Source organism: Nicotiana tabacum, chromosome 10 (genome assembly GCF_000715075.1).
Source record: "Nicotiana tabacum cultivar K326 chromosome 10, ASM71507v2, whole genome shotgun sequence".
Classification (NCBI taxonomy): domain Eukaryota; kingdom Viridiplantae; phylum Streptophyta; class Magnoliopsida; order Solanales; family Solanaceae; genus Nicotiana; species Nicotiana tabacum.
Genome location: NC_134089.1, coordinates 161166221 through 161238309, shown reverse-complemented (window position 1 = coordinate 161238309; position 72089 = coordinate 161166221). Strand labels below are relative to the sequence as shown.

Genomic DNA, 72089 nt, shown 5'->3' with positions numbered 1-72089 from the left:
GTACTGGTAAGCTTGCGGTACAGCTCTCTTATTTGAGTCATTTTTTCATGATTTGAGTACGTTCGGATTATTGCTTATTGGTGTGCGGATTGCACGGGTTGTGGCTTTAGATTGTGTTGATGTGTCATGTCACTAGAGTAGTCGTGTTGGATGAGATGAGGTCACTGAACCTAGAATGAATACTATTGGATTCGATTTCAGCATATTGGAAGGATAATATCGGGATTCGGCTTAGAAATTTACTATGGTCCTTGCCAAAAGAGAGGAAGCTTCATGAATGGTTGATCTGAGGAATGGTTATTACTTTCTGCGTTTTTCATTCATCATTGGCAGTATATGAAAGTGTTGGAATGAGGCTTCATTTGATAAGAGGCTTATTATCGGTATTTGGTTATTTTGAGTAGCTATCGTGATTAGAAGTTATTGCTATGAGTGTTTGAGTTATGTGGTATATCATGTAATTGCATCTAAGGTTACATGTATGGTTTGTTACAGCTTGTTCGGACTTATTCAGAGTATAGGTGTGAGATTCTGATCTTATAGATGATTTCGAGAGTGGAAATTTGGTTCTAAGGTTTATGGGCTACATTCGATTACAAAATTTCAGTTATGTTGTGCTATCGGACCAATATGGGATGGGGTGACGTGGGATCACCCCCGGGTATGTGCCTGGTAAGGTTATACAATGATTTGTTGACTTTTGGAACAACTCTGGACACGTTCGAGGACGAACGTATGTTTAAGTGGGGGAGGATGTAACGACCCGATCGGTCGTTTTGAGGATTTGCACTTCGCTCGCCAGTTCTCGGGCATGACTAGCCCCGTATGATGTATTATGACTTATGTAAATTGTGGGTTTTGGTTTTCAGGTTAATCGGAACAGATATGGAAGAATGATTCTCAGCTTGAAGCTTTAAATTTGAAAGGTTTGACCAAGTCTTGACATTTTAGTATTCGATCTCGGATTTAAATTTTTATGATTTGGTTAGCTCCGCATGGTGATTTTGGACTTAGGAGCGTGTTTGAAATGTATTTTAGAGGTCTGTGGTAGATTTAGACATGAATTGGCGAAATTGGAAATTTGGCATTTTCCGGTAGGCAGTGGAAACTTGTGATGTGTGTGCAAAACTTTAGGTCATTCGGATGAGGTTTGATGGGTTTTTGGATTGGTTGCGGAATTCAGAAGTTTGGAAATCCTTAGGCTTAAATCCGAGGGTGATTTGATGTTTTGATGTTGTTTTGAATGTTTCAAAGGTTGGAATAAGTTTGAATGGTGATATGTGACTTAATCATATTTTTGGTTGAGGTCCCGGGGGCCTCGGGATGAATTCGGAAGGTTGTCGAAAAGATTGGACTTGAATTGGAGCAGCTGAAGTTGTTGCTTCTGTCATATCCGCACCTGTGGATGGGGGACCGCATGTGCGAGGTCCGCAGAAGTGGTTATGTAGCGCAGATGCACAGCATGGGTTGTAGGTGCGGTTTGGTCCCTACATCTGCGATGACCGCAGGTGCGGTCAGGCAACCGCAGAAGCGGGAATGGCCTTTTTATGAGATTCCGCATAAATGGAGATTTTTATGCAGATGCGGCACCGCAAATGCGTAATGGGGACCACAGACGCGGAAGTGTTGGGCAAAATGTATATAAAGGCTCCTTCGCGAATTTTGGTCATTCTTCCACCATTTTTTGTCAATTTTGGAGCTCCAAGCAGTGATTTAAGGGGAATCAAGTGTTTTCAGTAAGGTAAGCTACTTGGATCTTGTATCTTGTGTTTATGGCAATTATTCCCTTGCTTAATCATGATATTAAGGGGAAATTTGAGAAGAAATTGGGAGATTAGGGCTTGAAATTGGAGAGTTTAAATTGGGGATTGAGGGGCCATTTGAGGTCTGATTTTGATGATTTTGGTATGTATAGACTCGGGAGTGAAAGGAGCTTCTAGTTTTGTGATTTTTGTTGGATTCCGAGACGTGGGTCCGGGGCCGAGTTTGACCAAATTCGAAATTTTGAGTTTAATTTGATAATTTTCGCGTGGGCTTTGTCCCTTTGGCATGTATAGATGATATGATTCTAATTTTGGATAGATTTGGGGTGATTTGAGGCCGAGTCGAGAGGCAAGGGCATTGCGAAGTAGATTCTCGTCCGGTTTGAGGTAAGTAACGATTGTAAATCTTGTCCTGAGGGTATGAAACCTCGAATTTCACTTCGTTTCACTATATTGAGGTGATGCACATGCTAGATGATGAGCATGGGGGCGTGCACCATTGGGGATTATGACTTGGTCCGTCCCATAGTGACCTTTAAGTTGTGTATTTGCCTGCAAACTATTTAATACACTTGTGTTTTGGAAAATATTACTATGTTTTGTGTTGAATGTCATATTTGGGCCTTGTGCCAAGTTGTTTGGACCCTTAGGGGCTTTTTCTTATTATTTCCTCACTGTTTTGACTTAAGATCTGTACTCAGTCATGTTATTTTTTTATTGATTTCATAACTTAGTGTTTATTATTCCTTTGATGCATAAAAATGATATTTTGGGCTGAGCACCCTGTTTTACTGATAGCTCGAGTGGCTTGTGAGGTTGATGACTGAGAGAGGCCGAGGGCCTGTTGTGAGGATTATATATTTATATTGGGCTGCACGCCGCAGTAATATATATATATATATATATATATATATATATATATATATATATATATATATATATATATATATAGATCGGGCCGCCGTCGACGAGATATATGGATTGGGCTGCACGCCACAGCGATATATGGATCGGGCTGCGCTCCGCAACGATATGTTGGATCGGACTGCACGCCGCAGCGATATAGCGCTTGGGCTGTAGGAGCCCCTCTGGAGTCTGCACACCCCTAGTGAGCGTAGTCGACTATAAATTATGGATCAGGCTGCATGCCGCAGCGGCTATTATAAGGTACCTATTGAGCGTGAGTGCAGAGCATGAGCACTGATTGATGAGAGTTGAGTCTCGAGTGACTGAGAGAGTTACCCAAGGGGATATATATATATATATATATATGAGTGATGTTTCTACCGAGGGGCTTTTTTTATGAGATTATTGTTTTCACTCCTCTTTATACTGAGCCTCTGTTGAAAATGTTGAACAAATGATTTTAAACAACTTTCATTGAAACTAGAGTTTTTACGAGATGTTCGAAATTTGATCACTAATTTGGCCTTGTTATTTCCAGTGAGATTTTTATGTTATGAGATGTATAGAAGTGATCGAGAGGTTTTGCCCAAGGGGTTGTATACGAACTATGTTTTGCCCGAAGGGCCGATTATGATCTTCATCACCTTTACTATAAACTGCATTGAACCTCTACTGAAACTGTTGGAAAGCATCTTCAAATAATTTTACCAAAAACTGGATTTTAAATGAGATTATTTGACTCTTATTCTGATTAAAAGCATGTTGTGCTTACTGAGTTTATTATGATGTGGATATTATTTGTTTCCTACCGCTTAGTCTCTATTTACTTTTATTACTTACTGAGTTGGCATACTCACATTACTCCTTGTACCTTGTATGCAGGTTCCTGTATTTCTGAGTTCGGTAGCAGGTTCATCGGAGTTAGCAAGGTAGTTGTCTGGCGATCACAGCCCTGCTTTTCTCCCTCCTTATACTCCCTTAGTGTATTCTTGTGATTTTCCCGGCCATACTGGTCTTGATGTTGTCAGACAGTTATAGTAGATGCTCATGATTAGTGACACCCCGATGTCGGGCTTTCTTTCTGCACTGTGGTTTTATTTTAAACACTTTATAAAGGCTTATTGTTAAAAAGCTTTGATTTTATCCTAAGAATGAAAAAAATATTGATTTGTTTTGGGTTTGTGTCGGCTGGCCTAGCTCCATGATAGGTGTCATCATGACCGGATTGGTTTTGGGGTCGTGACCAAAAAATTTATTTTGTGCCTCACACAACTGACACTAGTTGTGTGAAGCCTCTTTTTTGTCTCACAACTTTGTGGTTCCAGATTTTTGTGGACCAAAATATGTAAGATATGGGTCCAAAAAAATGTGAGATAAAAAGAGGCCTCACACAACTAATGTTAGTTGTGTAAGGCACACCATAAAATCACTCGATATCATCCATAGAGTGAATTATTTCCATAATAATATTCCTAACCTGCAATGTATTTAAGACACATATGCTTAAGAAATGTTTGGGTGTGGACTTTGTTTTGATAGAATAATGAGATGTATAAAATTATATGTTTTGTTACATCCTAGCAGTTGTTTGAACCGGTTGGACTACTCCATCTCTCCCTTGTTCAACTCTCCCTTGTTCAATTCAATACTAACTAGCAAATAAGAACAATGTTATTATCCAAAATAACTTTCGAATTAGCAAAATGACCATCGATTGCTAATCAATGCATGCTGACCAGCAAGTTTCACCTCCCTCAACACTTTTGGCAACTACTGTGACAACCCTTTCAGTAGTTCCTATCATTAGCTCTATAGTCCGAACGGTAATCACGAAAAATAAACAATTTTTTTAATACATAAAGACTTATAGAGTTTCTTGTACCTCAATTGCTCTCAAGATTACGTAGGTATATTCTGTTGGCTAAGGAGTCTGAAGCAAAATTAATAACTTAATAACTTGAGTTTAAAGAGAGAAGCATAGATCAATAAAGAGATAGAGAAAAACAATGGTAAAAACAGGTTTACTGATGTTTAGTTATGATAACATGTGAAAAAAATCAAACATATTTAAGACAATGAACTAATGGCATAACTAACTTTGAAAATATTTATACAATAGTTGAAAGATAAATGTATTTTCCTAACATTTCTTTTTCATTTTTTTGGTGAAGAAAATTTTTTATTGATTCAACACCACAACCTGTTACATGATTCCTTTCTCTCCTTTCTATCTATTTCTTCCCTTTCTATGTTCTATCACATGACTCCTATCAAGAGATAACAAAACAATAAAATAATGTACCAAAAGACAGCCACAATGCCAGCCACATGCAAAAACATAATCATATATCTCTCTTATCTAATTACTCTATCTATCCATTCATTTTCTCTAATACTCAGGTTTTTAGTTACAAACTTTATCTTCCTCGTTCTGTATTCTTGCTTGATCTATCTATCCATTCATTTTCTCTAATACTCAGGTTTTTAGTTACAAACTTTATCTTCCTCGTTCTGTATTCTTGCTTGATCTGTTGTATCACATACCTTGTAGTTGGTAGTTTGTAATCCCACACTGCTTTGTTGCGTGCCTTCCATATCCAGTAGACCAGTGTTGCTACTATAGCCAGCACTACTTCTCTGCATCTCTTCCCTTTGGTGATTCTGGCCATTCGTCTCCAAATTCCAGCTATATCAATTTGTTGTATATGTATCCCTAGCCACAGTAGTATCTCATGTAAGCATATTTTAGAAAAAGGACATTCAAAGAACAAATGTTGTGTAGTTTCCTCATGCATTCCACACATTCGGCATCTATCATCTTGGCTTATGCCTAGATGGCATAGTCTAGTTTTGGTCATCAGCCTTTGGTGCATAGTAAGCCAGCATATAAAGTTGTGCTTGGGTATATTCAGTTTTCTCCACACCCATCTTCCCCATGGCCATGCTTCTTTAACTCCCATTCTCCATTTGTACCCACTTCTCAAAGTGTACTGTCCATTTATATTCTACCATCCATCATGTATGAATCTAGGTTCAAATTCATCTCTAATTTTCCATATCTTCTTTCAGTACCAGCAACAATCAATTGGACATATGTATTGCCACCATGCCTTTCCTTTTAAGTATATGTTGCTTATCCATTTTACCCATAATTTGTCAGCTTTCTGTGCCATATTCCATACATATTTTGCAATTGCTGCTTCATTCCTTTTAATACAATCTGTGATCCCCAATCCACCCTCTTTCTTGTCCCTGCAAGCAATGTCTCATGCCACTAGACAAGGTCTATTTGTGACAACTTTTCCATCCCAGATGAAATTCCTATATATTGTAGTGATGCTTTTAAGTAACTGCGTTGGAAGCATGAATATAGAAGACCAATAACTGTGAATGTGTAGCAGTACAGAGTTGACAAGCAACACTCTCCCAGTATAGGAAAGATGCCTAGTACCCTAACTTTTAATTCTTGTTGTCATCTTGTCAAGCAAAACTTCACAATCCATTTTTGAGATTCTCTTTGCTTAAACGGGCACACCAAGGTATCTAAAGGGGAGGCTCCCTTTTTTGTATCCAGTCATTTCAATCAGGTCATTAAGACTTTGAGGGTTCATATTTAAACTAAAGATATTTAATTTGTTGGCATTTTGTATAGACCTGTTTGTGTTGGAGAATGTCTTTAATCCCCTAAGCAACAGATGTACTGATCGGAAATCCCATTTGCTGAAGAGCAAGACATCATCAGCAAAACATAAGTGGTTAAGCTTCAGACTCCTGCATTTGGTATGATATCCAAAGCCCTCCCGTTTAGCTACTACCCCCATTATCCTAGTGAAGTACTCCATGCATATAATAAATAGTAGTGGGGATATTGGGGCCCCTTGCGTCAGCTCTCTTTCCCATTTAATGCTGCCATACATTCCTCCATTTATAGAAATAGAGTAGTGTACAGTTGTATTACAGTTCATGACCCATTTGATGTATTTTTTAGGAAACTCCATGGCATGTAGCATCTCCTCTACAAACTCCCATTCCACTGTATCATATGCCTTCTTCAAGTTTATTTTAATCAGGCAATTACGAGTTATTTGCTTCCTGTTGTAGAGCCTCACCAAGTGTTGACATATGAGGATATTTTGTACTATGTTTCTTCCAGCTACAAATGCACTTTGGTTGGGTGAGATTATCTCTGGTAAGACCAGCTTCAACTTGTTAGAGAGCATTTTGGACACTATTTTATATATAGTATTGCAGCATGCAATTGGCCTGTGGTCACCTATTGTGACCAGCTTCAACCTATTAGAGAGCATTTTGGATACTATTTTGTATATAGTATTACAGTATGCAATTGGCCTGTAGTAACCTATTGTATCTGCATGGTCTGACTTTGGGATCAATGTAAGAACTGTATTGTACCAAACTTTTAGTGGTTTCCCTGCTCTGAAGAACTCCATCACTCATGTTATTAAGTCTTCTTTGATAGTGTCCCAGCAGTCTTTGAAGAACTGACTTCCATATCCATTAGGTCCTGGAGCTTTGTCCTTGCAATATCCCATAATGCTTCCTTCATTTCCTGAATACTGAATTATGTTGTCAGCATTCTTCTTTGTTCAGCTGAAACCACGGGCCCTTATTTTACAGTTGCACTACATACTTTTGTTCTGCTTGTGCATTTTGTGCCTAGCAGGTTCTTGTAATACTCCACAAATGCCTCTGCTATGTCATGTGTAGTAGATCTTGTGTTCCCTCCACCATTTCTTATAGTAAATATTTTGTTGAAATTTCTTCTGGCTTTTATCATGCTATGAAAGAACTTAGTGTTCATGTCCCTTGCATTCAACTAGTGCATTTTGCATTTCTGCTGCAGGTACTTATTTTTTGCTTGTGTCCATATCTGGCATTGCTTGGAAAGCTGGCCTTCCTTCAAAATTAGTTCCAGATTAACAGGGTCCCTCTGTATTGCCTTTTGACATTCGTCCAAGTCCCTTTGTGCATGTATAGTTTTGCCTTCTACATCACCAAATTGGCATATGTTTATTGCTTTGAGAACAGATTTGAGCATGTTGAGTTTTCTCACCAGTCTATACACACATGTACCCTCTATGCTCTTTTCCCAGCTTTCATTCACCTGTTGTTAAAAATTTATGGCTTGACTCCACATGTTATAGTATCTAAATCTATGTTGGTCCTGCTGAGGTCCATTGCCCCAATTTATCAAGGCAGGACAATGGTTTATGAGACCCTCATTCCCAAAGTGCACCTCTAATCCTGGCAATGCACTCAGTCACTCCCTATTTACTAATACTCTATCAATTCTACTATAGACTCTACTATTGTCCTCATGTTTATTGTTCCATGTATAGAATGATCCAGAAGACTTGAGTTCTTTGAGTGTGCATTTCCCCACACATTCTTTGAAGTCCTTTATTTCTAATACTGATACTGGTCTCCCCACTCTCTCATCCCTATGTAGGACACAGTTAAAATCCCACATTACTGCCCATGGACCTTGCATAGCATTGTATATTTGTTCAAGTTCTTGCCACAATTCTCTTCTTAGTCCTTGATCATTAAAGCCATATACCATTATTATTTGAAACTTGTATCGAGTCCTCTATGTTCTACCATACAATGTATTATTTGAGCAGACACCTTTGTGATATTCACACTGAATATTTATGGCTTCCATAGTACCCAAATTCTATCACCTGGATGGTGGTTTAGATTTGTACTGAATGATCATCCATTACAAAGGTTAAGAGCAGCTGATGATGCCTTAGGCCTCTTAACTTTTGTCTCTAGGAACCCAAATAGGCCAACTTTAGAATTGTGCAGAAATAGACTCATCTCTTTCTGCTTGTCTTGCCTATTTAGGCCCCTAGCATTCCAAAATCCTATTCTATCCATTAGTTGGAGGGGTTCCTCCTCCCCTCACAGTACTTAGCCATGTTTCACTTTTTTTCTGTGCACCTCTGTTGCTAGTAGACTTTACTGGTGTACTACTTGTATGTTGTATTCTTTGTCCCTCTGTTGTACTGCTACTATTTTTCCTTTGTTCATCTGGTATTCCAGTCTGATTTCTCTTATTCACCACCCCTATATGAGCTTCAACTTTCTCAGGTTGCTCCTCTTAAGTAGCAAATGAGTTTCTCAAAGTGATGGTAGTTGGTTGGACTACTGCTTGCCTTGTCTTTCTCATCTCTTCCTGCACTTCCTTCTTGCCTTCACCTCTTTGCATTTCAACTTGTACTTTTCCATGTATAGGTTTCCATGCTTGTGCTGCCTGGTTTATTTATGTATTTGTCTGTAGTTTCCTACAGTGTTCCTTTATGTGTCCATAGTTTCTGCGATGGTCACACAGTGTTGGCTTCCATTCATACTCCACTGTCTGTTCTATTATTTGCCCAAGCTCATTCTCAAATAATATTGCATCTGGATATGTTTTATTCATTGGCATTTCAACCATCACCCTAGCATACATTAGTTTATCCTTCCCTTTAGTTGCTGTATCAGCTTTTATAGGTTTACCTACTAATCCTGCAATTTTGGCCAATGCAGCCTGACCCCAGTATTTGAGATCCAATCCCACAAGCCATGTCCAAATTGGAACCTGTTCCACCATTATTTTACTCATTTCCATTCCTAGCTTCCATGTCCATGGCTTCACCACCACTGGTTTTCTATCAAAAGTTTGGGTTCCCCCTTCAATTGCTTTTGTTCTTCCTTCTACACTGTGAAATCTTACTATAAAGACCCCTTTATTAGTTTGAGCCACCTTATCTAGCCCCAAATGACCCCATATTCTCTTGAAATACCCCTCTATTACCGTTAAAGGGGGATTCGATCCCAAAACATATCAAATTGTCGCAGACTGCCAATACTCAATTTCCTCTTGCACATCTGCCAAAGTAATTTTGACATTTGCAGAGGTTTTCCCTTCCCCTTCCAAGTAAAATCCCTCACTTATAATTATTTTTCCACTACATTACTCCACGATTTAGGTTTTAGGGTTTGATCAGTACCTGATTCACTTTGGGATTTTGCTTCATTTTCAACATGATCCGCCCAGGAATTCTTCCCAGAGCTCTGTGCATGTTTTTGGTTGATTGTCCCCACTGAGGTTGTCAATTTATTGTTCTCCATTGGGGTCACCATTATTGATAGACCAACCATTGGTGTTTGCTTCAGTTCCAGCGGTATTATGCCTTGTATGACATTCAAACTTTTAGTTTTCTTTGCATCTTCCGATTGGGGAACACTTTTTCTAGCCATATTCCCCTGTTGATTTACACTTCCTTCTTGCCCTCGCCCTCTAGTCCGTGACTTCTTCGCCATTTAGCCTTAGCTGAGAGTAGCTCTCATTCCAGAGGGAGAAAGCTAAAATGTGTATATGCCCGACACTTTTTCTAACATTTCTTCCACACCAGATATGTTTTATAGTTCTCATCTATTAATCTCTCTGTTAGATTAACTTGGAGTTATTATTTTATTCATTGTACTACCACAAGTATAAAAACAGAAGTTAAATTAATATCTTAAATTATGTGTTAAATTAAATAATCTATATTTATTTTATCCTAAAAGAACCCCTAAATCAAATTAATTTTCCTACTTTAAAAAAAATATCAAATTTATTTGAAGGAGTGTAATCCTCCCCCCTCCCCTCTTTTTTTCCCTATTCTCTATTTGTCTTCTTTACTTAAAAATATGACGTTTTTCCCCAATAGTTTTGAAGATTGTTGGATTACTTGGATATATTCTTGAGATTTTTACATTCATATGCCATATAGTAAACTATATTACCCTCTATGCTTAACTTTTAATATAATTACATTTTATATACATAATTACCATTTATGTACATTTTAGGGGTTTTAATGGTATTAATTAGCCTCCTAATTTAACTCTACCATATATTTCCACTCCCCCCCCCAAATTTCTCTCTCCAAATCTCACCCCTTCACCCACGTATCAAACCACACCCCACGATTTCCTCTTCAATCACCCACTATTTCTTCTTCTCAAAACCAACTAAAATTTGTAACCCCTCCACCATTGGCAACCATTAAAAAGCTTTGAAGCTTTGAATTCGAATTTGGGTTTTCAAAAGACATTGTTTGTTTGGATTGGATGTTGTTGCAAAGAATTGAGAATTCTCTCTACGTCTCTCTCTATCTCTCAATCACAAATTTCAGTAATATAAAGCAAAGGAAAAGAGAGCAGCAATTCCACCATTGACAACCATTAAAAAGCTTTGAAGCTTTGAATTCGAATTTGGGTTTTCAAAAATCATTATTTGTTTGGATTAGGTGTTGTTGCAAATAATTGGGAATATGGTTTGGAGTTTATATCTCAATTTTGAGGGATTTTGGTGAATATTAGACTTGATTTTGGCTGAATTTCAGATTGAAGAAGAAGAAGAAGAAGACATGACATACATTATATTGCAGAAATTGTAGTAAAATTGTAGAAAAATTGTATTCTGTTGTTTATTTATTTTTCTTTTATTCATTTAACTATCGTATGAAAGTTGAACAACATTATATAAAAATTATATTTAAGTTGTATGATATTACAGTTGTATATAACTAAGTAGAAATAATGTACGAAAATTGTAGATAAGTTGTATAATATATAATTAGTTGTATGAAATTTATTTTTACTATGTATAAATCATATACAAAATATACAAAAGACATATTGTATAAAGTTTGTATTTAAGTTGTATGTTATTGTAGTTGTATTTAACTGGGTAGACTTGATTTTGGCTAAATTTCATATTGAAACTCGAAGAAGAAGAAGACATGACATACATTATACTTACGAAATTGTAGTAAAATTGTAGAAGAATTGTATTCTATTGTTTATATATATTTTTATTATTTAACTATTGTATGAAAGTTGAACAATATTGTATAAAAATTATATTTAAATTGTATGATATTGTAGTTGTATATAACTGAACAGAAATAATGTATGAAAATTATAGATAAGTTGTAGATAAGTTGTATACATATAATTAGTTGTATGAAATTTGTTTTTACTATGTATAAATCAGATACAAAATATACAAAAGACATTGTATAAAATTTGTATAACATTTATATTTACGTGGTATGATATTGTAATTGTATATAACTGGATAGAAATAATGTATGACAGTTGTAGATAAATTGTAGATAAGTTGTATAAAATAAAATTAGTTGTATGGAATTTATTTTTACTATGTATAAATCATATACAAAATATACAAAAGACATATTGTATAAAATTTGTATAAAAATTGTATTTAAGTGGTATGATATTGTAGTTGTATATAACTGGATAGAAATAATGTATGAAAGTTGTAATTATATATCAATTGATAGATGCTCTATAATGGCTGAAAGTAATGCGTCGTAACTTGACTCCGAGTTTATCACAATTTTGCCGACATTGAAATTAACATATAGACCACTACTATCCCATACATATGAACATATAGCAAAAGAAATGCAAGAATTTAATTATAAGAGAAGATGGTGCAATGGTAACTTTAAATTTTCCTTGAGCATTCTCCAGTAGATTTTGTTCCTTTGTAGAATTAAGGGCATGGTAGTTGCCGGTCGGAACAACAATTCATAATATTCATCTTTGTTAATTAAAGGACAAGATTTAATGGTAAAACGGGTTATCTCAAAATAGTACTTGAACTTTCTCTAGTTGTGTTGCAGCCACTTAATCAAGAATTATATGGTGTGTCAGATAAATTGTTGGGGATAATTTTGCCAATAGTGGTGTATTGGGTATATTCAGGATTGTATTGTATGCTTGGGGGTATGGAGAATTATAGGTTGCATACCACGAAAGATGAGAATGAGAAGAATTTGTTTATAAAAAAAGAGATTGTTAAAGGGGTTCTTCTTCAACAGGTTGTTCAGGTTGTTGTTGCCATTGTTCTCTTCGCGGTTTGTAACCCCATCACCCCTTTATTGCAACGTTTCTGTTTTTATGCAATTTTTCTGGTTATAAAAAGCACTTGGTTTACTCGAGATTGGGGGAGAAAGAGAGAATCTAGAGAGGAGGGAAGAGAGGAGAGAAAAAAGGAAAATTGTGTAACTAAATCTCTCGATTGAAGACACAAATAATGGATTGGGAGTCTTTTAAGATGGACTGTATATATTTTGTAACTAAAATACGTTTAGGTCGGATAAATATCAATACATGGACATTTTTCGTAATAAGGTTTCAAATAGTGTATAGGAATGAACAAAATCCCTATATTCTTTAGAGGAAAGGCTTCACATTCTTGCTGGGTATATATTACAACTTCGCTTCAACATCTTAGCCGGTGATGTTCTTGTTCATCTTCTTATCTTTCTTCTCTTTCTTTCTCTTTATAAATTATATTCTTACGCTTAGAGAATTTTTGTAATACCGATTCAGTTAGAGTTTTCTGTAAATAAGACGTTGGGTTTTAAGATACAAAAATTTTACGGCCTTCCACTCCTCCATTTGTGCTATCAAATGCATAGAGAAGCAAAAAAAAAAAAAAAAAAAAAAAAGTACATGAAAAAGAAAAGTTCTACCAATTGGTCGCCTGGAGATAAAAAAAATCTCAGAATATTAGATATTCCAATTAATGAAGACGACACCATTTCTATTTTGGGGTATTTCAAATATGTGATATTATTCTATACAATTTTATAACTTTGAGGAATTCAAATGCATTAGTTATACTATTAAAATTTTAAACTATAACACGATTGTATGTATATCAAATTAACTTGAAACTTCTACTACAAATTTTCTTCCATTATCACTAATATGATACTATATAAGTCAGATTAACACTCTAAAAATTTGTGTCCTTTCAATAATGTCATGGAATGAGTGGAGAATTAGTCGTTTGGCACGGTAGATAAGAAAATAATCTTGGAATAAAAATTTAGTACCGTTTATCTTTTGTTTGGTTACTAATTCTATATAAGTTATCTCAGGATTAAAAATAGTACCGAGATTACTTATACCTATCAGTAGAATAGTAATCTAAGAATAAATTATCTCAGTATAAAAGAGTAAAATTGCAATAAGAAATAATACCATAATAACTAATTTAACTAATCTCAGTATAACTTATCACCCATCATTTTATAATGTATTGTATTATATTGTATTGTATCGTTTTATAGATACAACGTTTGAATAGATTGTATCGTTTGCTGTTGTTAAATAACAATTTTGTTATTTGGTTTGACTGTATTGTATAGTACTGTAACTGATAAGTTCACTAAAATACCTGCAATTATTTTAAATAAAACTTATCAAGAATTACACATAAAAATAATTTGAGAAAATCTGTTTCTACTAATTTATCATTAATTATGTAGCTAGGAAACCAGAGCAAAAACCCAAAGAAAAATGTTAACTAATACATTAGCAACAAAAAAAATTTAAATGATGGAAAGAGACAAAGAATCGAACGGAGACTTGGATACAAAGAATAGGGCGAACCAACTCTAGAAAAGATGGAAAAAACAAAGTAGGTCAATAGGTTGGAGATTTGGAGTTTAAAAAAACTATAAAGGATAAAATAGAATTATAGTAATAAGTAAGGGTATAATTGGAAAAGAAAATAAGAAACGATCACACCACACCAAATCGGATATTTCATAAAGTGGGGCTTTTGGTTATTCCAGAATAATGAATTTAACAATACGATACAATCAATTTTAAATAAACAATCAAAACAAATATTGTTTTAGGATAACGATACAATACGATACAATGGGCAACAACCATCCAAACAAGTTGTAAATCCCAATATAACTTATTTTCAAATCAAACGACTCGTGTTTGACATCATTTTTGAACGATTCTAACTTTAGCCACTAATGAAATGGAGAACAACTTTTTATTGTACTTGAAGAGTAAATTTGAAACTGACATTAAATTCCTATTTTTATTTTCCAATCAGCCCTTGTAACTATGTGATTGCAAATTACCCTAATGGATGACCATTTGAAAACAACTAAACTAGTGTCAAAGGCAAAGGACAAAAGACAAACAAAATCAGAACAATAAGGACTAAAATCAACATCTATGATTTTCAATTACAATTCTTGTTCAAAATCAGTCTAAATCTCCATTAAATGACTTCAAATTTTATATACAACCTCCTTATATTGTTTCTAGCAATTCTAAATAATACACACTCCAAATTTCTCACAAAATTAAATTCGGAATCTAAACCCACATATTTAAGCTTGTTAAAAATCTAATTTTCACCATCCAAATGGATTTGGTTTGTTGAACTAATATTTGGGTTACAATTACTGATTCGAAAATTAACTTAAAAGCTTGAGCAATCGTTTTTAAAAATTAAATAGTAATTTTGAGAACATATTGGAGTTGAATGTTGAATCTTAGCCTATTATTTTTGGGTTAGTTGATTGTAAATTAAAATATGAGCTATAAAATGGAAAAGCAGGTTCTTATGTGAAATTTTTCATTTTTTTTTTTTTGGACCTATTCCGTTTTTTTTTTTTAAAAAAAAAAAGAAGATAAATGTCATGATTTTCGCAAACACGGGATGTTTGTTTAACAATGAAATAATCAGGCAAAGCAAAAGTCAAGTGCTTTGACACAAGAAGCTTCTATTTCTCGCCCCTACACGCTTCCTGTTTTCTGTAGGCGTTGTTTGTTTACCGAAACATTCAATCAATCTCTTTATAGATTTGCCTGTTGGGTTTGTAAGAGAATGACGTTTTATCTTACTCTTCATAAATATTTTACAAGCTATTTACTTCCCTCAACCAACTCTTTCCTTTTCCTTTCCCTTCCGCTATCTTCCCTTCACAGGTATCTCTCTTTCTTTTCTTGAAATCAAACTCACACACACTAGAAAACCGTTGTGTTTCCTTTGTCAATTTCCTCAATTTGGTTCTTCATTTTGGATCTTTTTTGTTGGTTGTTTTGTAGTTTTTTTGGTTTTTTTATTTGGGTATTTTTAATTTTGTGTATATATGCTGACAGTTATCTGATTCGATCCCTACAGACTTTAAAAGATTCTACTTTTTTTTCGTGGATGTTGTTTAATAGGAAATTTCTTTCTCCTTTTTTGGTGTGTTGAGAGGTTGTTTGACATAATATGAATGAATCCTATGGAAATTCAAGAGCAAGCTCGAGTTCTACTACATCTAGTTTGAATAGTAGTTCACACGGTACTGAGGATGATCATACCATTGCAAGAATTTTAGCTGAAGAAGAAGAAAATGCTCTCAAATATGGTGGCAATAAACTTGGGAGGAGACTTTCTCATTTGGACTCAATCCCGGTATGATTACATTTAAGTACAGTTGATATGATTACATTTAAGTACAGTTGATAGTCTCTTTAAATGGAGATCTTGTGGAAGAAAGAAAGTGATTTTACCCCTTTATCTAGAAAGGTATCTGGTATTAAGTCTTTTGTGATCTGATGGACTCACTATCTTGACATGTAGAGGTTTGTGCCGAGATTTGCTATTAATTCGTAGTGTCTGCTATGATCTTTGCAGCTCAATGATAAATTGACTTAGGTATTCTATAGTATCTCTCTTTCCCTTTAGCTAGCTAGAAGTGAGCTTGTTCTCTTCAACAAGCATACGCCGACCAGAATGGTACTGATATTTTCCGTCTCTGTTTAGCTGACTCCCTTGGGTTATCCCCGCATCATTCCAAAATTTCACCATAAGTGGATCCTTAAAGGTTAATAATCCAGAAGTGATTTGCTTGTTCGATGGTACTTATCACTTTTCTCCGAAGGCTATTGAATTAGCTAAACCATGTGCTTGGCGATTGTCCATTGATGTCCCTTGGGCCTATTCTTCGTCGAATACAAGAGCAGGAAGAGCTTCTGTTCCATCAATGCAAGTGATTCCTGCAACATCCCTTACTGTAACAAAACCAGGACCATCAACTCCAACTGTCCTTATAGATAGGCGAAAACCACCTCCTTGACACTTTATGCTACCAAGCTTCTCTTAATGCCAGCTTTATCGAGTTAATGAGGTAATGGAACTTAGGCAAAGATGGCTTGGCCCCAGCTAGAGTGTAGGCTTGCTTTGCATAGGTTCGGGTAACTAAATCCAGATAGAAGAAAATCTCAAGCTTGACCAAGGATGCGAGAAAGGGAAAAAGGTTGTTGCGAAGGGGACACTTGATCAGTTTCTTCTCCTTTCTAACTGATCCATTGCGCGTCACGTCACCCTATCCATAGAGGAAGAAGGAGAATGTTCAAGAAGTTTAGAAATCCGGGGAACTTTTGACCTTTTTATGAACAATTATCTAAATTTACATTTTTGGGGGCAACTCTTTCAAATTAAATGAGTATAATGTGACCACATGTATGTATCCAAAGGTTGCTTCTCTATATATTCCTTTTTGAGCTTTAACCCATGAAAACCCATGTTGCACTATCTCTACATGCTACTTATAGTCTTATTATCCTTGCAGCACACTCCACGGGTAATTGGGGAGATACCTGACCCAAATGATGCCACACTAGACCATGGGAGGCTCTCTAGCAGGTTATCCATCATTGTACTGACTACTGAGCATGCTATAGTTGTTCAGCTTGAGGTCATTGGTTGACTTATTTTGTGAATCCAGTATTATGGAACTTAATTGACATGATTTTTACTTCATATTTATTGATTAATTTTAGTTTTTCAATTCTTTGTCCAAATTATTATAGTTTCTGCTCATAGGTTATCTTTTTCTTCATTAGTGTCTTTCTATATAGCTTAATTCATGCTTTAATTGCACTTAGCACTTAAAGGGTGAAATTTCTTGGTGCTTTTCTATGTTTTTCGCCTTTTGGCAACTCGGATCCTATTTGTAACTTCTTTGTTTCAGGTTAGCGACATATGGTCTTGCTGAAATGCAAATTGAAGGAGATGGAAATTGCCAGGTCGGTCTCTTTTGACTAGTCGACAAACTCTCATTGAACTTGAGACCCACCTGCTACTTATTAATTCACAGGTGATTAATCCTGCTATATGACTGTCTACTTGGCTTATTGTAGTTTCGGGCCCTTTCGGATCAGTTGTATCATAATCCAGAGTATCATAAGCATGTAAGGAAGGAGGTCGTTAAACAGGTCTGTTTGCATTTTTTCAATATTTGCTTCTCATCTCTTGCCTTTGGTTGTGAAACAGGATGGGTGAAAAGTTGAGATTACATAATGATTATGTTTGAGGATTGTGTTCATCCTAGATTAACAAATCCTGCAGTTTATATTCGTTTTCGTGAGTTTTAGTAGAACTAAAGTAACTTGTGCATAATAATAGAGTACTAAAAATAAAATATCCCGGTGTTTGCTTGAGACTCATCAGCTCAACTGCTTAACCTAATTTCTGGATCTATTAAACATCAACAGAGTCCTATACTTGCTTGAGTTTGACGCCTATGTCTAGTTTATGTCCTACACGTTTCTTATCCTAGTTGGCAATCCATTTCAGCTAAAGCGCTTTAGAAAGTTATATGAAGGTTATGTGCCCATGAGATACAAAAGCTACTTGAGGAAAATGAAGAGGTAAGCTGTCTGGTCAATTTTCAGTGCTTCTTATTAGCGGGAAATCTTAATACATTACCAACATATTCTTGCTCTAACCAGGTTGGGAGAGTGGGGAGATCATGTCACTCTACAAGCCGCTGCCGATAGAGTAAGTTGAAAGTTTCTCTTTTGTCCTCAACTAGCTTTTGAGGCATATATACGGTACACTTGTTAGTATGTAAGACAGCATTTGAACACTACGAACAAGAAAAGCCAACAAATTATACTGTCAATAAAGGTGTATTGCCTGGATAGTGGAACTGTTGCATTGCAAATTTAAGCTTTTTAAATGAGAAAAAAAACAATGAAGCAACTTTGTTAATAGTATCTAACATTGCATAATACACATAGTGGAATAGTTTCCTGTGAAAAAGTTGAAAAATTTTAGGAAGTGAATTTTTGAGTTGGTGTTGGTATATAATATGGTAGCATTAAGAGTTATGAGTATTAAGGCAATTCGGCTCAGCTGTTAACCTTTAACCATTTGGCTTTTATGAAAATTATTTTTCCTTAAGAGAAAACCCCTCAATGTATTAAAATGGTTCCTGATTAGAACTCTTTGACGGTGAAATTTAGAGCTTTATTCTTGCCCAAGGCTGTCGGAGAAAATAACCAAGAACATTTCTAATAATCCTCTTACTTTCTTACAAACGCCGGCATCTTCTTATTTTTTAGCCTGACTTTTTGTGCAGTATGCCTGTGTTGCATGTAGGTTACTGAAATTTAACTGTAGATATTAGAGCAGAAATGAGAAAAAAAGTTAAATTTGCCCTGTTTCATCTTGTCAACCTACATTTACGCTTAGAAGGCATACAAATGTCTAAGACATCAAATACGAAGGCGGATTCAGGATTTAAGTTTGGTGGGTTCAGCTTTTAGGTTCTTACCACTAAATTTGCTACACTTTAGAAATTATGGGTTCAAACTTGAATATATTTGAAGTTCAACATAGCATCAAACGCGAAAGCAACTTAAAAGCAGGAGATCTACTACCTAAAGAATTTCCCGCAATATGACCATTCTCTTGCTCTTTTACCTTTGTGGAACTGCTTTAGATATTTGTGTTGTTAATCAGCCTTTCGCCCTTATGCCCTCTGCATTTTTATTTTTTTGCTTTCCCGTTTTGGGTGACTGATGGTACTTGTGTTTGCTTGTATTTTGTTTGCAGTTTGGGGTAAAAATATGTTTGGTCACGTCTTTCCGAGACAACGGCTACATTGATATTCTTCCCAAGGACATACAACCTTCTAGGGGTACATACATTTTATGTTATTTGTATCTAATGATCATGGCACAATCAATACTTCTGATTATTAGTTCTTTAACTTCCTGCTTGAGTTTTTAAACTCAAAAAATAAAATAAATACTTGAAATTTACAAATAACTCTAAAATAATGATATTATGATATAAATTCCAGAATTTAAATAATAGTACTTGCTGGTTTTGTTTGAGACACTAAACCAAAAGTATTCTTCTGAACTTTGTAGCATGGTCCTACTTTGAACTCTCTAGCATGCTCCCACTTTATTATAAGAATACATATATAAAACAAAAATGAAAAAAAAAGGAAAACAAAAATGAAAAAAAAGGAAAACAAAAATGAATCATTTTGTTTATTTTGACAAATGGATGTGCTTTTCTCATTTAGGAGAAAGTATCATCGTATTGCTTGGTACCACACACAATAGATTGTGAGTGGAAGTATGTCGAAGTGAATTGGTACTAACTAATTTTTAAATAGTAAAACTAAAACACCTTTAATTTGTAATGACATTGTTGCATCATTGAACGAGGCTGATTCTAATGACAAGAATCCTTCGCTGTCATTTGTGAACTGTGGATCATTTGTATGTTTACAATTAGTGAATGTAAGCTTTGTACAGAGTTTCCTGATGCTCTTACTAAGAGCAGTATTAGTTGCTATCAGGAGAATTTATCTCCAGAGTCTTGCTTCACGTGAAACACACAATTTACTGATGCAAGCACTTATTAAGCGTTATTTGTTACAGACGATAAACTTGATCCGCTGCCAATAAAGTAACATCAGATCGTCGCTCCTGTTTTAATAGTTCTCTTTTGTTATGCTAAAATTGTTTTCTCAAGAAATTGAATATGCTGAACATGTTTAATGATTAAAAAAAGGCAGCCCGGTGCATAAGGCATCCCGTGTTCATGCAGGGTCCGAGGAAGGGATGTATCCCAAGGAGTGTGATGTAGCCAGTCTATCCTAATGCGAACATTAGTGGCCGCTTTCACGGCTCGAACCCGTGACCTATAGGTCACATGGAGACAACTTTACCGTTGCTCCAAAGCTCCCCTTTAACATGTTTGATGATGTTCTGCTGATTATATTTTCATAAACAAACACATCCATGGTGATCTTAGGAAAGACTGAGTAAACCTGATCAGATTAACTCTTATCTTAACAAGTAAATAAATTCCAAATCACTTGTTCGGAAATGTGTTGGTGTGGCGCTGACGAACATTTCTTCTCGATATGTTTAATCTCTTGAAGACAAAACTTTTGACTTGTTATTCTTGATTTTCAGAATTGTGGCTGAGTTTCTGGAGCGAAGTTCACTACAATTCGTTATACGAAATTGGAGGTAAGTGTCTTCTTGCTTTAACTATTTCTGAGTTCAGAATTTTTTGTCATAGCTATTCTTGAATACTAATTTTTGCTTTACTTTGAACATAATGTGCCACAGAGGTTCCAGCTAGAGTGCGCAGAAAGAAGCATTGGCTTTTTTTCTAAGGCATTCACCACCAAAAATACTGCATACTGTATATATTAATACATCCCTGAAGAAATGCTTTGTCCGGTCGCTACAAAGCATGGCATGCACATATAGCAAATCATATGTATAATATTTATTGCTGAGTTTGTAAAAAGAAGAAAAATATGATTCAATTTTACCCGATTTCGGGATATATTAAGTACTATTCTTTTGGTTCTTATGTTAAATTCTTTCACGTTCACGTGATGTTAAAAATCTTTGATATGCCAGTAGAGTGGAAAATATAGAGAACCTCTAAAGAATCCTAAATTATTGAATATTTAATGAAACTGGTTTAAATAGAGCAAGTTAGATAGTGAGAAATCTCTTTCGATTTCAATACATATTTTCGTGAAGACAGCACGGGTTAGCCAGTTTTCAGGACGGTAATCCAAAAATAGTTAGTATTTGTAAAATCATCTAAAAATAGCCACTATTTTAGCTTAAACACGGAAAATTTCAGCATAATATATTGTATTATGGAGTTCCTGCGTATAAACTCCCAGCGTATTATGTTGGAACTCCAACACATTATGCTAGAATTTTATATGTAAAAAACTTGAATTTCATTATATTATGCTAGAATTTTTCAGAATTTTTAAGGGTATTTTTGTTCAGATTTTATTTTTACACGAAAAAATGGCTAAAGAAATTTCGATTACTTTTGAAATTGTGAATATTTTTAATAGTGATAAATCTAACTATTTCTGATTATTTCCCCGTATTTTCCGCAGTATTCATGTTTTCCTTCTTTGATTTATCTTATAACCACTAGCTATATACCCTCGCACTTCCTATTATGTATTATTATTATAATTTTGAAAAGTTACTAGAATTGGGAATTTTCTATTCGTACTTTTGTTTGCTGAAGTGTTAAACGTCATTCTCCATTTCAACATTATTGAAGCATATTTTTATTCCACTCGAGTAGGATCAAATTTTAGAATTTTTGTTAAAGCATATTCTTATTCCACTTAATAGATTGTTGTTATTACATGCAAGTAGTGGTGATTGTAATTAGTATTAAAGCATTGCTTCTTCTCAATAACAAGTACCCTCTAATTCGGTCATGTATATGATAATCTATCTAAATAATTTTGTAAATACTTGGCTATAATATCTAATATTTAATAAAATTGATATATATATATATATATATATATATATATATATATATATATATATATATATATATATATATATATATAATATTCTAAACTAAAGTTGGGGAGATATAATAATATAAGAGGAGTGCTTTACTCAGATTTCTTAATGTTTCAATGATTAGAGATGCCTCTTGTAGTCTCAAGATCACTAAAATGACTAATTTGTCCCTTAAGAATAATAAATCGATTATTAGGAGGAAAACAAGTTCAAATAGCATATAAAACAAAGCTTTTACCATTTAATGAAAAGTTTTTATAACCACACAAATGTCATGGCTCCACAAAACTTTTACCCCTTAAGCTTTTAATATCACAAATTTTAAAAATCTTCTTCTTTTTTCTTAAACTCTGTGTCGGGTCAAACTACCTCATCTAAACTGAAACGAAGGGAGTATGAAAGAATATAAATTCATGTGATTCCGTCACATTATGAAACGGCAGCCCGATGCACAAAGTATCTCACGTTCACGCAGGTTCGGGAAATGGCACATCATAAAAGGGCAGTCGATTGTACAAAGTATCTCGCGTTCATGCCGGTTTGGGAAAGAGCCGTATCCAAGAGGTATGATATAAACGATTTACTCTAATGTAAGCATTAAATGATGTTTTCGCGGCTTAAACTCGTGACCTATAGGCAGAGGCGGAGCCACTATTTGAAACTTGAGTTTAGAGTTCTAGTCATTTTAAGTTACTGGGTTCTAAATTAATAATTTGTACATATTCAATGGATTTTTTTAAGACAAATACATGGATTGGACCAAAACGACTAGGTTCAGCAGAATGCGTACTCGATAGGCTAGCTATGCCCCTCCTATAGGTCACACGAAAATAATTTTAGTGTTGCTGGCTCCCCTTCATAATAATCAAAAAACTAACTTAAACTTGTATTTAGGGGTGTTCATAAAAATCCGAAAAACCAAACCAAACCGACCAAAAAAACCGATACTTTTTGGTTTGGTTTGGTTTTGTTTTGAAATTTAAAAGCCGATCAAATTTGGTTTGGTTTTGGTTTTAATATAAAAAACCGAACCAAATCGAATATAGGAGTAACTATTTTAAATTTAGAATTACACCTGTATATATGTATACTTTTATACAAAGTTTCAAAAATTTTATAGAATGTTAATCGTTTGCACTTTTAGTATAGTTCTTTACCTTTACATTCTAGTTTGATCGGTAGTTTTTTTTTGTTAAGTGTAAGAATCTATTTCTTGTTAAAAATAATATATTTTTAATTGAGTCCTTAAATTATTCATCACTATTTGATTCAATTATCATCAATATATCTTGGTAAATAATAGATTTCTCAAAGGGCAATTGATTTGATAGTGCTACGTTAAAAATGTGGTCTCCGAAATATGTTTTTGGTAATGTATATCTTATATTTAAGAAAAAACCCGACAAATAACCGAAAAAACCGACATAAATCGAATCGAGAAAAAACCGACTTAATTGGTTTTGTTTGCTTCTAATATTTGAAAAACCGACTTACTTGGTTTATTTGTTTTTTAGGAAAAAATGATCCAAACCGAATCATGAACACCCCTACTTGTATTGTTAGTTAATAAATTAATTTAATTTAGGTGTGAATAAGTATTTATTTATTTATTTTCTACTACTAGTCACAACTCAAAAACAAACCTAAAATCCTTCATGGGGCTAGGTGTTCTTTTATAGTATGTGATATCAGCATCCACTCTCGCTTTTTCAGGGGAGCAAAACAAAACAAAAATTTGACCCCCTCTCCCCTTTTTTCTTCCTCTTCGATTCCTCGAAAAACCTACTACTTCATCTATTACTTACACTCACAAACAACACACCTATAATAGTTAGATATACGTATATTTACGCTATGTGCTCTTCTCTTCACATATTGAAAACCCTATAAAAGCTCAGTTCTCTTTGTTGATTCGGTGGAATGTTCATATTTTAATCGTTTTTTCTCTATGTGTGTATGTATGGTTAGGTTTAGTATACTTTCCAATTCTTCAGTTTGAGATTTTTGCTGTAATTAATGGAGAAATTCGATAGTAATGATTTCAGCAACTTGGCTAGCTCCTCCAGCTCTATATCAGGTTGAATTGATTTTACTTTTATCTCTCTGGTTCTAATTTCGTGCAAATCTACTTATTACTTCTATCAGTTTTTTTTTTCTGGCCTGATTATTGGTTTTCTTTTTTTCTTTTTCTATTTGATACAGAGGGTGCGCTGTTTGATGCATCACAGTATGCCTTTTTTGGGGAAGAAGTTGAATTGAGGGATTTAGAAGAGGATGAAAATAATGGTGTTCCTTTGTTGGGAGGTGGATTTGGTGATGATGAGTTACCGGAATACCATTTGTTTGAGAAAGATGAGGTACATACTCCCTCTGTCCCAATATATGTTTCGGTGTTTGACTGGATATGGTGTTTGACTGGATATGGAGTTTAAGAAAAAAAAATCTTTTGGAACTTGTGGTCGAAAACAAGCTCCACATATTTTGGCTATAAATCGCGTCATTGGGGGAAAATGGGAAGTTTAAAATTATATTGTTTCTAAATATAGAAAGATATCATTATTTTTTGGGACAGACTAAAGGAATTAGTGTCACATAAATTGAAACAGATGAAATATATGTTTTACAATTGTGGTAGGATATGGACCCTCTTTCTAATATATGGTGAGTTATGTGTTATCAACTTGAGAAAGGAAAATATGAAAGAGATTTAACTTATACGCTAAAAGATTGAGTCTTTCTACCTAATTGTTGATCTTGTGATTAGAAAGATTTGACATGTGAAAATCCATTATATCGTCTGTTTGGCTATAACACATAGGAGTTGTTATTTTTTGATGAAGTAAGGTGTTGTATTGCTGGCATCCAGAAGATGCAAATAGTACAAACACAGGAGCTATTATTTTTCATAAAACAGTAATTTGTGGGTCGTGTAAATGGCGAGAGAGTAGCCAGTAATATTTTCTTAACTACTCCTAGGTGCTAGTCAAACATTTTTTGCACTTTACAATCCTTATTTTTGACTAGGTGTAATTGTGCTTAGCACATTTGCCTTTCAATCAATTAAGAAACGAGCTTGGCACATCTTTCCACTGGGGAGTCAATACAATAATATGAAAATACTGCAGTTCCGCATCCCAGAACTTACCCTACTGTGCCTATTACCTTGATTTGATACTGTCTTGTGAACTTGTACGTGCTCTTTTGAATATGATACTGTGCTTATTAGCTTGGCAAGTTGCTGATAAATTGTAGAGTTTTGTAATATAGTTTGCTACCACTAATTAATTCAATGCTTTTGTTTCCAGGGATCAGCTTTGGGGTCTTTATCTGACTTAGATGATCTAGCAACTACATTTTCAAAGGTCAGCCATGCTGCACTAGTTTGAGTGATGGTTATGATTCTCTATTACCTTCATAGTATTTCTTATGTTTAGGGTTGGATGTTTATAACGTTCTCTAATTTTCTATCTTCCTAGCTGTATGGGTCTGTTTATTTTCATTCTACAAAGTGGGGAGATTTTTTGCAGCGAGATTCCTAATAGATGAAATTTTTTACTAACTTTTATTGTCTTCCATCAAAGGCTCCTGGAACTAGGGGTTCTAAACTTTATGCCAGCATCTCTTTGTAAATACTTCGAGATATTTTCTGTAATTTCAGGAGGTGCTTAGTACTAGTTCTCTCTGTCTCCCCATTTACTAGAGATAGTTTGTTTTTCTTAAGGAGTAACACCTGGGACTTTTAAGAGTATTCTATATGAATGCTTTCACAACATTCTGTGATTTCTGTAGTATGTCTGTTCAGCTGTATTCTCTAAATGTGCTTTTATGGTATTGGTACCTTCCGGGTTTATATGAATGAAACAGTAACTCAATATAATTAATTCTTTTGATTTGTAACTCTTGTAAGAGACAACAGATCCTGATGTTACATGGGCTTGCTGCTTTGGATTTACTTTTTTATCCTTTATATTATGCAGTTAAATGCAATATAATTCTTGATCATCACTAATTAAAATAATACCATAACAACTTACTTGTACTCAATCAAAGAGAATGGTTGGTATTGAGATGCTCCCTTTTTTTTTTCCTGATAAGTAAGGGTATTGAGATGTTCTTTCTTGAGACTTACGTGAATGCTTTTCATTTGTCTCTTCTAGTTGAACAGAAATGTCACTGGGCCTAGGCATCCTGGAGTTATTGGCGACCGTGGATCAGGATCTTTTTCCAGGGAAAGTAAGTGCAGGCATTGATTCATCATTCCTAAAAGTTTTAATTTTATTTGCTGAATCCATTTTGGGATTTTTTGGGTACATATATGTGAAAAGAGAATCCATATTGGATTAAGTTGTGGACAAAACATAGGAGATTTCTTTTTTAGGAGTTTGTGTTACATGGTAAAAAGAAATTTACCTTTCTGGATTCCTAGTTACGGCGTTCCGAATTATCAGAATTCCTGATTATGGATACAATATTTAAGAATATTCTATATGCTTAACCTTAGCATATAAAATAAATTTAGCCCATTCAACATATAACTTAAATAATTCTCCTGACATTCAACAATGCCTCAAATTCAAAGAGGTAAATCAACTTGAGTTTGTAAATTGAATTGGGAAGTCAAATCAAATATGTAGGAGAATGTTACTGCTGAAGGAACAATGTATATTTTCCTCATAATAGTGTTGGGGAAATTTACTTGCCATTGCCGTGAGACAGAACTTATTGGGCCATGGTACTACAGTAAATGCATAGACATGGCTGATTTGAGGACATGCATGCTGCCAGCTTGACTTGATCTCTGGCAAAGCAAGCATGACCATCACAATCTTTCCCCTTGTCTGCCAAATGGGAGTTGGATACTCCAATTGAAAAAGCAGAAGATGTCTCTGTATTGCATTGATGAGTGTGTTTACTTGTGGAAGTTCTTTCAATATTGATCCGTTTTTCCTCAATGCCACATTTCAACTTTGTGTCCTTTTCTCTACGTTGTTGCTGTCCAATACCTATACTGTAACTACCCTTCCTAGATCCCACTTGTTGGATTACATTGGGTATGTTGTTGTTTCCCAGTGTTTTGGATAGTGTGCGGCGACAAATAGCGACGAAGGCCCGCTTCACTGAGACGAGAGGCGCGCAGCGAAGCGCTCGCCTTTTTGATGTGAAGCGACAATTTATACAAAAACGTAAAATATTATATACATATATAAGACTATAATTCTACTATGTAAGACTATAAGTTAATAATTGAAAAAAAGGCAAACAGAACCAAAAAAAGGGCCTCAAAACAGCCTCTGTTTCTGAAAAAAAGGGCCTCAAAGCAACCTCTGTTTCTGATAAAAAGGGCCTCAAAGCAGCCTTTATATTTTGCCAAAACAGAGTCACAAAAAAATTAAGAGAAGAAGAAAGAGGAAGTGAAGAACCTCTGTATTTTGCTCGAAAATTAGAGCACAAAAACAGACCTCTGTTTCTGCTCTTTTCGTCAAAAAACAGAGGAAAAAAGAAAAAGGAAGAAGAAGAAAGAAGAAAGAAGAAAGAAGAAAGAAGAAGAAAGTAAGGAAACTCAGAGCTCATACCTGGTCTTTCAATGGCAGAAGCTTGATGAAGAAGAAGATGACACTTGGAAGAAACCTCAAGCTTTGAGATGAAGAAGTTGAAGAAGTTGTTTTGTTCGAGCCCTAATCGCAGTTCCGACCTTTTCTTGTTGTTTTTTGTTCGAAGTTGAAGAAGCTCTGAACTCAAGCCCTAATCGCGACCTGTTATTTTAAGTTTTGCCCTTCTTTTTTTAAAATAGCGACGCTACAGTCGCTACTCGCTACAGTGTCGCCTCACGCAACACACCCTGAAGCGACCGCTATTTTGAAACGCAACGCAACAGTTGCCCTGTAGCGATACTGCCTCGCCTCGCCTCACGCTATGTGCGCTGAGGCGAGCCCTATTTATAACATTGTTGTTCCCTAAAAGGTCATTTTTAGAGAGGCTTATTTGGCATAATTACCTGCGGAAAGATACATGCGACACAACATTTAGGTTTTAGAGTGGAAAATTGTTGTTGTTCTTTGACAAGTGAGTAGCAGTTGTGGCAAGACAACTCCACCTCCGACCAAGAGGTTGTGAATTCGAGTCTCTAAGGGAGCAAAGTGGGGAAGGGTCACTATTGACCTCTAGGAAGGGGTCTTTTTTTGGGGTTGGGGTTAAGGATTTACCATATCCGAAAAAAAGGGAAAGAAAGAATTATCGCCATTCTTCACTGGCTGTCCAGCTAAACCCAATTCTGTAAAGAAATTGACCATAAGGCATAAAGTATCTTTTCCCTTTTGTCTTGTTGGTTATTTTATGTTGGATTGCTATACATTATGTGATCTAGCAGCATCTGAGCTGGGCGAACCTGTAGTTTCTTCTTTACCAATTTAATTGTTTGATTTGATTGGTTTGTGGGGTTCAAAGGAGCTGTTGACTCGCGTTTGACTTCAGCTCCTACATCTTCCATGTTCTTGAGGCCACCGTTTCTCCTTTTATCCATATCTTGTGTATTGAAACAATGATATATCGCACATACAATGCACCTATCGAATTGCATGCTATTAGAGGGCAGCTTTAAGAGATCTGTGTATGTGAAGATTCTTTTGGTTATCACTATCTCTTCGGAATGTTCACTAGATTAAATATTTTGTTCATAATAGTGTTAATAAAGGATAACTTAACGCACGCTTAAGCTCTGAAGCTTAAGTTGTGCGCTTCCCCTCACTTATTTGGCGCTTTGGTTTAGGTGCCAAGGTGATAAGGGCGCACCTTTGTACTGATGGTCACTGTCTTTAAGAGCATAATACTAGACATATAAAGATAGTTGACAAAGTGATACATTAATTGTTAATAGAACATCATGACTGAACTTTTCATCTATTAGATAACAACAACAATAACAACCTAGTAGAGTCCCACAAGTGGAGTCTGGGGAGGGTAGTGTGTACGCAGACTTGACCCCTACCTTGGGATAGAGAGGCTTTTTCCGATAGACTCCCTGCTCAAGAAGATGAAAAGAAACAATTGAAACAAGCAGTAACAACAACAAAGGTCAGAAACATAAAGATAGTACGAGCAGCCTAAGAGCCAGAAAAATAGATGGAAGAAAACAATAGCAACAAGTAGTAACAATGACAAGATACTAGGAAACCGTAGCGGAAAATAACATGTAGTACTAGCAATCTACGGTAAGACGCTATCGGACTAGTCCTACACCCGGTACGGAATAGAAAAACGCTCAACTACCTACTAGCTTTCAACCCTAATTCTTGACCTCCATACATTCCTATCAAGGGCCATGCCCTTGGTAAGCTGAAGTTCTGCCATGTCCTGCCTTATCACCTCTTGCCTATACTTCTTAGGCCGCCCTCTACCTCTTCTTTTACCCGCCAAAGACAACCGTGCACACCTCCTTGTTGGGATATTTAGGCTTCGCCTTTACACATGCTCGAACCATCTAAGCATGCTCGAACCATCTAAGCCTCACTTCCCCATCTTGTCCTCCATGTAGGCCACACCCACCTTCACACGAGTATCTACATTCTTAATCTTATCCAACTTAGTATGTCCGCCCATCCATCTCAACATCCTCATTTCTGCTGCTTTCATCTTCTGCATATGGGAGTTCTTGACCGGCCAACACTCTGCCCTATACAACATGGCCAGTCTAACCACCACTCTATAGAACTTACTTTTAAGTTTTGGTGGTACATTCTTGTCACACGAGACGCTAGATGCTAACCTCCATTTCATCCATCCCACCCCTATACGGTGTGTAACATCCTCGTCAATCTCCCCGTCCCGTTGAAATATAGGAATTAGGATTAAGAAAATTGAAATTTAGTATTAGACTTGCCACTAAGAATTTAACATCTTTTCAGCTAAATTAGAAATTTAAAATGGTTTTGAACTTAATTATAGCTTTTACCTCTCTTTTTTTCCAAAAGAATTATTGTTTGCATTTATATTTACATTTTTTTTGCGTTATTTTTTAATTTTAAACTTTGCTTCATTAGCTTATTTTTCACCAAACCCCACACTTTAATTGCGCTTTGCACTTAAAGCCTCAGTAGACTTTAATGGTATTCTCGCTTTTTGCTTTTTACGTCTCTGGTTCATGATTGTCATTCTTGTGATGGCTTGCCATGCGTGTCTTTTTGATTGATGAAAGTTATTTGCAGGTTCATCTGCCGCTGAATGGACAAAGGAGGCAGATTTTCCTGATTGGTTTGATCAGAATTTGTCTGACAGTGAATGTTACCAGGAAAGCAAAAGATGGTCTTCACAGCCACATCTCTCTGCTGTGCATCTTGCAGAGTCAAAACCATTGTATAGAACATCCTCATACCCTGAGCAACCCCAACAACTTCAGCACTTCTTAAGTGAACCCATTTTAGTACCGAAGTCATCGTTCAGTTCTTTTCCTCCTCCAGATGGCCAGTCTCAACAATCCTCACCTTGCAGCCATTTACGTCCGCAAAACATATCATCTCTTGCTGCTGGACCTCAGTCTCCCTATTTCACTGCTAATCTCTCTTCTTTGTCAAACTCTAATATGCATTTGGCAGGCTTTTCTCATGGGCTCCATTATGGTGGAAACATGTCACAGTTGAACACCACTGGCCTTTCACTTAATAACCGGCTGCAAAATCAGTGGACCAGCCATGCAGGACTCATCCATGGGGACCATTCTAGTCTCTTAAACAGTATCTTACCACATCAGTTTCCTCATCAAAACGGGCTATTATCCCCTCAGATAATGTCCCCTCTGCAGCAGCAGAGACTGCATCTTGCAGTCCAGCCGTCTTTAGGTCATTTTTCAGCACTACAATCTCAATTATTTAATTCCTGCCCTTCACCATTGCATCTGAGCAAATATGGATTGGCGGATTTCAGAAATCCAAGATCTAAGTCATCACATAAAGGTAGACAGAGTGAGTATTCATCCAAACAAGTTACTGACGGTAGTAACCACAGAAGGGAGAGTAATGTGTCACAGTTCAGATCTAAGTACATGACTGGTGATGAAATAGAGAGCATTCTGAAAATGCAGCATTCTGCAACACATCGGAATGATCCATATGTAGACGATTATTATCACCAAGCTCGGCTTGCAAAGAAAGCAGCTGAGTCAAGATCAATGCGACGGTTCTGTCCAAACAAGGAGCAATCTTCACGGTCGCACAATAGCACAGAAACACAGCCTCATCTTCATGTTGATGCTCAGGGGCGGGTTTCATTTTCTTCTATCCGCAGGCCTCGTCCTCTTCTTGAATCTGATCCACCAGGCCTTGTTTCTAATGATGGCAGTGGTGAACAGAAGATATCTGAGAAACCTTTGGAGCAGGAACCAACATTTGCAGCTAGAATTACTGTAGAAGATGGTTTCTATCTTCTGCTTGAGGTCGATGACATTGACCGGCTACTTCTGTTTGCTCAGCCCCAGGATGGTGGTGCTCAACTCAGGCGGAAACGGCAAATCCTGTTAGAAGGCATGGCAACCTCGCTTCAGCTCGTTGACCCCCTTGGAAAAAGTAGCAGTTCTGTAGGGCTTACCGCTAAAGATGACATTGTATTTTTATGGTTGGTATCTCTTCCTAAAGGCCGAAAGCTCATATCAAGGTACCTTCAGCTTCTTATTCCTGGAGGTGAGCTTGCCAGAATAGTTTGCATGGCAATTTTTAGACATTTAAGGGTCTTGTTTGGTGGCCTTCCACATGATGTGGAAGCAGCAGAGACCATTACTAATCTTGCAAAAACAGTCTCTGCATGCGTCAGTGGCATGGACCTCAATTCGCTCAGTGCTTGTCTAGCTGCTATTGTTTGTTCGTCAGAGCAGCCTCCTCTCCGCCCACTTGGAAGCCCTGCTGGAGATGGAGCCACTGTTATTCTAAAGTCTGTTCTTGATAGGGCAACTTATCTGTTAACAGATCCTCAGGTTGGTGGCAGCTTCAGCATGCCTAATCCTGCCCTTTGGCAGGCGTCTTTTGATGCCTTCTTTGGTCTACTTACCAAGTATTGTCTGAGTAAGTATGACAGTATAATGCAATCAATACATGCACAGACTCCGTCAAACACAGAGATGATTGGTTCAGAGGCTGCAAGAGCCGTAAGTAGAGAAATGCCTGTCGAGCTTCTACGTGCAGGTCTTCCGCACACGAATGAGCAGCAGAGGAAGCTGCTGTTCAATTTTGCTCAGCGGTCCATGCCTGTTACTGGATTTAATGCTCATGGTGGAAGTAGTGAACAAATAAATCCCGAATCCGTAAGCTGCTAAGATAAGCAAATACAGTTGTACATTCGTAACTCTCAGGGTGGTCGTCTAGATGCTTTTTGCCAGAAACATGGTATTCTGATCCAGAAGAAATAGAAGGCTGGAAGCAAGGGTATGCATATATATTAGGCATCGCTTTAATGCCTGGAGTTCCTCTTCCTCCTCCATCTTGTGTTTTCTTTTTTCTTATGTCCCACCTTCCTTTCCCGGTTTCTTTTTCTCTTCTCGTTCACTTTCTTTTTTCAGCTTTCCTTGTTCGTTATTGAAGTAGTAGGTGGGATTTCTTTTAACTTTTTCCTTCTTTTGTCCTACTAGCTGTGTATTATGTGCAAAGGTGAAGCATGTATTAATTGTTCTTTTAAGTTTCTTCGTCTAGAGAGCTTATTTTTATGCTCTTTTGGTTAACTGGGATAAAGTCTGGAAAGGTAGAATGTCAGGTGGTTTATGGAGACTTTTGGCAACTCTTGGACTTTGGTGTTTCCCCTCGTTTCTTTCAACAAGGTAAAAAGACGTAAACTTTGATGGCTAGTAAGAGAACAGGATTCTCCCCTGTAGTTTCAGTTGGAGACATTTGCTAGAACTGAAACTTTTATTGATTAAATCTGTATTAAGTAGATGTTCCTGTTCATTGACAATTACTCAATTACCTTCCCCCGAATTGTTTATAATGTTGCTCTGAAATGTCATCCCTATTGTAAATTGAAGTATATGGGGTGGCATAGAGGTGAACTACTGTTGATCACATTGTGTATACAATAGTGCTTTGTCTTTATTGTTGCACTGCTAGAAGGGCAGCCTGTGGTGCATCAACACGGGCGCCCTTTCTCTGCTGTGTTTGTGTATGATGATGCTATTGCCCGTTCAGTAGCTAGGATGAGTGTAGCAGTTTCTGTTGATAATAGATGCAAATGCTGATTTTTCTCTAGTTAAAGTAGATATATGTCATTACCCTCCCCAGATCTCACTTATGGGATTATATTGGGTTTGTTGTTATTGTTACAAAGTAGATACATGTCAATGTCAAAGCAGTTCCTGTTGATAATTGGTGGAGGTTTCATGTCAACTTCATGCAATATATATATTATTATGGCAAAATACCTTACCACCCCCTAAACTTGTCACGGATTATTAGTTACAGCGTTAAACTATTTGCGGTCTTAATTACTCCCCTCAATTAGGCCTTTTGAGAGCTATTACCCCCCTGGATGCTGATGTGGCAAATTTTGTTGGTGCACTATGTGGATTTTTCTGTATATGTGATATGTTTTTGAAAAATAAAATATATTTTTTACCTTTTTAAGTATGTTACTTTTTTAGATAAATTTTTTCGAATACAATTTATAATAAAACTTGGATAGAACTACATTATTTAGGCTAAAAAAAATTATTTGGCTAAAAATAATAAAGTTTTAGTTAATCTTTTTTTGAATTTGACCTGAAAATAAAGATTTATACAATTGAAATAAATAGCTAAGACATCTAAAAAGTTATAAAAATACATAGTTTGAAATTAATTATTTTGGCTATAGTTTTTTATATAGCTCTAAATTATGGTGCTCTAAAAGTTTTTACAAATTTTACTTGAAAAAGTAAAAATACACAATTGCAATATATAATCATTGTTTCAAAAGAAGAAATAAAAAGAGTGTACAATTGCAACAAAAATAACTAACTCTATGAATACATTTTTAGAGCAATAAAAAAAAGGCAGCCCGATGCATTAAGCTCCTGCTATGCGCGGGATTCGTGGCAGGGCCGGACCACAAGGGTATATCGTATGCAGCCTTATCCTGTATTTTTGCAATAAGTATTTTTTAGAGCAATAAGTATGTTAGAAATAATAAGTTATTTCTTGCAATTGTTCACTCTTTTTATTTCTTCTTTGATGTAATGACTATTTATTTCAACCGTGTATTTTTACTTTTTCAAGCAAAATATGTAAAAAAATATATTTTTAGAGCACCATATTTAGAGCTATATAAAAAATTATAGCCAAAATAATTAATTTTCAAACTTTGTATTTTATAACTTTTTACATGCATTGACTATTTATTTCAATGGTATAAATCTTTATTTTTATGTCAAATTCAAAAAAAAAAGATTAATTAAAACATTATTATTTTTAGTCAAATAAAAATATTTACCCTAAATAATGTAGTTCTATCCAAGTTTTATTATAAATTGTATTCGAAAAAAATTATCTAAAAAAGTAACATACTTAAAAAGGTAAAATATATTTTATTTTTTCAAAAAAATGCCACATATACAGAAAAATTCACGTGGCAGATGAGTGCACCCATACAATTTGCCACATCAGCGTCTAGGGGGTAATTGTGCTTATATAGTAGATGATTTAGTGTATAGAATTTAGTTTATACACGGAGGATGAAGAAGGATATTGTTACATATGTGGTTCGGTGTTTGAATTGTCAGCACGTAAAGTACGAGCATTAGAGACCTGGTGGTTTGTTCTAGAAGATTGAGATTCCGGAGTAGAAGTGGGAGCGTATCACTATGGACTTCGTTGTTGGACTCCCACTGACTCAGAGGAAGTTCGATGCAGTGTGAGTTATTGTTGATAGGCTGACCAAGTCAGCACATTTAATTCCTGTGGCAATTTCCTATTCTTCTGAGAGGTTAACTAAGGGTTGGCCTGGTGGCAATTGACTTGAGCCTTGGGGTTTGCTCCATTTCAAGGTCTCAAGTTCGAAACTCATTGGGTGCAAACAATTTCTGAGGGCCATAGGACTGGGTAAAACCTGAATTAACCTTGGTGCACTTGCAGGAAACTCCTTGCCGAGGGCCTGTGCACCCCTGAGATTAGTTGGGGGCTCTTAGAGATTCGGACACCCGGTGCAAATAAAAAAAAAATCTATATCCGGGAGATTGTTCGTCTTCATGGTGTGCCCGTGTCTATCATTTCGGACCGAGGTATGCAGTTTACCTCACATTTCTGGAGGGCAGTTTAGTGTGAGTTGGGAACACGGGTCAAGTTGAGCGCAACATTTCATCCTCAGACGGCCGGGCAGTCCAAGCGTACTATTCAGATTTTGGAGGATATGCTCCGAGCTTGTGTTATTGACTTTAAAGGCTCGTGGGATCAGTTCTTGCCTTTAGCGGAGTTTGTCTACACCAACAGCTACCAGTCGAGCATCCAGATGGCTCCTTATGAGGCTTTATATGGTAGGCGGTGTCGGTCGCCAGTTAGGTGGGTTTGAGTCGGGAGATGCTCGGTTGTTGGGTACGGATCTAGTACAGGATGCTTTAGACCAGGTCAAGATCATTCAGGATAGGCTTCGTACAGCTCAGTCCAGGCAAAAGAGTTATGCCGACCGTAAGGTTCGTGATATGGCATTCATGGTCAACGAGCGGGTGTTGCTTCGGGTGTCGTTTATGAATAGCGTGATGAGATTTGGGAAGAAGGGCAAGCTTAGCCCTAGATTCATTGGCCCGTTTGAGATTCTTGATCGAGAGGGAGAGGTGGCTTACAGACTTGCATTGCCGCCGAGTTTATCAACCGTGCATCCAGTGTTTTATGTGTCCATGCTTCGAAAGTATCACGACGATCCATGCCACGTGTTAGACTTCAGCACTGTCCAGTTGGACAAGGACTTGTCCTATGAGGAGGAGCCGGTAGCTATTCTAGACCGGCAGGTTCGTCAGTTGAAATCGAAGAGTTTTCCTTCTGTTAGTGTTCAGTGGAGAGGTTAGCCTGTTGAGGCAACGACCTAGGAGTCCGAATCCAATATGTGGAGCCGATATCCCCATCTTTTCTCCGACTCAGGTACTTTTCTTATTGATGATAGGCTATAATTACGTATTTTAATCGATTATTACACTCTAATTTACTGCACTTTAGTTGAGTTTGCGCTTTAATCGCTAGTGTTTTGCACTAATTGTGTATTTTATGCCTTGTAGGTGTGATTTCGAGCTATATAGATATTATGGAATGAATTTAAGTGGTTTGGAGCTTTGAAGTCTGAGTAAGAGCTCAAGGAATTAAGCCGGGATCGCGTTCGGGGATCAACGGATGATAAACACAACAAAACGAAAACTCGAAGAGACATATTGGGCACTGTCTAGTAAAATAGACATAACGTTTTACTCAGAACTCCATTTGAGCTCCACAATATATGGTTGGAAAGCTAACTCAAAGAGATACAACTTTCATGTTTTACGTGTTTCCAAATTCCAAACGGAACAGGGTCAAAAACCGCGATCTCGGCAGAACCGCGGCAGAGGGCAGTCGCGGACAACTGAAGAATCTGAGAGGGTGTTTGGCCGCGGTTTCGGCGCGACCGCGGTGGAACCGCGGAAGGATGCGTAAATTTCAGGGACCAAAGTGCAAAACACGGGATTTTAAGCCCTAAACCCTATATTAAACCAAGGAAGCCGGCCAAGAATTGGAGAGGACATATTTTTGGCATAGATTTGACCTAAGGAGGCAGAGACACAATAGGAGCAAGGCTTGGGAATTCTTCCACGAGTTTTTTCCTTCCTCTTCCTATTTTTCATTGTTAGTTATGACTTTTAGTATTGTAGTTTTACATACTATTATGAATAGCTAAGTTGTTATCTAGAGTTTTGATAGAACCTTTTGTAGGATAAATTCTTGTTATGTTTTTATATAATTGAGCCGTAGTATAATCTCTATTTGTTCAACTACGTTCTTATTGTAGTTAATTGAAGAGCTCTCAATTAGCTGTGCCTATTTAGTGTGCATAACTCGGGAGAGAGTGCATATTTAGGTAATTGTTGAACAACACCACTCCCAGAGTATATGAGGGATCAATAACCGAGGGTTTAAAGGCGGGATTAGGGATAACGAATCCTTGGGTGCGATCTGAAGTGAGCTGTATCAAAAGCCAGCTAGCGTAGCTCGGGAGAGTGCGTCTAGTAAATTGTTGTGATTACTCGGGAGAGATTTACTGTAATAAGAGTGCTCATGATCGGTAGAGAATACTTAGGCGAAATTATAGAAGACATAGCGGGAAGGATTCCGACAAATGGGGAAATCATAACTCTAAACCTCCTTAATCTTATCTCTAACTCTTAGTATATTTAGTTGTTAATTTATTATTTTAATTTATTAATCAATTAGTTAAACACAAAAATCTAAATATCTATAAGTTAGGAACTATTCAAGCTTGTCTTCTTGGTGATAGTGAATAACTGTAGCTAAGCCTTAGTTCTCTGTGGGATTCGACTCCGGACTTGTAAACCGGATTATATTTGCAACGACCGCATTGTCCTTTTTATAAGGCATAGTTGGGCGTGATCAAATTTTGGCGCCGTTGCCGGGGAACTAACGGTGTAGCTGTAGGTGTACATATTGCTAGATTTCAAGTTTGAACTTTTATTTTTATTTTTTGTATTTGATTTTTTTTTGTTTTACTTGTTGATTTAAAAAAAATCATGGCATCATTGAATTATGAAATTTTTGATGTTGGTAATTCTACTTTTAATCCTCCTTACGAATATTATGATGAAAACTACCCTTGGCAAAATTATCAAAATATTCCCGAGAGCGAGTTATGTGCACCAACTCAATCTTATGTGTGGAATGTGTGTGATATGTGTGGTGGTCAAGATGGTCACTTTCATGGTTGTGCTTATATTTCTTATCTTCCCCCAACCCCTTATTATGATGATTCTACGTTTTCTTGTGAGGATAACAGGAACAAAGAACCTAGGGAAGCTGACCTAAAGAAGATCGAAGATATGTTAAAGTGCATTATAGAACAACAAAGTAAAATACAGCTGCAGGTAGAAAGACAAGATGAAACTATTCGCAATTTAGAGGCTCAAGTGAGTCAACTAGTTGAGTGCAACATTTCATCCTCAGACGGTCGGGCAGTCCAAGCGTACTATTCAGATTTTGGAGGATATTCTCCGAGCTTGTGTTATTGACTTTAAAGGCTCGTGGGATCAGTTCTTGCCTTTAGCGGAGTTTGCCTACACCAACAACTACCAGTCGAGCATCCAGATGGCTCCTTATGAGGCTTTATATGGTAGGCGGTGTCGGTCGCCGGTTAGGTGGTTTGAGTCGGGAGATGCTCGGTTGTTGGGTACAGATCTAGTACAGGATGCTTTAAACAAGGTCAAGATCATTCAGGATAGGCTTCGTACAGCTCAGTCCAGGCAAAAGAGTTATGCCGACCGTAAGGTTTGTGATATAGCATTCATGGTCGACGAGCGGGTGTTGCTTCGGGTGTCGCTTATGAATGGCGTGATGATATTTGGGAAGAAGGGCAAGCTTAGCCCTAGATTCATTGGCCCATTTGAGATTCTTGATCGAGAGGGAGAGGTGGCTTACAGACTTGCATTGCCGCCGAGCTTATCAATCGTGCATCCAGTGTTTTATGTGTCCATGCTTCGAAAGTATCACGGCGATCCATGCCACGTGTTAGACTTCAGCACTGTCCAGTTGGACAAGTACTTGTCCTATGAGGAGGAACCAGTAGCTATTCTAGACCGGTAGGTTCGTCAGTTGAAATCGAAGAGTTTTCCTTTTGTTCGTGTTCAGTGGAGAGGTTAGCCTGTTGAGGCAGCAACCTATGAGTCTGAATCCGATATGTGGAGCCGATATCCCCATCTTTTCTCCGACTCAGGTACTTTTCTTATGTTAGTTCGAAGACGAATGGTTGTTTTAGAGGTGGAGAATGTGATGACTCAAAAGGTCATCACTCGTTTTGAAAGTAAATTCTGTGTTTCGAGGCCTTAAAATCTCTTTTTGTCTCACCTCGATTTACGTGCGCAGTCCGGATGCATTTTCGGAAAGCTTTTATGTGAAAACTAAGTAAAATAAGGAAAATAATCTTTAAAATTGATTAAAGTTGACTTTGGTCAACATTCTTGGTAAACGGATCTGGACCCGTGATCTGACGGTCTCGTAGGATCCGTAGTAAAATATGGGACTTGGGCGTATGCCCGGAATCGAATTCCGAGGTCCCAAGCTCGAGAAATAAATTTTTAAAGAAAATTATTTTCTGAAAAATATAAAGGCTTTTCGAAGTAAATTGATAAAATTTATTGATGTTATCAGGCTCGTATCTTGGTTCCGGAGCCCGGTACAAGTTTGAAATAATAATTAAGTTGAATCTGTGAAGTTTGGTAAGAATCGAAGTTCAGTTAGTATAAATCGGACCTTTATTTGAGAAATTGAAAATTTTGATATTCTTGAGTGATTTCATGAATTTTCATGAATTTGAGGTTTAATTCATAGTTATTGATGTTATTTTGATGATTTGATCACACGAGCAAGTCCGTATGATGCTTTTAGACTTGCGTGCATGTTTGGTTTGGAGCCCCGAGGGCTCGGGTGAGTTTTGGATAGGTCACAGAGTGAAATTGGACTTGGGAAAATTGTTGTTGTGTTGCAGGTCTGCAGGCTTCGCAAATGCGAGCTCGCATTTGCGAAGAAACATCGCAATTGTGATGATAGGCTGCGATAGGGAGACCTTCGCATTTGCAAGGCTCATGTCGCAAATGCAACCTTATGCGACCTTAGCAGGCACCACAATTGCGAATAGTTGTTCGCATTTGCGAAGAAAGCAGAGGCAGGCCTTCGTTCGCAATTGCGAAGCTTTGGGTAGAACTTAGGATTTTCAAATTTTGGGGATTTGGACCTCGATTTGAGGTCCGATTTAAAAACAAATTGTATATTTGAGTTCGTGGGTGAATGGGTAATCGGGTTTTGGTTTAAACCTCGGGTTTTGACCATGTGGGCCCGGGGTCAAAATTTTGACTTTTTGGGGAAATCTTTAGAAAACTTATTTTCATGCATTAGAATTGATTCATTTAGCATTTATTGATATCCTTAAGTAAATTATGACTAGATACAAGCGAATTGGTGATGGAAACAAGAGGTAAAGCGGTAATTGATGCTTGAATTGTTCGTGGTATTGATGTAAGTGTTTGGTCTAACCTTAGCTTGAGGGATTAGGAGTTGTGTATTATTTGCTATGTGTTAATTGTTGAGTACGACGTATAGGTATGTTGATGAGTATCTATACGTCGGTGTCAAGCATGCCCGTGAGTTTTATACTATGATTAATGTGACTCCGTTTCGTATTGTTCATGCTTTATATGATGAATTCTATTGTTGAACAAGACTTGTGGAAGTATTATTGGTAGTTGAACATTGTAGAGCGTTTGCACAAGTTGAGAATTAAGTTGTAAAATAATTGTAGAAAAGAGAAGAGGTTTATGATATTGTCTCCCTTGCCGGGATATTATTACTCATGATATTATTTCCCTTGCCCGTATATTGTTGTTGCTATTGTTCCCTTGCCAGGATTTTATTGTGATATTATTGATTCCATTGCCCAAATTGCTTTGTGATTGTTGCTTGGGTGAGGAAGAGTGTAAAGCATGAAGGGTGATGTCGTGCATGATCTTGAGAGTGTTAATGCACGAAGGGCGATGTCGTGCCGATATTGTGAGGTAAAAGCACGAAGGGTGATGCTGTGCCGCACGATGTACAATGTCGTGCCATGATATGAGTGATAATGCATGAAGGATAATTCTATGCTATGATTATGTGAGGTAAAAGCACGAAGGGTGATGCCGTGCCGATTATATTTAGTCTTATGGTGAAGACGAGAGTAAAAACACGAAGGGTGATGTCGTGCACTTGCCTTTGATTTCCTTATTCTTGCTTACAATTGAATTTTCGTGTTCCTTTCACTTCTTTACTGAGATTTTGTTTGTACATGATATTCCCCGCAACATGTTTTCTTTTCCCATCTTTAACTACTAGTTTCTGTCATTATTACTTGCTGTATATGATATAACTGCATAGGTTTATTTGGTAGTCTTGTCCTAGCCTCATCACTACTTCGGCGAGGTTAGGCTAGACATTTACCAACACATGGGGTTGGTTGTGCTGATACTACACTTTGCACTGTGTGCAGATCCCGGTGCTGCATCTTTTGGACCATAGTGAGGTTGCTGACTTCAGTCCATCAGGCGACCCGAGGTAGTCCTGAAGGCGTCCGCAGACCTTGGCGTCCCCTTCCTATATAGTTTTTCTTCTGTTCTTTAGTATTTCAGAGACAGACATGTATCTATTTTGTTCGGACCCTATTTGTAGTATTCTTAGATAGTCTGTGAGATTGTGACACCAGTTCTGGTTAGCCTATGTTTATGAATTTGTATCGATTTTATTTTAAATTGTTACATTTCATTCTTCCACTTTATTATTTCCACTGTTTATAAAGTGTTAACTCGCAATTGTTAATGGATTAAAAATGAAAAGGGTTAAATAATTGGAATAATTGGCTTGCCTAGCTTTCACTAGTAGGCATCATCGCGACTCCCGAGGGTGGGAAATCCGGGTCGTGACAGTAATGGCTCTCAAAAGGCATAGTTCAGGAGGGTAATTAAGACCATGAATAGTTTAAGGTTGTAACTAATAATCCGTGACAAGTTTAGGAGGTGACAAGACCTATTATTATTATCATCACTAACTCATGTATATAGCAACTTGCTCATGTTTTTGTCCTCTCTTGCCTGCATTGTCCTCGTGCTAGTTTGTTCTAAAAATCCCACCTACCCTTCCAAGCACCGAAGTTTAGCCGTTTCCGGCTCTAATTCCATCAATTGGCAATTTAGAGAGATTTAATTATTACTCCCTCCGGTTTATTTTAATTGAATTTTTGATTTTTTTTGTAGTTCATAATATTTGATTTTTTCAGATATCAAGAAGGAATTAATTTTTTCTTTCCCAAGTTGCCCTTTGGAGTAAAGAGCCTAGGAGTAGTTTGTGATATTTTCAATGAGCAAATTAAAGTTAATATGGTCAATTTTATTGTTAATTAATGCTTAAAGGTGAATTCCTTAGTATGTGTAAAAAGAGCCAAAAAATCACTTAAAGTGGATTGGAGGGAGTAAAGAATAAAAATTATATATATATATATATATATATATATATATATATATATATATATATATATACCATAAGTGTAATTTAATCTATTGTAGCAGGACATTTACCGTTTAACTTAAGTTGCCAATCAATCCTAATTAAACAGATTATTTGGCTAATGCATAAAAAGTGAAAAGGTGAATGGTATATGTATTCTCATTAATTTCCTGGAAAAAAAGCATTATTTTACCCTTTGCTTGGTCTTTTTTTTATCTTTAAACTTGCCCTTTAAAGTTTATTTATTCCACACCCTATATCGATTTTCTTCCCTTGTAACTTTTGATCGTCTTAAGTTGTGTTGACTCAAAGCTTCCCATAGTGCAAAAAGACACAAAATCATGTACATTTTTTTCATTTTAAAATACTTAGAAATGGTTGACTTGAACACTAAATTAAATATTAGCTTATAGTAGTAAGAGAAACTATCATGCATTATGCTGAAACTAGGTTGTAACGTGAGAAGTTGTATTGGTAGAGACTGCACGTTTCTTCATGTTCTCATCTTTTCTTCTTATGTATGATACAAGTGATATCCAGCTAAGAAGAATTGAGAAGCAAGGAAATTTTTAATTGATCCCTAAGAAAATGCTTCAAAGTGGAAGAAAATTATTAATCCCTCTGGTCCACAGTAAGTGAGCGATTTGCTTTTTTTATTTTGGTCCAAAATAAGTGTTTATTTATATAATCAAGAAAAAATTCAATTTGTTTTTTCAAAATTACCCTTATGTACGTATCCTTAAAAAGTCAATTACTCCTCACATTTGAAAAGTGCTACTATAACTATGGTGCAATATTTAATGAAGGGTAGTTTAGTCACACTAACTATTTTCGTCTAGAATTTAGTATTTCCTTAATAGGTGCCCAAAGCAAATTGGTCACTTATTATGAACCGGAGGGAGTATTATATAGTTTATAGGTTGGGTTATATAGATTGGCGTAAACACCTGGTGCGAGTAAGCTTTTACCGACTATATAATAATTTGGGAAAATGATACTGTATAGCCGCTCTTAAAATAATAGCCGAATGAATATATTTTTTGTATATATATGCATTACATATGTTAAATACCAAAATTATACAAATTTTATACACTTTTTCTGACGTGGGTTAAAAGTGAAAAAAACCCTATAATTTACGGGTAAAAAAGAAATTAGCTCCTTTCCCCAATTATAGCATCTCTTTTATTCACAGTTGTTAAAATTTCTATGAATCATTCGTTGGTAGTTCATCAATTTTTATCATATTTAATTTACTTGGGCTATATAGTTAATAGACAAAGACAAATTAGCTGCTTAAAAATAATTTTTTTCTCTAGTTATAGCATCTCTTTTATTGAAAGTTGTTAATCATCAATTCAAATTTTCTATGATTCATTTTTGTAGTTCATCGGTTTTTGTCATATTTAATTTACTTCCATTTAAATACTTGAAATGGTTTACATGTCAAATTTTCTTTTCTTTATTTACACCAACTTGATGCATAATATTAGACAAGCCAACCCTCAAAGAAGAGATAAGATTATTAGGTTTGTCAGCTAATTAGGAATCCCTTAGCTTGTTCCCATCAACACATTTAGTCAAAATATGAATAGTCAACTTTTGACAGCCTATTCGAATACTGCATCCCTAACTGAAAAATGGAAACTATAGGAGTAGTAATATTCTACTCTCTCCGTTAAATAGTTATCTCAAATTATTTATTATTTTAAAAGTTCAAGACTAAATTAATCGTCTTTTTCCTATTCTACTCTTAGTATTAATTATTCTTGAAGACTACAAATACCTCTCGTATTTAATATTTTTTAAGGGACGTGTAAAAAAATACGATAAATAATTTGAGACGGAGGGATTAACTTTTACGAAGAACTGAGACTCTTAGTAAAATTAATCTCTTTATTGTTAGATGTAAGGTACATAATTTACTCATATTTGAGAATAATAGGATAAACAGTAGTAATTTATTTTTAAAATGACTCTCTCTGTTACTCTCTCTCATACACACACAATTGTCTTTGTTGTATTAGATAGAATCAAATTTCAACTTTATAAGTTCAGAATTTTAGAACAATGATTTCAAGTATTAATAACTAAGTTCTAAATTTAATGTATATATATATTTAATAAACTTCTTTAATATAAATACATTATTTAAGCAAAAACTTCGGTTGAATCCACCACGTTTGCTGCTTCATATTTATCCTCCACAACCTTCTTATTCTCTTACATTCTTTTGAAGTTTAACCTACAAATAATCAAAGTATGTTATCCTTTGTCCGTGAATCTTCACAAATTTAATAAACTATTGAATATTAAATCATTTAATCATGCATGTATTATGTTAAATTCGTACAGTAAGCGATATTAGGTATAATATAGTTCTAATAATAATCTAAATATAATATATTTTATATGCAAAGGAACAAAAAAAATATGTTTAGTAAAACACAAGAAACAAGAGGTAATAAGAGGTATGATTTCAACTTCTTTTGTTTCCTTAAAAAGGGGAGTAGCTTAGTATTTCGAGTTACACTCAAATAATAAATCATATATGCTTGAGATGATAATAATAAAATCTACAAAAAATAAAAGTCCAACAAATAGGAATATGACATTTTCTCTCACTCAATTGAAAAATAAACCATTCTTAATTCTCTCTCTCTCACACACACACACAGAGTCCCCAATAGACCAGGACTCTCTTCCACCAATGTCTTCCATTCTCTCTCTCACACACACACACTTAGCAGAAGAAAAAGGAGAGTCATCAATAGTAAAACGACTAATGGCAGTTTTACGTATAACGCAATTTTTAATATTTATAATTAGTTATAATCCATTAGTTTAATTTTGAGGCTGCTTTGAGTTTATTATTAGTCTCAAGAACATGGTCCACTTTTCTTTCACTGTAATATATTGTCTTTTCGGATTTTCTAAATCTATTTATTTTTATTATTTGACTTCTTCTTCTTCTTCTTCTTATATACTACAAAACTTCTTTGGTCTGTCTTTATATTCACAAAATTTCTTCCCTTTTGTTTTCTCTCTCTTTTTTTCCTTAATATTAATACTAGTAATTAACATTATTATAACATACATCAGTTTTGGCTTAAGAACAAATCTCTTCCGTTTCCTCTTTGGTTTCAGGTAAACAATCTTTTATGTCATTCTTTCTTAATATTCATCATCTGGGATTTTCTTACGTAGTTTTTTTGTTTATTATCTAGAATTGGATTTTGCATGTGATTTTTACATTGTTACAATTTTTTTGGCGATCATCTTCTGAGGCTGTAGACGTTTTTTAAAAAAAAAAATACTAATAATTTTTGGTGAATTATATTCTTGGTTCCTCCGCTTTTAAGGTCGTTGCAAAGTATTGACTTTCTGTTTTTATCTTTGTGTCATCTTTCTATACATATTATTATTATTACACACTCACAGGCTCTCTGGATTTTACTGATTTATCTTTTGGAATTGGCAAAAGCTTTACTTCTTTGCATCGATAAGTTTATGTTTTAAGCCATTCCTTGAAATGTAAAGAAGAATTTTATTTGTAGTTCTATGATTGTTTGCAGCTTTTGTGATGTTCAAATCAGTTTCTGATTGATTAGTTCTTTTATTTAAAAAGTTTTCTTTTTAATTTTATATTTATCTTTGCCAATTGGTATTAATGCACCTTCTTATTCATTCTCTTGGTGAGAAGGAGATAACTTCTGCAGTTCTGCTTTTGCGTCATGATCTTGAATTTCCAGCTTGGAAACTACTTCTGTTTATTAGAGTGTAATGGCAAAATTGGCATCTAATTCTATTTTAAATATAGGGTATTTTTTTAGGTTGGAGATAGGTGTTATTGTGATATGATTTAATTGGATTATCTCCCTTTTGAAACAAAAAAAAAATCAGCTTTATATCTGTGCTAGTTGATCCTGAATATTCAACATTAGAAATATATTGATTTTTTCACCAATAACCGAGTATTTTTGTCTGTAAATCATGTTCATGAGGTTAATAATCTTTTTAGTAGTTAGGCTTATATACAAGGAAGTTTTGATGGCCGGAATTCTATGGCTGCTGAGCTTCAATGCTGATAATGGCTTCCCCTTTAGCCGAGGGTCTACCAGAATCAGCCTCTCTACCTTCATAAGGTAGGGGTAAGGTCTGCGTACACATTACCCTCCCCAGACCCCATTTGTGGAATTATACAGGGTTTTTTTTTGTTGTTGTTGCAATGGTGATTGGACTAAATTCGTGTAGTGTTAGATTTAATAGTTGCAGGATAAGGCTGTTATAAAATATTATGTTTCCATAGGCAAGAATTTTGAGTATGTTGAATTGTTACGCGGATGAAATGTAGAAGAACTTGAAAACATTTCATTAGACGAATGAATTGAAATACCAATAACTAAAAATATAAAGAGAAGATACTTCAGAAGTGCTAAAGATATTTGCGCACATAACTTTCAGGCATGGATTTTGTGGAGTTAAAGAGAAGGAGCAGCACTTCCCAGAAACTGCTCTTGCTTGCTGGCATTGCTGCAATTTGTTTTCTTATATTCAGAAATTCATCTGGTTTTAGTACCTCCGTCAAGGTGATTGTCTGACTCATAATTAGATCATATGTCTTATGTATTTACAGTCCAGACTTACTATATAGTTTGTTTTAAGAATCCGTCGCTGATAGGCAATCCAAATTTGGTATTTTCAGTTTTCTCAACACGAACCTGGTGTAACTCATGTATTAGTGACTGGAGGTGCTGGCTATATAGGTTCTCATGCTGTACTTAGACTCCTAAAAGATTCATACCGTGTAACTATTGTGGTATGTCCCTCTTCATTTCAACGCCCCATTCATGAATCAAGTTTTAGAATGTGTGATAATCATGGGATTTTCCAACAGGACAACCTTTCACGTGGAAACATGGGTGCTGTAAAAGCTCTCCAAGAACTATTTCCCGAGCCAGGGCGTCTTCAGTTTATTTATGCTGATCTGGGAGATGGTGCTGCTGTATCCTGGATAATTTCTTTTCGTTCATGCTTTAACTTCATGACTTATCTTCTCTTTTAGTTCTTTGTATAGTAACATCTTTGTTACAGCTTCAAATATTGTCAGAATTTTTATCCTTAACCAACGACCTCAGGTTAACAAGATTTTCTCACAAAATGCATTTGATGCTGTGATGCATTTTGCAGCTGTTGCATATGTTGGTGAAAGTACTCAAGAACCGCTTAGGTACCTGAGAATGTTAACTTTGTAATAAAAGAAAATTATATCGGCAACAGCCTCTCTACCCTTCCAGGGTAGGGGTAAGGCTGCGTACATCCTACCCTCTCCAGACCCCACTTGTGGGAATCTATTGTGTTGTTGTTGTTGGACAACAAGTTAGAAAATAAACTATTTTTCTTTTGTTTTTCTCCTTTTTTGTCTGTCTTGCAATACTCTTGTACTGTGCAGGTATTATCATAACATCACATCAAATACTCTGCTTCTAGTTAAGGCAATGGCAACACATGGTGTAAAGACGCTAATCTATTCAAGTACCTGTGCAACATATGGAGAGCCTGAGAAAATGCCTATTACAGAAGAGACGCCACAAGTCAGTAACCAATTTCCACTTCATTAGAAACTTTTTAGTCATACTGATGTTTCATCCCTAAAGTCATATGTCAATAAGAAAAACACCGTCCTGTCAAACTAGAACGAGTTTGCTCCATTAGGCGTTTTCACGTTTACCAATGTCTGGAATATTTGTTTGTTATTGTAAATATCATTACCGATTCCAATGTTTCCAAACTAACTGATGTAACTGTGAATACAAACAGGCCCCAATAAATCCATATGGAAAAGCAAAGAAAATGGCTGAAGATATCATACTGGACTACTCAAAGACTTCAGATATGGCTATCATGATATTAAGGTTCGTATTTTACGCTTCAATGTCTTGAAAAGGGATGGTCAGCTGATCCTTAGTAAGGAAACGCCTTTCTATGATTGAATTAAACACATTATCATTATAAGAATAGTTTTACTTCACCAACTTGAACTTGAGCCATCTCGCATAAGAATGATACATACATTCATGTGGTAGATAATAGTAAAATTCGCACCTTTAGAAAACCCGTAAATAAGGACCCATATTAGCTTTCCACTGATCCTAACTCATTTTCATCTCTAAGCAGTAAAACAAAAACCATTTTTTCAAATTCTCTGAAGCTTGATAAAGTTATTGATCTGGTGCTTATGAAGTCGGTTCAAGTGTAATGTCGTTGTACATACACATTTCTCAAAGCAAGTATCTGATGGTCTCCAATGTACTAATAAGGTACTTCAATGTGATTGGCTCGGACCCTGAAGGAAGGTTAGGAGAAGCTCCACGACCAGAATTACGTGAGCAAGGTCGGATATCTGGTGCTTGTTTTGATGCAGCCAGGGGTATAATTCCAGGATTGAAGGTAACTTTAATGAGTGCATTACTGAACGTTGCACTTTCTTTTTTTGCATTTTCCCATGTTATTAGTATTATAACATGATTGTTCTGTTTTCTTAGTTATCTCGTTGTCTCCTTTTCCAAAACAGGCTTGCTTGTTTATGTCTAAACAGCATGTAAAACTTAAATCTTTATTCCTATCTGGTAATTACAGATAAGAGGAGTAGATTACAACACACCTGATGGCACTTGTGTAAGAGACTATATCGATGTGACTGATCTAATTGATGCTCATGTTAAAGCTCTCGAACATGCAAAACCAAGCAAAGTTGGCATCTACAATGTCGGGACTGGAAAAGGTTACTTCCTACTACTTATAAATTACTTTTTGAACATTTTGTTCGTTGCAAACTTATATATTCATATTGGCAGAAGCGGATGTAGCGTAAAGGCTATGTGTTTATCTAAACCCATAACTTTCGACAGGGAGTATGTATGTGTGTATATATATATAAAAAACCTATTTAAATCTCAATACATATTAGATATGAACCCACAATTTTAACAGTACAATGGGTTCAGTGCAAGTTTGAACTCATTAAATTTAAATTCTGGATCTGCCTCTGGTACGCCAGAAGTCATTTTGATGGTCAAGCCCTTGTCATTACAGGTAGTTCAGTGAAACAATTTGTGGAAGCTTGTAAAAGGGCAACAGGAGTGGACATAAAGATTGATTATCTCAGTAGACGTCCAGGAGACTACGCTGAAGTCTACAGCGATCCTTCTAAAATTAGGCGCGAACTGAACTGGATAGCAAGGTATTCACTTGAGGAGAGTTTAGCCATAGCATGGAGATGGCAAAAGGTACACAGAAATGGTTACAACTAAAGTAACTCAGTTTTGCTAACCAGGTTCCGCAGAGAACCATAATGCCTCGAGGAGACAAGATTAGCTTTTGCTAATTCAGATTCTTATCGATATCCCATTTTGTTATAGCTTTACAGTTTACTACATGTATATCCACCTTTACATATTCTTTGTTTATCAATAGGTAATGTTAAAACCCAAGTGATTTGGATTACATAGTGTATACATGAGATATAAAGTGACAAGAAGATAGCTGGAAAATGGGAAATATCCACAGCTGATTCTATAGCATCTTAGTTTTGTTTGTAATTCTAAGATCAATAAATTTTGTGCTTCTTCATTTGATCTTTCATGATTCATCTTGTCAAAGTATCTATCAATCAATCAACTCTCCTCAATCTTTATTTGTATGCATTTAACTCTAGTCGGACTAAGTTTATTCCAATATTAGATAGTTAAGTTTTCCAAGGCAAAATGGATTCTTTAAAGTTGTTATCTAAATCTAATACCAATTCCTTAAACTGACGTGCCTCAAATTAGTGGTGGCAAAATGGTTAGAAGAAAACAACTAATCATCCATATTATCCGCTGAAAAATGAGTTGGATAATAAACTTTTTAAACACGAGTCAAATATGAATAAGAACCATATTATCCATTTAGAAAATGGATAACCAATAGATAACTAATAGGTTTAACTTTTACATTTGTAAAGCTTCAAATTGGAGTTCCTCAAGTTTGGGAGACTAGGAATTCTCCCAAAAGTGATCATATTCAAGAAGTCATGGATAATATGGTTACCCGTATTATCCGCCGGTTAACTCGTTTTTTAATCCGTATTAAATATGGGTTGGGTTAGATAATTTATCCGTTTTTTCATTACTTGCTTTTGACCCGTCCCGTATCCTACCCCACCCACCAGTTTGCCACCCCAAACTATATGGACTCCTAACAAACACTGGACCTAGTGGATTCCGAAATATTAGTTTCGAAATGATTAGGTCTCTAATTTCAGTGAGGACCAAGATTGATTCTGCAAGCACTTTAGTACAAACGAAGAAATTTCGAACAAAAAGATTGAAAGTCGCTGATAGGATAGGGAAGAGAAAAACAAAGCAATGCCAAGAGTAAAACAACTATTCTTCACTTGAAAAAAGAACTTAGAGTGAAAATCATAAATCAAGCCACATTAAGGAAATTCCATTTGTTTAGATATTTGACGAAAGCATAAATGATACTTCCTCTCTTTCAATTTAAGTGTCTTACTTCTCTATTTTTGGTCTATTTAAAAAAATGTCTCTTTTGATATTTAATAAGTAACTCTTTAACTTCGTCATTCCATGTGGCATAATTAAAACCACAAAATTCATGTGCATCTGAGTACATTACACATATCTTTAGTTCAAAACCACAAGATTCAATTAAACTTCGTATCTAGTCAAACTAAGACACACAAAATGAGACGGAGAGAGTAATATTTATACATAATGACACCCCGATTCATAATGAGCAAACTCCAACGTTCAAGAAATATTTTGACTTGCAAACTCCAACGTTCAAGAAATATTTTGACTTGACTATCTGTTATATCCTGGCTGCTCACCTGTTATCATCTAATTGATAAGTAGTGAGACCTGGATCCTAAATCAAAATTGTGAAATGTCTTTGTGGATTAAGTTTTCTTAAGATTCACATCAGTTCCCTGCCCCTTGTTTTCAAAAATGGCTGACCCATTAAAAGGTGGAAAGCAAGGTATATGACTTGCGAACAGCAGGGCAACTTTAGCACACCCGGACATTAGTGGCATAACTTAACGATACAAGTATTTCAAAATTTATATACTCCATATATTAAATACGCATCCATTGTAAGAAAGAGTTCATAGGAGGGGGAGCTAACAAAATTCCATTCTGCAGCCAAAACGGCTCATGAATAATGTTCCCACTGTTCTACATTAATATTGTGTTGCAGCTACCAACGGATTAAGTGTAAGATCTCTTAGCATGTACTATTTGAACCCATATTTGCCTGGAGACCGAGGACTCCCAAAAACATTCCATGAAAAAGATGGGTTTGACTCGGAGTATACTCTACAACAACTCAAGTTGCTATCTCTTCCTCTTTTTGTAATTTGCAGGTATCTAGCCTTTGGTAGGTAATAATCATAACTCATCATGGTCTGATTCATGATCTTTAGACTGGGCATCGGCTTTTCCATCGGTGGATGGCTTCTCTGCATCTGAAGTTGTTTGTTCTTTCTGGGAGGCACCCTCCTCTGAAGAGGAATTGGCAGCGTCTGCTTTCTCCCCGCTGCTTTCAGTTTCATTTTTCATTGGCTTCTCAATCTTTGGCTTCGGTTTAGGTATTCTATTTACCTTGGTAACCTGATCCACAAAGAAGAGGAAGGCAGAATCAAACGGTGAAAGCTTCATATGGGGAAGAAGTTGACTACCTAATTCTTGGTCAGCTCTATCACTGAAGCTAATTAACGATTTAGATCAAGTACCTTGTCTTGAAGATCGAGAACCTTTTCATATACTTCTTCAGAAGTAAATGCAGGCTTGTTGAATCCAGGAGTGCTGTAGGAAAAATTAAAAAGGCATTGAGCACACAGTATGAGAAAAGGGATAAAAAGATTAGTAACAATAAGATAAAAATTTCTCAGAACTATGTTTATAGAGAGTTGTTCCTTTTAGAAGGCAAGTACATAGAGAGAGTTGTGACTTCCTCAAACTGGCAAGCAGGACCACTGGGATATATGTATGGGTCACAATTTTTATGGAGAACCAGCACAGCCCAATGATATTTTATAGTATATTCTTCCACCAGATATATAACTTAACTTAGGCTTACCCACTTTAGAACCAATTATTTTGTTTAAACTTTTGCTGTCAAACTCAAGAACTGACTCGAAGCACATATGAAAATTCGGGAAATAAAGAGAATCAGTTTTGGTGCTATCCTTTTTTCGTTCCTTTTTGTTTTGCTCTTTTTTTAAAAAAAAATATTGAAGACGTCCCATGTGGGCTTTTTGGCCCTATTCCAGTCGGTGAAAAGGTTCAGAGCTCCAGGGTGTAGCTGCTCTAACCCTCTATCCAACTTAACTTTGTACATGGCAGGGTTAGAACCTATGACGTGCTAACAACACATCACGTGATGCGTCCTTGACACTGAATCAAAACCCTGAGGACAAACATTCTTATAGCACCCATTTTCTTCTCTTATCTAGTCTACCAGTACAATCCTTCCGATCCCCAATTGAATAAGGGCAAAAATGAAGATTACAGGGTTCCACCTTTCTCCCACTTAATTTGGTTGAATGAAATACAAAACCAAATAAGAAATGTAAGCACTGTGAAGAACTTTTTCACTGGCTATAGTAGGCTACCATTGTGAAGAACTTTTTCCGGGCTGTAGTGGGTTAGCATTGTATAAAAATAGTAACTAAACATAAAAAGACGTTTTTCGCTGGCTACCACATCACTTTTCTTTCCTTCTTTTCCCTTATCCTACAAAAGTGATGTGGTACAGCTTGCGAAAATGTTAAAAAGTAGTAAAAATGCTGAGAAGCATTTCAGAAAATAACTTTCTCTTGGAAGGTATTTCTACGGGACTCTTACACCCTCTTCTTCTTAGCTTATCCTTATGCTTCACTCTTTCAGTTTTTCTTTTGATTAACAGACATGGAAGAAAAGGAAAAAAAAGGAGGATGACTTGGTTGCAAAAAGAAATGGAGACAAGATATTTCATAGGCTAGGAAAGAAGGAAAAGGAGAGAGGGGGTAAAGGAAAAGAGGAAGGAGAGGAGTTCGGCAAAGGAAAGAAATGGAGAGGAGATCGCCAAAGAAAAGAACAGATAGGAGTAATCGCCGGAAAATAAATGGGGAGGAAGAATCTGCCTGTGAAGAGGAAAGAATAAAGATGGCATGATTGATTTGGAGGAGATGGTTTTTGGTGCTTGGATTTTTTGTTGGAAAGACAAAAAAGTACCTACTATTAAAAAGATTAATGTGTTTACGAAAGGTAAATAAAGGAAATGAAAGTGGAGTTTATAGGTTAGCAAGACCCATATACACACATGTATGTGTATATAATATATGTGCACAAGTGTTCGAATCAAAGAGTATATGCTTTGATACACAGATCGACTAGATTTATTCTTTACAGAGAGAGTATTTCAGTAATCACTTTCAGGAGTTCAGCGGCACAACAGTTTAATAAACAAGATGTCACAACAGAAAAAAGACATGCTACGTTCACTGACAAAATCAAAAGGTGGCAAAGGAAACAAGCAGAGAAGTATGAAAAGAAAAAGGAGAGGCAAAACTATGTATGCAAATAGGAAAAAGATAAAAGTTGAAAGACATAAGCAGGAAAAAAGGAACTTACTCTTTCTGTTCAGCCTCCTTCTGATTTAACCAATTCTTCACTTTCTCAGCTTCTTTTAAAACCTGCAAACAGGACGCTTTTTAACTTCCCCAGCTATGAACATTACAGAAGAGATTTCTAGCTTCTATTGTATCAACAGCAGAAAAATGCCAAACACAACAGTTGAAAAGAGCACCTCATCTATTCTTCCCTTAGGAAGCCAAGATTTGTTTGTTTCCCATCCACGCACAATCTGAAATATCCAAGAAAGAAGCAAAAGGTGAATTGCAAGGGTCAAAGGAAGAAAAAGATGGAAAAGCTTTCCTAGCTGACTCACAGCTTTGAAAATCACAGAGAGTATTGCAAAGGGATCTGGATAGTAAGGTCAGCATAAAAAATCAAACCGAATTTTCTACTTATACCACAACGGCAGATGCAAGTTAATATCAATTTCATCTGTACATCTTCTACACTTCACATCTGGAAGATACCCATGGCTATTGTCACCTCAAACAGTGCCTCAGAGTATACAGCTTAGTTTCCAACATCCCCACTAGAAAACTTCAGTACCGACTTTCAGATTGATGTGCCAGTGTAACCTTAGTAATTTTTCAAAACCTTTACTACCATAACGCACTTACTCTTTCAAGCTTACAATACACTTCATGATCCAAACAATATTTAAACAAACAGAAAAGAAAATGAATAGAAGAAGAATCAATTTTCCTACCTGTTGCACTTCATTAAGGTATTTTCGAGCATGATCAGATGCAGCAGGGCGTGCAGTAAGTTCATTATGTCTGCACCAAAAATTTACATTCAGCATAGCTACTTAAAGTGGTACTAAAAGAAACTATTCTTCAGCGTTTGACTGTTGAGATTAGGAGCAGACCTAAAAAATATGGGATCACCAATAGCTTTCAACTCATCTAAACGTTTTTGAAACTGGGTAGCAGAAGCATCTTCACCATCAGTGTACAACCATTCTTGTACCTGAAAAATGTGCAGCAACTTCATTTAGTACTTACAATATATACATATATCACCGAACATGGAAAAAGGGAGTAGGCAAACCTCATCAAGTTTCTCAATAAATGATTGACGCTCTTGACTGGTCGAAATTTTTGCAAAATCTTCAGATTCAAGCTGGTAAATGAGCACATGCAAAAATAACAAAGAGAGATTTTATTATCAGTTTCATGTGATCAAAGAATAAAATATTTAACACGAAACAGACAGTGACTGAGGGCCACTGGAAGCCAACTGATAAAAAGTGCATCGCAAGAAAATAAAAATTGAGAATATAACAATGATCCACAAGGTGACAACATCAAACACACACCAGAGAAACAGAGTGCATGTGTACGTGTCTGTGTTCTTTGTCTCTATGGAAGTTTCATTTAAGGGCACAAAAGCAGACCAGTGTAACAAAAGGATGTATCAGGAGGATCTTAGTGCAGACCAGTGTAACAAAAGGATGTATCAGGAGGATCTTAGTGCATGGATATGTGTTTGAAAACACTTGCAGAAAGATTTATCTAGCTGCAAAATCTTTAACATGCTAGAGAAAAAACTAATATAAATCAATAGGGAGAACAGGCGAATGCAATTGAAACGTGAAATGGGAAAATCAACAATACAGATAGATAGATAGATAGATAGATAGATAGTGCTTCAAGTTCCTGGAGCTGAATGGATCAGGGTCAAGATAATCACAAGCACCCACAAGTGTTACAGATACTTAGAATATAAGACCACAAACCTTGTCTCTTGTGTCATATATGTATCCTTCCAAGCTATTCTTCAATTCTGCAGTTCTTCTTCTTTCTTCATCTTTTTTGTCCAGTGCTTCTAGTTTGCTTTTAGCTTCATTAAAGGACTCTTTCGAAAGAGATGCTCCTGGCCCAGCAGTCTTCTCGTCAATCTATACGAACAAAGAAGTCACAAGGATAAGACTGGTTAAGAACTTCGAAACATAAAGGTATTTCTAAAATAACATTTTCCCTGACATCCAATGGAAACTAATGAAGAAGAGGATGTGAAATAGACCCCCTACAAATGGATAAGTTCAGATAACCTTAAGTGGAACTCGGAACGTCCGTTTCTTCAGCTTCTTCTCTGTGCTAAGACTTGTGGTGCTAGAATCGTTCGCACTAGGATCGGAGTTATTACTGTTACCGTCATCTGCATTCAATTTTTCACTGCTTTCCTCTGTATTACTGGGGCTACTTTCAGTTGATGTATTTGTTGAAGCAGAGGTTGAGTTGTCCACTGTCAGATTCTTCCGTGGTACTTCTACCCATTCAGTTATTTCAATAACAGCATCCGCTCGATCTAATGAAAATATTCCACTTCTACTAAGGGAGAAATGCAGATTAGCCTTGATGGGGGCAGAAAGATTCCGCGATGCATACCTAAAAGAAAAAGCACAAAGCTCAGAATGACAGATCATGATGCGTCATTTGATTCATATATTGCCCATTCTTACTTTTCGCTAGCATCAGCAAGACCTGACACTGCATACTGAGCAAAGGTAAGCGAAGGAGTCCCAGGTGGCAAGAAGTCATCACTTTCATACGCTAGTGAAACTTCAAAATCCTTATTATGAACAATGGATCTGAACATCTGCAGTTAGACCACACAATGGGACATAAAAATATCATTTACTATTATGATCTTTAATAACCTGTCATTTTCCCAACAATATACAGTCAAAATAAATTTCTGATATACCTTGCTGGGTAGTTTCTTCATACGTGGTATGATCAACTGTTTGGTGCTTTCATCTTTGGGAAGATCTGGACCGTCCACTTCAATCACATATCCATACGGAGAACCATCAATCATCCCCAATTTACGATTCAATTTGATTCCATCACTTATATTTGCAGCATGCAACGAGGCACCAAGTGCAATTGCTTCATCAGAGTCCAAATGTCTGTCCAGTTCTTTCCTTCCAAGAAATTCTTGAAGCTTAGCCTGCAATCGAGGAATGTAAGTGTTTTGACAAATCCCTAAATCAATCATGCTACAAGCAATGATAGCTAATTTAAATGACTATTACATATTGTCTGTGCTGCAGATAACAATGACGCTGACAGATTAAGTTGCAAGAAACTCCAACAGCCAGCAACACAACATTTATTTCATCCTAACATATATATATATATATATCTGGAAACAACTAATATGTGTATTCAATAACTGTAGTTGATAGACCTCAACTTTGTTAAGAAAAGAGCAGACCTGCAATTTTGGCACCCTGGTGGCACCTCCAATCAACTCCACTGCATCAATATCTTCCACTTTCAAACCAGAATGTATAAGAACTTCCTTTAAAGGTACAAGAGCTTTTTCCCACAAATCTTCACATAACTCTTCAAACTTCTCACGAGTTATTGAGCTCCTACCAGAAAATAAAGTTCTGATGAGTGAAAAAAATTAAAAACCAAGTGAAAATTTACTAGTAGAACATCGCTCTTCCCTCTTCCAAATGTGAAAGCATGGCACCAGATTCATACGTCACACACAAGAAGAAGGGTAGGTACTCAATCCTGGCTCCTATATGTCTTAGATAGCAACCTATTCATGGGGGAACAGAACTTCTTTATCTAATACGGAATTGAGAATTTGATCATGTCAACTAGAGATGTACATAATCCGCTGTCATATTAACTAAAATACCATGAACAAAAAATTGCAAACACGACAAACAGTGAAAGAGCAACAAACAATACAATGCACTCCAGTTAATGTGTATACCTAGAGAAACAGTTCCAGATTAATCACATAAGCTCTATACCACAAAATATAGCGAGTGCGACTGCATTGATTTTTGACTTTTAACTAAGCCTCGCCTCATGCTCTACTTCACCTTCTGCATATGCCATTGCACATCAGAAAGAAAGTATTTTTTCCGTTCTTGTTTTCTCCTTTTCATTTATGTAAAGATCTCTAGGATTTGCTTATTTAGAAAAAATCGAAATTGGTCCAGGCTTGGTCCAAATATCTCTACAAGTCTATGGTAGTAAAGGTGCAAAAAGTAGGGAGCCTTTGTTCCTAGTAATAACCCATTTCACGCTACATGGACTTGTCAAGTGATACCAAATTTGTGAAAGCTTAAAAAAAAAAGCAGTAGAAACAGTAAGGTTTAAATTCAAAATAAGAATTACAGCAAGAGACTATTCCTTTAAAAAAATAGCTCCATCATATCTCGAGCACATTGAGTCGAATCACTTAAAGGGTTCATCACGAGCAGCACGTGAAATACTGTAGTGCATCGGCATATGGTACTAAGTCTCAGCCTGAGCAGCATAAAGTTTCTCCAAGCTTTTCATTTCATAGACAGGACTAATTGACCACCATTCACTAACTAACAGCACACTTGGGAACTAATTGACCAACTCTGTCTCCACCCTTCTAACCTGTCTGCAACTGTCAATTTGCATTAACAACTCCAATGCTTCTTCTTCGTGGCCTTGAAAATCTACTCCAAACATTTTCCCCAATTTGATCATATTTTGATGGACCCATAGTGTTGCATCCATGTCTTTATCCATTAATGGATTGTGTTGCTGAACTGCTATAGGATTCACCTCCTCGATTTCCCAATCTTGGATAGAGCTAAAGTGCTTTAGTTGTTCCAAAGCACTTCCAACTTGATCTTCCCCCATATTTGTGTTTATGCTCTGTTCCCCTGCCTTCTGTTCCAGTCTTGCTATCTCTGCTCCACCTTCTGGCTGACTGCAACTGTTAAGTGTTGCCTTTGGCATACTTTCAAGGTTTTCATTGGGGATTGGATCCCCTGGAGTTTTGCCCCCAGGTAAGAAGGTCCTCCCATTTCCTCAATACAAGGCTTCAGCCTAATATCATCAGAAAACTCACACGAGAGATCATTAAAAATGACTTGTGCAGCCAAGTCGGAGTCATAGGATTTCAGCTCGTTGTTTGTCACTTTACTACTCCGATTCATCGAACTCGAACCTTGTGTAAGTTGCACACTTGCCTTTCCTTTATTAGTGTTTTGCAATATGGTGCACCCCACTTGATTGTTCAAATATCTCTCTATTTCAAAACATTATTCGTTTTCTTGCATCTTCAGCTCATATCTTGTCTGTCTTTCAGCGCAGATTGGGATGAAAAATTTGATACTGTCTATTTCAATCCCAACCTCATGGCGGAGCAGATTATGCAAGGAGAATGGAGTTGGAAAAAGTTCAAGCTTCATCTGGAATGGTGGAGTCATACTGCTGGATGCATTCCAAACTCACAAATCGAGGAAACATGCTGGATTAGAGCCATGAGAATTCCTTTACATCTATGGTCACAAAAGATCTTCAAAGAAATAGGAGATCTCTGTGGGGGATGGATAGCTACTGAAGAAGAAACTGATCTCAAAAATCATCTTAAGTGGGCAAGAATTAAAATTGTTGGTGATGGCAGAAAGACTCCCAATGAGGTTGGGATTGAAAGAGATGGTATTAAATTTTTCATCCCAATCTGGGCTGAAAGACAGACAAGATATGAGCCGAAGATACAAGAAAACGAACAATGTTTTAAAATAGAGAGATATTTGAACAATCAAGTGGGGTGCACCATATTGCAAAACACTAATAAAGGAAAGGCAAGTGTGCAACTTACACAAGGTTCGAGTTCGATGAATCAGAGCAGTAAAGTGACAAACAATGAGCTGAAATCCTATGACTCCGACTTGGCTGCACAAGTCATTTTTAATGATCTCTCGTGTGAGTTTTCTGATGATATTAGGCTGAAGCCTTGTATTGAGGAAATGGGAGGACCTTCTTACCTGGGGGCGAAAGAGTCCACTCCAGGGGATCCAATCCCCAACGAAAACCTTGAAAGTATGTCAAAGGCAACACTTAACAGTTGCAGTCAGTCAGAAGGTGGAGCAGAGATAGCAAGACTGGAACAGAAGGCAGGGGAGCAGAGCATAAACACAAATATGGGGGAAGATTAAGTTGGAAGTGCTTTGGAACAACTAAAGCACTTTAGCTCTATCCAAGATTAGGAAATCGAGGAGGTGAATCCTATAGCAGTTCAGCAACACAATCCATTAATGGATAAAGACAGGGATGCAACACTATGGGTCCATCAAAATATGATCAAATTGGGGAAAATGTTTGGAGTAGATTTTCAAGGCCATGAAGAAGAAGCATTGGAGTTGTTAATGCAAATTGACAGTTGCAGACAGGTTAGAAGGGTGGAGACAGAGTTGGAGGTGAAGAAACAAAGATTCAAAGGATCACTGGAATTAAAAGGTTTAACTTCGTTTGATGTTAAATTCAAGAGTAACGGGAAAATGAGTAGGGGAAGAGATCTATCAATCATTTCAATATGAAGATCAAAGTAATTTCCTGGAATGTAAGGGGATTAAACGACAAGAAGAAAAGGGAGATCATAAAAAGTCAGGTGCAGAACTGGAGGGCAGACATTATATGCATGCAAGAGACAAAAGTGGAGGGGGATATTAAGGAAATATTCAGTCAAATATGGGGTGGTAGATGGGTGAGGTATGCAAGATTAGAAGCTAGCGGCACGAGAGGGGGGATTTTGTTATTATGGGATTGTAAAGTATGGAAAGGGGAGGTGTTACAGACTGGTGCATACACTTTGACTTGCAAGTTCGAGACTCTTTTACAGAATTTTCAATGTCACATATCAGGAGTATATGCCCCAAATTGTAGAATAGAAAGGAAAATAGTATAGAGAGAAATTGGTGCAGTGAGGGGATTGATGGAAGGTCCTTGGGCGGTTTGTGGCGATTTTAACGTTACAAGGTATCCTTCTGAAAAACGGGAATGTTCAAGGAGGTCCAAAGTGATGGTGGAATTCTCGGATTTTATAGAAGATATGGAGTTGATAGATCTACGACTTGAAGGAGGCTACTATACTTGGTTCAAAGGGGACAATCATACAGCCGCTTCAAGAATTGATAGATTTCTCATTTCAGAAAAATGGGATGAAAGCTTCAGAAATATCAAGCAAACTATCCAACAAAGGTTGATTTCGGACCATTCACCTGTGGCTCTATACTGTGGTGTGTGGGAACAAGCTAAATCATACTTTAAGTTTGAAAATTGGTGGCTGAATGTGGAAGGTTTTAATGACAGAATTAGAGACTGGAGGACATCTTTTGAATTCTCAGGAAGACCAGATTACATTTTAGCTTGCAAGTTAAAAGCTCTCAAGGGCAAGCTAAAAGAATGGAGCAGAGTTTATGAAGGTAATTTGGGACTGCAAAAATCAAAATTGCTAAGTCAACTAGCAGGTTTTGAGACAACACAACAACTAAGAGCGCTTACCGAGGAGGAATCAGTGAGGAAAGCAGCTACTCTAATGGAGATTGAGGAACAACTCAAGAATGAAGAAATTGTATGGAGACAAAAATCAAGAGCTCTGTGGCTCAAAGAAGGGGACAGGAATACAAAAATTTTCCATCGCACTGCAAATGCACACAAGAGAAACAACAACATTGATCAACTAATGATTCGACATGAAGTAGTCGAGGATCCAGACAGAATATAGATTGAGATAACTGAATTCTACAAGGAGTTATACAAAGAACCTGAAGAGTGGAGACCAACGGTCAATTTCGAAAATAGCTCAAGAATTTCTGAATCAAAAAGGGAGTTTTTACAGAGTAACTTTGAGGAACAAGAAGTTTTGACCTGTCTGAAGATGTGTGCAAGTGACAAGGCCCCGGATCCGGATGGATACACAATGGGTTTTTTCAGAAAGTGTTGGGACATTTTGAAGGAAGACATCATGGCGGCCTTCAACAACTTCCATTCTCAGGAGATGTTTGAGAAAAGCTTCAATGCAACATATATAGCTTTGATTCCAAAGAAGACAGGTGCGAAAGAATTGAGAGATTTCAGACCGATCAGTCTGATAGGGAGCTTCTACAAATTGCTCTCAAAAGTCCTAACCGAAAGACTTAAGAGGGTGGTAGGGAAAATTGTCGATGCTCAACAAATGACTTTCATCAAAGGAAGACAAATAATAGATGCAGTGTTGATTGCCAACGAAGCTGTGGATTCAAGAATAAAAAAGAAGGAACCTGGAATCTTATGCAAATTAGATATTGAGAAGGCCTATGATCATGTAAATTGGAGCTTCCTACTCAGAATGTTAGAACTAATGGGTTTTGGGCAGAAATAGAATAAATGGATGAAATTTTGCATATCTACTGTAAAATTCTCCATTCTCATAAATGGATCTCCTAAAGGTTTTTTCCATTCACATAGAGGTCTAAGACAAGGTGATCCTTTATCTCCTTTTCTATTCATTATAGCCATGGAAGGATTGAACAACATGATCAAAACGGCTAAAGTAAGTGGATGGGTTAAAGGTTTTGAGGTAAACAGGAGTGGGGCAAACAATCTAGAGATCACACATCTCCAATATGATGATGATACTCTAGTCTTCTGTGATGCTGAAAAGGACCAACTTAGATTCCTAAGAATCATTTTGGACTTATTTGAGGGAGTCTCAGGATTACACATCAACAGGAGAAAGAACAATATTTTTCCCATTAATGAAGTTAACAACATGGAGCAACTGACACAGATATTGGGAGGAGAAGTTGGGTCCCTACCAACTGTTTACCTCGGGATGCCTCTTGGTGCAAGATCCAAATCAAAAGAAATCTGGAATTCAGTCATAGAAAAGTGTGAGAAGAAGTTGTCAAGATGGAAATCACAATACCTATCATTGGGGGGCAGGCTAGTTCTAATTAACTCAGTATTAGACTCACTTCCTACTTATATGATGTCGTTGTTCCCAATTCCAGCAGGCATTTTACAGAGATTGGACAAACTCCGAAGATCATTCCTTTGGCAAGGTAATAAGGAGAAAAAGGTCTTCCATTTAGTTAAGTGGAAGACACTCACAATGGATAAAAAACAAGGTGGTTTAGGAATAAGGAATTCGAAGAATCATAGCAAGGCTCTTAGAATGAAATGGTTATGGAAGTACTCTCAAGAACCCCAATCTTTATGAGGCAAAGTGATCAAAGCAAAACCAGCATAAGACAGTAGCTGATATGAGGAGTCATCAAGGATGGGAAATCGCTCTAAGAAGACAGTTGAATGATTGGGAGATAACAAGATTAGCTGACCTTTACAAAGAGCTGGAAGCATTTAAAGGATTACAGGAAGGTTTTGATTCACTTTGGTGGAAGAGGCACAACAGAGGGGCTTACCGGATGAAGGATGCATATAAGATTTTGAATCATAATAATCAACAGGTGGACCCATGACCTTGGAAACATATATGGAAAACAAAGATTTCATACAAGGTAGCTTGCTTCACTTGGCTACTAGCAAATGAGGCAGTATTAACCCAAGATAATCTCATAAAAAGGGGAATTTCTCTGTGCTCAAGATGTTTTCTGTGCGGGGAAAATGCTGAAACTGTCACACATTTGTTTCTACATTGCAAGATTACAGACCAACTATGGAAAATCTTTATTAGTCTTAGGGGTATTTCATGGTCAATGCCATACAGGCTTAAAGATGTCCTTTCTAGCTGGGAAGAAGCTGGAGCTGAAGCAACTAGTAGAGATAGATGGAGGACTGTCCCGGCTTGTATCTGGTGGACAGATTGGAGGGAAAGGAACGCTAGATGTTTTGAAGATAGAAGCAATCCAATGCAGAAGATCAAACTCAATTGTATTCTTCTTTTTTGTTTTTGGTGCAAACAGATTTACATAGAAGATACATTGACAATCATAGACATACTAGGATCTTGCTAGGTCTCGAATTAGAACATCTACTAATCCTCTTCATGTAAATTTGGTTTTCAGTGCAACCTATGTACTGATGTTTTTAATATATATAATAGTTACCAATTCAAAAAAAAAAAGATAAATTTCAGAACTAAAATTTCCCAGAAGTAGTGAAGAACAAGAAAACAAGAAAGAAGGCAAATTCATGTACATTAAAATCAATGGACCACAAACTCACCTAAAATCCCGATCGTCATAAATAGATTCAACTGATATTGGAGCAGCTGTGTTTGCACTAAGAATTTCCTTTGTTCGCTTAACTTGTTTCTTTAGCTTCGCCATTGCCTTTGGGGATTTCCTTATGTCAACCCCATTTCCAAGTTGTTTATTGAACTCATCTGCAAAGTACTCCACCAATCTTAATTCCATATGTTCCCCTCCCAGCTCCGCATCCCATCTAACATCCTTGACCTGCAACACTCATGTGTCAATCTAGCTATCTAACATTCAAGGAAAAAAAGATTAAGAAAAGTACCTATACTATGATTTAAATTTATGGGTTCGGGAAGTCAGGAGCCCACTGACCATTTGAGTTACTGAGTTAATATTTATACACAATTAGTAGATTTCTTAGCACATATTCAAGGTGTGAGCCAAAGTTACTAGGTTTGGCTGAACCCTCGGCTTATACCGTACATCTACCCTATATATAGACAATGCTACAATCTTTTGCACCGACATAATAAACCTAACAAAATAACTTCAACAGACGCATTCTCCACAATAACTATATAAAGCATCAGAACTGCAATGTTGCACGTAAATATATCTAGCATTCTATTCATACAAATCAACAAATAATATTCTGAGCTCAAAATCAATGAATCTCAGTGTTTACTTAATTTTACCTGAAATTGGTTAGCTGATACGGTCTTCCCAAACTCCTTAGTATTATAAGCAGAGAAGTAGACCAAGGCAGCATAGGTACTACCCGCACCCATATCATAGAATATCACATGCCTCGACCCGTTCGAAAAATCTTTATCAATCCCATACTGCAATGCTGCACCAGAATGTTCATTCACAAGCGCCAACACATTGATACCGGCCAATTCTGCCGCAACAAGCAGCCCTTTCCTCTCTGCCACTCCCATATATGGCGGCACAGTCACCACCGCATCCTTCACAGGCGTTCCCCGCGTATGAGCCTCCGCCAATCCGAGGGCATACTTCAACAACATTGCTACAAGCTCCTCCGCCGTGAAATCACCATTCTCCGTCTTAAAAACCGCCACATTTCTCGATTCCTCGGGGGAAATATCATAACTTAAGTAGAGAGATTCTAGGGTTTTGGACACGTGCGGAAAGGTTTTTGATATTAGATCACGGAGATGGGAGTAAACCTTGTTGGGATAACGAGCGACGATTCCAGAAGCTTCTTCGCCGATGAGGCGACTGCCGGCATGAAATGCGACGAGCGACGGAGTTTTCCGTTTGGACATTTCGTTAATCGCGATTGAAATAGGTGGTTGACCGGGTTTTAAGTTGACCACGGCGACTTTGAACCATTCGGATCCCAGATCTATGCTTGAGACTGCGGATTGACATGGAATTGGAGTGAGCAGCAAAAACAAGGATAGGATTATCCCTATTCGGAATAACATGTTCGCCGCCGGCGTTAGGAAAACGGAGTTAATCGGAAAAAAGATCTCCGGTGAAGTTTATTACTTAATTGGGAAGAGAAAATTTCAGTAACAGAAGAGAGTGTAGGGTATATATACCGTTGGGGTTACAGGTGGAAAGTGAAGTGGCTAACCAATAAGGATTTGACATTTGGCATAATGTCCACGTGGCATATTATGTGACGCCCGGTGTGTTGGTTTTGCTGTTGGCTTGAATCTTACTTCGCATCCCCGTCATAATTTTGAAGCTTCTGGGCAGTTCCAATAATTCCCATTTTTAACTATTCTTTTTCTTTATTTTAGCTTTTTTCACGTTTATTAAAACAATAATATATATGAGATATAATTTATTAAATTATTCCGATTAAATAATTTTTGAGAATTAAAAGAAAAAACTATTTACTTCTTTAATATTAAGAGTAGAGTTGGAAACAATTAACAATTCAATCTCAAATTCCTAAAGTAACAATATTTTTGGGACAATTTTTTGAGCTAAAAGTGATTGTTAAATTAGAACGGAGGAAGTAAGTTTTAGTTTGAAAAACTGCACATGCTTTGTTTTAATTCTGAAATTCTTAAATCAATGTTTCCCTTATTTTTTATACTTTCTCCGATATTTCACACAATTTAGTTTTTTGTTGAATTAAATGACTAAATACTTTTTAAAAAAAATTAACTTCGTCAATCAAAATCATTTAGAAAGTTCTACTTTAAAATAATTTAACATATAAGAAACAAGTATGAGAGTATAGTGGCTTTTGTATTTTTGCGAGGCCTGCATCTAAGAAAGAGCTCTTTAACATTTTATGTAAAAAAGACGCTTAGTCGCCTATAACTATACTAGTTAATATCAACATTTCTGTTTAATAAATTTAGTAATTAAAGTTATAATATTATAATAAAGAAAAAAGGATATAATATACGTCATACAATACTATCAACTACACTCAATGTAAGTAAGCGGAGGAAAATACTGTAGAAGATAGAAACCAAATATTTAAGCAAAGAAATTAAACATATATGCGGAAAATAAACCATTGTCCCACGATGAACAATCCTTTCAATTGGAAAGGCTCATCATATAGTGAATATAATTAGAAGTAAATTTTATTCATAACTAAAGACTAATTGTGTTCTTAGTTAAGTGTTGTACACAAATAATGTCATATTATTACAAGTAATAGCATTTATGAGTAAGGAAAAAGAAAATAAGTGGAAATCATATACACCCTCCCAATTCTGCTTCAAAAATCAAACTCTCCGTCTAATGTTGAATATAATAGTTATTCCCCCTCTCATATCTCAATTGGTTTTTTTTAAATGTTTATTTTATCCTTTATATTATCAATATTTATCTCTTCTTTTTTTCTTTATATTATCGTGATACTATTTCATTAACACATCTTCTTAAGTTTTCTAAAATTGCAATAAAAAGGGGGGATTGTTACTCAAATTGCCAATCAGATTTACTGTTTACTTTTTCTAGCCGATATACATAAATTATATATAATTATACACATATTATATATATATATATATATATATATATATATATATATATATATATATATATATATATATTACACATCTATCGGCTATTATTAGTTTAAGAGATTAGGTGGACACCTATTTGGGTTAATTCTTCATATAAAAGATGAACCATTTCTAACACTATTTTATTCTCTCACATATTATTGCTTTATTCATTCATTTATTTTTACTGAAAAATAGAAATACTTTTACACCTTTTTTTGCGAAAAGTTATCAAAGTAAAAGTTACCAAATACGCGACGACTGTTAAAACCAAAATGGTAAGATAATTGTGGCTTTAGACGGAAGAATCGTTCTTATAAATCAAAAAAGTCATGGTTAAGAAAGTTTTAAACTTTTTAATCATTCGACTTCGGCAAAATATATAGGCACATTATTGCTTTTTTTTTTTATGCATTTACTATTACTACCATATTTTTGTAGGCAATTCATTAATGATGACTCTTATCATTGGTAGATGATTAGTAATATCAACCAAAAAATACTTAAATATAACAAATTTAGAGGAAAAATTAAAATGGAGGCAATATATAAGTATAAATATGTATATTTACTGGAAAGAAAAAAAGAAAAACAAAAGAAAAAGATTTTTATACATGTAAAATAAAAAATTAATATTAGACTCTACACTTAGTTTTACATATTGTTTTCCAATTAAAAAGAAAAAGCTTTTTATATACGCAATAATAAAAGCATTAAAATTAGATTCTAACTTTATAATTTTAAATGTTTGTTTTCCAATGAAAAAAGAAAAAGCTTTATATATATATATATAATAAAGGCATTAACATTAGATTTTACACTTAATTTTAAATATTTATTTACCAATTAGGTAATGACATTTGACAATATAGATATCTGAAAAATAATGCTAACATGCTAATAAGCTTAAAAATTTAAAATTTAATCGAAAAAAGGGAAGAAATACCGAGGAAGGGGTAATAAGAACAGTATTTATTAGCCTCAAGCCAACCTTTGAGTGCATCTACGGAACAAAAGCAAAAAAGATGAAAATCCAAGACAGTACAACCCATAAGTAAAATGTTAAAAACAAAAGGAAGTACAAACCAAATTAGCACAAAAACTGGAAAAATAAAGCCATCCACATTAATGGGGTGACGCTGAGGCAATAAAGTTATTGCTGGTTAAATGACCTTGCAGGACCAATTTCCTTTTCCCACACACGTACCATTTGATTCTGTCACTCTCTGTAAATTCCTATTTAGTACAATGTTTTTCATATGCACAAAGCAACTTAGTAAAAAAAAAAACTCAAGCAACAGGGAATGAAAAATCGAAAAGAAGAGTAAAAAATACCCATAAAATGGTAAGAGAAGAGGAAAACTTGCTCTTCTTCAACAATAATAAAAGTAAACTGTGATGCAGCGTGAGTAAAAAAAGAAGGAAAGATGCAATTTATAACACACTAACTAAATGGAGGTTATGGAGTCGAAAAGTCAGATACAATTTATAACAAATTAAACAATTGGAGGTTAGAAACTTAAAAAGTCACAATGAATGAAGAGATGTGAGTTATGGATATGAATTTTTAAATTAAGATAAATGGTTAAAATGAAGGGGAAAAGTCAAAAAAATGATAAAAAAGATAAATAGGATTGCTACACTATAAGAGATGTCACATTATCTTGTCAAGTCCCTCTATATATATATATATATATATATATATATATATATATATATATATATATATATATATATATATAGAGAGAGAGAGAGAGAGAGAGAGAGAGAGAGAGAGAGAGAGAGAGAGAGAGAGAGAGAGAGAGAGAGAGAGAGAGAGAGAGAGAGAGAGAGAGATAGATAGATAGATAGATAGATAGGCACAATTAAAGTAAACTAGTTTTAGTGTACGCGCATTGTGTGTGTATTATGTGCCAATGATATAAATTTTAAAGATAATATAAATAATATACAAAAGATGTATTTGAGTTGTAAAATAAAACTTTTAAAATTTGCAAATTCTTAAAAATGATAAGTAAAATGTCGTAGTGGTTTTTCCCCAGTTTGCTCTGGTACTTGCATGTCACTAAGTCATGAGCAAATACGATAACTGTTCTGAAATATAACAAGACTGAAATAGTCTGAAAACCAACTACTAACATCTATAGGAAGATAGGAGGGAGAAGAGCAGGACTGCGATCGCTATGCAACTACCTTGCTAACTCCAACAGATCCGCGAGGGATGAAATCAACACTCACTAGTACGTCCAGCAACTCCTGGATCTGCACACAAGGTGCAGAGAGTAATGTGAGTACGTCAACTCAATAAGTAATAAAAGTAAATAAAGACTGAGCAGTAGTGACGAGCAATATAACATATACAGTTCATATCACGAAATCTCGGTAGAATACAACATGCTTTTAAAATTAGGGTTTTGAATCTACTAAGCTCACTTAAATCCAGTTTCAGTAAAACCATTTAAAACATCTTTCAACAATTTTCGATCAAAGTGATGAAATAATGAGTAAAAATGTGAAAACATAAATAGCCCCTCGGGCAAAACACACTCGTATACAGCCCCTCGGACAAACATGAATCATAAACATCCCCTCGGATAAATATCATTATCACTTATATACAACCCCTCAGGCATACCACACAATCTCGTAAACAGTCCATCGGGCACAACATGAATCAAGAACAGTCCCTCGGGCGAAATTTACTCGTATACAGCCCATCGGGCAACATAAATCATAAACAGCCTCTCGGGAAACATAAATCGTAATCAGCCCCTCGGGTAAATCTCACCATCACTTATATACAGCCCCTCGGGCAAAACATCACTCACAATTAGGGTACTGCACTCACTGAGAGTGTGCATACTCAGAAGGGGCTCCTACAGCCCAAGCGATATAACAAGCCACCTCGTAGCATAAATCAATTAGGCCCTCGGCCTCACAAAATCATGAATCAGTAACAACATGATGTGGCATGCAGCCCGATCCCATAAATATCCTCACAAATTAGACCCTCGGCTTCACTCAGTCATAAACCTCTCAATCCACTCGGGCTCTCAGTAAAAACAGGGTACTCAGCCCAAAACAACATTTATATGCATCAAAACAAAGTAATAAAGATTGAGTTATGAAATCAGTACGTATAACATGACTGAATATAGATTTTCAGTCAAAAATAGTGAGAGGATAATAAGAAAAGACCCCTAAGGGTCCAAACAGATCTGACACGAGGCTCAAATATGGCATTCAACCCAATTTATAGAAATTTTTTCTAAAACACATAAGTATCATATATAATTTCAGTCAAATATGCAACTTTATAGCTGCTACGGGCGGACCAAGTCACAATCCCCAACGGTGCACACCCACACGCCCGTTACCTAGCATGTACGTCACCTCAAAGCAGTAAAACAATATGAAATCCGGAGTTTCATATCCTAAGGACTAGATTTACAATAATTACTTACCTCAAACCGGTCAAATTCCAACTCTGTGATGCTCTGCCCCTCGACTCGGCCTCCAATCGCTCCGAAACTATTCACAACCAAAACAATACCATCAATATACGCTAATGGAATGAATTTCACAAGAAAAACTATCAAAATAGGCATAAATCCCGAAATCCTCTCAAACTCGGCACCGAGCCCACATCTCGGAATCCGACAAAAATCACAAAACTAGAAAGCTCTTTCACTCACAAGTCCATACTTACAAGATTTACCAAAATCCGACTCCATTTGGCCCCTCAAATTAAACTCTCCAATTCCCAAGCCCTAATCCATTTACTTTCATCCCTAATTTCTACTAATTACATGCTTAAGCAACTGAAAATCATCAAAATCACGAGTATTAGGGCTCAAATTACTTACCTCGATGAAACCCCTTGAATCCCTCTTCAAATTGTTCCCAAAAGCTCCAAAACCGGATAAAAATGGTGAAAAATAACCCAAAATTTGCGAAAGATTTAATTTATACTCTATGCCTAGCAAAACCGCATCTGCGATCAAAATACCTGCTTCTGCAACGCCGCACCTGCGAAAAAACCATCGCAGGTGCGGATTCCACTTATTCCTCAAACTCCGCATTTGCGGTCAACATATCGTACCTGCGGTCTCGCAGGTGCGCACCAATACTCACACCTGCGCATCTATATCAGACCACTCATGCCCACATATGCGGGCCTTTTTCCACTTCTGTGGAACTCGCACATGCGATCTCCTTTCCGCATGTGCGGAAACACCAGCAGTCTACATCAACTCTCAAACACCAAAAACCAATCTGTCAACCATCTGAATCATACGCGAGGCCCTCGGGACCTCAACCAATAATACCAACAAGTCACATATCAACATACAAACTTAGTTGAACCTTCGGAACACTCAAAACAATACCAAAACACCAAGTTACTCTCGGATTCAAGCCTAACAACTTCTAAATTTTCATATTCCACCAACGGTGCCAAAACATATCAAACCTCGTCCGAATGACCTTAAATTTTGCGCACACGTCACAAATGATACTACGAACCTACTCCAACTTTTGAAATTTCATTCCGACCCCAATATAAAAAAATTTACTACCGACCAAAAATCGCCAAATTTCCAATTTCGCCAATTCAAACCTAATTCCACCACGGAACTCCAAATCACATTTCGGATGCACTCTCAAGTCCGAAATCACCTAACGGAGCTAACCAAATCATCAAAATCCAAATATGAGACCGAATACTAAAAGGTCAAAACTTGATCAAACCTTTCAAATTTAAAGCTCCAAGATGAGAATCATTCTTCCATATCTATTTCGATTAACCTGAAAACTAAAAACGACGATTTACATAAGTCATATGTTAGCGGAAACGTAAAAGAAAGAACACAAGATTTAACGTGGTTCGAATCAAAATAATCCTACGTCCACTAGAGAACAATTGCCTTTTTAATATTAACAAAGGAAGGGAGAGTTCCCAATTACACTTAAGAGAATTTCTCTCTTAACTCTCTACTCACTACAATGTGTTGTATTATTTTTGGGATGGTTTCTACAAATGAAGGAGTGCATCTATTTATAGAGGT

At 36.2% G+C, this 72089-nt stretch overlaps 4 protein-coding genes across 6 annotated transcripts; 3 read left to right on the top strand and 1 right to left on the bottom strand.

Moving 5' to 3' along the window:
- Positions 1–15352: 15352 nt before the first annotated feature.
- On the top strand, positions 15353–21183 carry LOC107781174 (OVARIAN TUMOR DOMAIN-containing deubiquitinating enzyme 11). Of its 3 annotated transcripts, none has more exons than XM_016601834.2 (10): positions 15353–15506; positions 15747–15981; positions 17141–17214; positions 17543–17597; positions 17712–17786; positions 18148–18221; positions 18303–18351; positions 19411–19495; positions 20793–20849; positions 20952–21183. In XM_016601834.2, the coding sequence occupies exons 2-10, from the start codon at positions 15796–15798 to the stop codon at positions 20996–20998; spliced, it is 702 nt and encodes a 233-aa protein (XP_016457320.1). In that variant the 5' UTR covers positions 15353–15506; positions 15747–15795; the 3' UTR covers positions 20999–21183. The 3 variants fall into 3 exon arrangements, with proteins under 3 accessions (XP_016457320.1, XP_016457321.1, XP_075079579.1); XM_016601835.2 differs by having other exon boundaries at positions 15372–15506; positions 15781–15981; XM_075223478.1 differs by lacking the exon at positions 15353–15506 and having other exon boundaries at positions 15509–15981.
- A 2623-nt stretch (positions 21184–23806) lies between these two features.
- LOC107781173 (protein PAT1 homolog 1) lies at positions 23807–33250 on the top strand. Its single transcript, XM_016601833.2, has 5 exons — positions 23807–24261; positions 24387–24541; positions 25490–25546; positions 26342–26417; positions 30386–33250. Exons 1-5 carry the CDS (start codon positions 24201–24203, stop codon positions 32479–32481), a joined length of 2445 nt encoding a protein of 814 aa, XP_016457319.2. The 5' UTR covers positions 23807–24200; the 3' UTR covers positions 32482–33250.
- A 12159-nt stretch (positions 33251–45409) lies between these two features.
- Positions 45410–50075, top strand: LOC107781172 (UDP-arabinose 4-epimerase 1). Its single transcript, XM_016601832.2, has 10 exons — positions 45410–45550; positions 46868–46992; positions 47109–47222; positions 47301–47408; positions 47542–47633; positions 47856–47997; positions 48224–48318; positions 48724–48853; positions 49043–49187; positions 49499–50075. The coding sequence occupies exons 2-10, from the start codon at positions 46870–46872 to the stop codon at positions 49714–49716; spliced, it is 1167 nt and encodes a 388-aa protein (XP_016457318.1). The 5' UTR covers positions 45410–45550; positions 46868–46869; the 3' UTR covers positions 49717–50075.
- Positions 50076–51518: 1443 nt separating this feature from the next.
- Positions 51519–65562, bottom strand: LOC107781175 (heat shock 70 kDa protein 17). The gene is made up of 14 exons (XM_075223479.1): positions 64717–65562; positions 64047–64279; positions 57307–57466; positions 56794–57039; positions 56549–56685; positions 56138–56474; positions 55823–55984; positions 55135–55206; positions 54953–55053; positions 54791–54860; positions 54257–54313; positions 54082–54143; positions 52200–52272; positions 51519–52077 (listed from the first exon to the last, which is right to left on the bottom strand). The coding sequence occupies exons 1-14, from the start codon at positions 65470–65472 to the stop codon at positions 51856–51858; spliced, it is 2688 nt and encodes an 895-aa protein (XP_075079580.1). The 5' UTR covers positions 65473–65562; the 3' UTR covers positions 51519–51855.
- Between the last annotated feature and the right edge of the window lie 6527 nt (positions 65563–72089).

What these genes read in the sequence shown, in the direction of transcription:
- LOC107781174 (XM_016601834.2), top strand. Translation starts at nt 15,796, where the DNA reads ATGAATGAATCCTATGGAAATTCAAGAGCAAGCTCGAGTTCTACTACA. An exon ending in CATGGGAGGCTCTCTAGCAG is followed by an intron (nt 17,215 to 17,542) that starts GTTATCCATCAT and finishes TCTTTGTTTCAG; the next exon opens with GTTAGCGACATATGGTCTTG. An exon ending in TACTTGAGGAAAATGAAGAG is followed by an intron (nt 18,222 to 18,302) that starts GTAAGCTGTCTG and finishes TGCTCTAACCAG; the next exon opens with GTTGGGAGAGTGGGGAGATC.
- LOC107781173 (XM_016601833.2), top strand. Translation starts at nt 24,201, where the DNA reads ATGGAGAAATTCGATAGTAATGATTTCAGCAACTTGGCTAGCTCCTCC. An exon ending in TAGCAACTACATTTTCAAAG is followed by an intron (nt 25,547 to 26,341) that starts GTCAGCCATGCT and finishes TGTCTCTTCTAG; the next exon opens with TTGAACAGAAATGTCACTGG. An exon ending in AGGATCTTTTTCCAGGGAAA is followed by an intron (nt 26,418 to 30,385) that starts GTAAGTGCAGGC and finishes AGTTATTTGCAG; the next exon opens with GTTCATCTGCCGCTGAATGG.
- LOC107781172 (XM_016601832.2), top strand. Translation starts at nt 46,870, where the DNA reads ATGGATTTTGTGGAGTTAAAGAGAAGGAGCAGCACTTCCCAGAAACTG. An exon ending in GTTTTAGTACCTCCGTCAAG is followed by an intron (nt 46,993 to 47,108) that starts GTGATTGTCTGA and finishes TGGTATTTTCAG; the next exon opens with TTTTCTCAACACGAACCTGG. An exon ending in CATACCGTGTAACTATTGTG is followed by an intron (nt 47,223 to 47,300) that starts GTATGTCCCTCT and finishes ATTTTCCAACAG; the next exon opens with GACAACCTTTCACGTGGAAA.
- LOC107781175 (XM_075223479.1), bottom strand. Translation starts at nt 65,472, where the DNA reads ATGTTATTCCGAATAGGGATAATCCTATCCTTGTTTTTGCTGCTCACT. An exon ending in TTATTGAGAAACTTGATGAG is followed by an intron (nt 55,054 to 55,134) that starts GTTTGCCTACTC and finishes CACATTTTTCAG; the next exon opens with GTACAAGAATGGTTGTACAC. An exon ending in CTAAGGGAAGAATAGATGAG is followed by an intron (nt 54,144 to 54,256) that starts GTGCTCTTTTCA and finishes TCCTGTTTGCAG; the next exon opens with GTTTTAAAAGAAGCTGAGAA.